The sequence below is a fragment of the Micropterus salmoides genome, unplaced genomic scaffold (genome assembly GCF_014851395.1).
Source record: "Micropterus salmoides isolate LMB-PRFRI ecotype aquatic unplaced genomic scaffold, ASM1485139v1 Ms_hic_scaffold_4, whole genome shotgun sequence".
Classification (NCBI taxonomy): Eukaryota; Metazoa; Chordata; class Actinopteri; order Centrarchiformes; family Centrarchidae; genus Micropterus; species Micropterus salmoides.
In genome coordinates, this window is record NW_024043372.1 from 25,378,621 (window position 1) to 25,450,709 (window position 72,089).

At 43.3% G+C, this 72,089-nt stretch overlaps 2 protein-coding genes across 5 annotated transcripts; one reads left to right on the top strand and one right to left on the bottom strand.

Moving 5' to 3' along the window:
• Positions 1-358: 358 nt before the first annotated feature.
• On the bottom strand, positions 359-53,088 carry srgap2 (SLIT-ROBO Rho GTPase activating protein 2). Of its 4 annotated transcripts, XM_038695673.1 has the most exons (24): positions 44,408-44,413; positions 34,875-34,877; positions 24,698-24,890; positions 19,186-19,348; positions 16,163-16,225; positions 14,527-14,742; positions 14,050-14,178; positions 12,848-13,069; positions 12,588-12,689; positions 12,289-12,486; positions 12,081-12,165; positions 11,574-11,601; positions 11,288-11,318; positions 10,552-10,612; positions 10,213-10,290; positions 9,961-10,095; positions 9,755-9,860; positions 7,111-7,335; positions 5,977-6,056; positions 5,434-5,632; positions 4,448-4,585; positions 3,968-4,184; positions 3,749-3,859; positions 359-3,645 (listed from the first exon to the last, which is right to left on the bottom strand). In XM_038695673.1, exons 5-24 carry the CDS (start codon positions 16,187-16,189, stop codon positions 3,076-3,078), a joined length of 2,958 nt encoding a protein of 985 aa, XP_038551601.1. In that variant the 5' UTR covers positions 16,190-16,225; positions 19,186-19,348; positions 24,698-24,890; positions 34,875-34,877; positions 44,408-44,413; the 3' UTR covers positions 359-3,075. The 4 variants fall into 4 exon arrangements, with proteins under 4 accessions (XP_038551601.1, XP_038551598.1, XP_038551599.1 ...); XM_038695670.1 differs by lacking the exons at positions 34,875-34,877; positions 44,408-44,413 and adding an exon at positions 52,566-53,088; XM_038695671.1 differs by lacking the exons at positions 34,875-34,877; positions 44,408-44,413 and adding an exon at positions 52,566-53,087 and having other exon boundaries at positions 5,434-5,614.
• Positions 53,089-53,845: 757 nt separating this feature from the next.
• Positions 53,846-58,212, top strand: fam72a (family with sequence similarity 72 member A). Its single transcript, XM_038695674.1, has 4 exons — positions 53,846-54,410; positions 54,656-54,733; positions 55,473-55,597; positions 55,696-58,212. Exons 1-4 carry the CDS (start codon positions 54,259-54,261, stop codon positions 55,788-55,790), a joined length of 450 nt encoding a protein of 149 aa, XP_038551602.1. The 5' UTR covers positions 53,846-54,258; the 3' UTR covers positions 55,791-58,212.
• Positions 58,213-72,089: the final 13,877 nt, after the last annotated feature.

The following is a 72,089-nucleotide window of genomic DNA, read 5'->3' on the forward strand; positions in this document are numbered from 1 at the left end:
TGCTTCAGTTTTGACTGTTCTTTATTTAAACTGCCTCTTGTGAGTCTCCCACCTTCATGGAAGTGTAATACTAAACTACAGGAGTACCCTTACCCCAGAGGCTTTACTTTTCTCTGCACGGTTTAAGCAAGTTTTTTCCCCCCCAATTGACCATCAAAACATTTTGGTTAACTAAAGCCCTCAGTTTGTGTTTCACTTATATTCTTGGTCACTCACAATATGCTTCAGAATTACTGCACTTACTTTGGACTGACACAGATTTCAACTTGTTCTGTCCTTAGTTTTAATCAGTATTTTCATGTATGATTTTCTGAAATTAAATGTGTATTTTGTCATTGTCACAAACAAAGAATTCAAGAACCTTTATAGCAAGCAATGTTTATTAAAAAAACAGATCTACTACAAGAACTACACATAGAATTATATAAGGCCTATTTGATTAAACTACTATTGCTATTACTGTACAATATTGTACCAAAAAAGAGTGTACCTCTGTAATGTACAACATTGTATATACAAAGTACTTCTGAACACAGGATTCTCCAGTAATACAGAGACAACTATAAATAGATTTGACATTACAGTCTTTTTTTTTTTTTAGTTCTGCTGTTTTCAAATGGACACAAAAATGCATATTTAACAATATTCAATTCCGATAAATCATCCCCACACAGTTAATCCACACGCAAGCCAGGTTGTTCAAGTGCACGATGATTGATTTGGGATCGAAGAGGGTCCCGGCTCCACTTGACAGCACAGCCGGGACAAAATACACCAACCAACCACATGCATGTCTGTATGTATGTACTGTATGTATGAGAATGCGTGTGTGTTGATAAGGGGAGTTCATCTCTCAGAACACACACACATACACATACACACACAGTCACATTCCCTCCAGTTGTCGTGATGAGGTAAGAGCAACACAAATACACCAGGCAATACACAAACAGTACACAGAAATTTAATAAACCTTTTAACGAGTATAATTCATGGTCATAATACCTGGTCGAGAGCATACAGGAATGCAGTATGTGCTGTATTTCTGGGAGAAGGGGAAAGGCGTGATAGAGGGCAATACGAGGACACCTAGGTACACATTTTGTTCAATACTTTTTCAAGAAGGTGAAATACAACAAAAAAAGGCTTTATTCAGTTTACCCTGAATGGTATGTGTCCACTTGTAAAGTCAGTGTTTGCAAAAGTATTCACATATTCCTTAATTCATCATCAGATCTGATTTTGCAAATGCACATATTAGTAAATTATATATATATATATATATATATATATATATATATATATATATATAAATAAAAAAGAACAGTCTAAGTTTAAGTCCTTGGATTTGTGTTTTTCTCGTCCTGTTTCTACTTAAAGCTGGTCTGCCTCTGATGTTGTTCCAGCGGCGACTCAAGATGAGACAACATTTCATGTATCCCTGCAGGCTTTTCATCTGGTCACATGTACACAGTGCATATTTACTGAGCACTAAGGCTGCTGGTACTCAAGAACATGGGAGAGGCATTAAGTCTCCAGCGAGTTGCTGTTGGGTGGTGTCCCTTTATGTTGGGTGGGCAGAGGTGGGGTGAGGTGAGGTGAGGTGCACACACATTCTACATCCACACGTGCTCACACAGGCGAGCACACACCCAGACAGCTACACAGTTCAACATTTTACCATTACAGATTCTGAGCAGTAATAAACAACTGGAACCATTTATTTATTTTTAAATAAAAGCATATGTTGCTTAAGAACGCAGTGGATGAGGTGGTTGGTTGTGCTTCTGTCTAAACACACTCAGGAGGATCCTTAGCTCCATGTTTCCAGTTATCATCATGATTATTAAACATACATACACCTTTAGAATAATAAAACCCCTCTTAACTGATAAGTTTAAAGTATATAGTCAAAAGGAGCAAGCTGTAACTTTGTTTGAAGTCGTCCTGTAGCTGGTACTGCAGATATATAAACTGATGCCAAGCACACCACTGTGGCTGCTGTCTACGGCCCCAGCATGCAAGGAAAACCTGAAAGGCGTTTAGCTGCCACAAAACACCACCACACACACATTTAGAGAAAATGTGTACGTGCACGTGTACAGTCCAACATTACCTATAAAAAGGCTGGGTTTCAGTGGTCCTCTACATACATAACAGAGCTGCAGGAGAGAAGCAGCATAATGCCACAAACTACCAGCTTTCATTATTTTTATTGCTATATTTTTGGATTTAGAATTACTGTTGGCCGTGTTTGAGAGAACACTGGTCCTGCTATGCTCCTGTTGTGGTACTAGTACTGAACAATAATAATAATAATAATAATAATAATAATACAACAACACACCAACATATCAAACACTGGAGGAAGAGATCAAATAAAGCTCTTGATGACATGACTTACACTGATATTTGGCCCAGATTTCTTTCATCATCCAAAAAGTCCACCTTTACCCCCAGTCTTTCACTTCTGAAGCAGCAAGTCAGTGTGTTTCATTTCTACAGAGTGAGAGCTTAGCATTTCACAGTCTATTCTGAGGAATCAAATGCCCCCCTTCCAGTCCGCTAGTCGTGGGTCATTAAAAAGAAAAAAAAAAAAGAAAAAGAAAAAAACCTGTCATGTCTACTATACAAAATGAAACAGTGCTTTTTGTTCCTCACATAGGTATGTATGCAAAGGCAAGTAACACTCTTGCACGCTCACTCAAAGACAATTTCACAACCAAACTAGTGTATGTAAGCTGTAGGTCTCCATCCTGATTCCTGTTCCCTTGTAAAAGATTTTGAAATCCAGTGATCCCTGGAAACTCCTGCAGGCACAGGATAAGAAGGGTCTTTGAAGGGTGTCCACTAATCTACGCCCTGTCATTTGGACCTGTTTTAAGCAGAGCTGCCAGGAGAGGGCAGAAATAACCCTTGACACTCTAAAGGGAACAATGGCATCTTAAATGCTCGCCTGGACACCAAGAAGTGAATGCTACACATGAGTAGTGGGTTAGGTCTTTAAGTGCTTTCTGCACCTGTAAGAATCAAAGAGTTTGTGAGAATTAGTATCGTGGATCAGATAATGGGGTCCTAAGCCGGGCAGGATTTGTCGTTGGACTGGGTTGAGGGTGGAGGAGGAGGGGCATGAGGGAGAGAGTGTGTGTGGCCTGCAAGTGGAGGAGGTGGTGTAGGGGGCACTGTAGAGGTCGGGGAACCCATGGCTGGACTACCAGCTCCTCCTCCGCTTTTTGGGAACACTACTGGCTTGGGCCTTGTTGCAGGGGGACGCAGCTCTCTAAAGGAAGGTACAGACGAGGAGAGGGAGGAGGAGGAGAGAGAGGGGGATGTGGTAGAGGGCAGGGCGCTCCGAGGCTGGCTCTTGGCCGGGCGGAAGGAGGAGGGCACGTCACTGGCGGAGGAGGCGCTGCGTTGCAATGGGTGGGCATGTGAAGAGCCCCCTTCGCTGTCCCGTAACAGACGGGAGTGGAGTGGACTGGAGGGCTCCGAGGCTCCTCCTCCTCCCCCTCCTCCACCACACACACCTTTCAGCTGCTCCAGTGTGTCCAGGACTACGTCAGGGGTGTGTGTATGTTTCGAGGTGCTCTGTCTCTCCAACTTACTGAGCTCACTCAGGGCAGAGCTCATCGTGGCCTCGATGTCCTGCAACATAAGAGGCAGACATAGAAGTATATATAACCTTGTGCATACAAATGCACGAAGTAGCAGATGTGGATTTAAGTGATCCGTGAAACGGGAGCTGTACCTGTGAGCTGTGCTCCACCTGGGCTATGACCTCGGGGTCCAGTGGTCTGTGGTTGCTGAAGCTCTTAGACCGCCCTGCTGTATTTGTCTTGCGTAACTGTGGACTCTCCACCTATATGTTCACAATGGTCTCAATTAAACGCTTGCAGAATTAAACTAAAATAGTCAATTCAATACATTCACTTCATTTGTTGAAGATAAGACTATAGATAGACTTTACCTTGGTCTTAAGAGAGGAGTGGCGAGTGACTGAGTTGAGGATGCTGTGAGCGCTGACGGGTCGTTTGTCTCCTGTTTCTTTCACCAGAGCCCCACCAACAGGAAGAGACGCTGTTCTCACACCTCCTCCCCCTCCGCCGGCTCCTGGACTTGTGCTGTCGCTCTCTGAGCCCCGGAAGGTTCTTCGGATGCTCCCGGACTCGGGACGCTTCCTCAACCTGAATGAGACAAATATTTCATATATATATATATATATTTATTTTTTATTTTTATTTTTTTATTATTTAGTTGTTGTTGTTGTGACTCGGTTCAATGGGTCAGCCAACTCAGGGAAAAAAAGTGTGACAACAACAAAAAAAACAACATATCATAAAGAAGGAAGCAAGAAGATATTTTCCTTTTTATGGTTTGGCCCCAAGTCCATATCAACTGAAAATCTATGATATACTGTAAATAGCCTGTATCTACACAGAAGACACACTTGTTTAGGTTGGCCAGATAGATGTCAGCCACGTGAGCTCCAGTAGGAGAGGCAGCACTGCCTCTAGTAGACACCCTCTCCTCCAGCAGGTCCCTGCTGTCCACATCAGGCTTTGGACTTCCCCTGCCCCCGTCAGTCCTGAAACAATCAAGCAATAGTTTATAAATCATTGCTGTGCCAAGTCAGCACAGAGGAGGAACTGTCTCCCACACTCATACATTTCTTCTGGATGACAAAGCTGACTGAAGTACAACTTTGCTTCCACTTAGCAACTACTGTACATGCTACTGACTCACATCCAAAATAGGTCACGGCAGAAAGACATAAAAGCACAAGCAGTGGTGAAAACTGTGTTGCTGCTGTACTAAATGAATAGTAAACTTGATAAACGTTTTCAAGACTACAAAGTGTTTTATCCAAAAGAAAAGCAACAGCAACTTAAAAAGGGACAATCCAGCACTTGTCAATCTGGGTATTATTCACAAAACTATGTCTATTATGACTATTTTTTCAGTTGGGAAACCTGCGCACCTAAACCATCTTCTCACATGTGCAGTCACTTGGCTAGCATGCACATAGTTGTAAAAAATCTTCACATGTATGTGAACAAACCACTCTGCCCGCATGAACAGAACATGTTGGTTGGCAAGGAAGTTGATCTACTATGATATACTGTTCGCTACATATCTAAGCAGATTAACTTCCTTAGCTACGGGGATTTCCAGCGGACTACTTTCTGTGCTTACTTTTGGTCAGATTAAAGAACAAGTGTAGTTTCTCTTTGACTCTTTGCTGGTTGCCCAGATGGCCAGAGTTTGCAGTTCCCAAAACTCTTAAACAGAAGCGTTGAGTGAAATATTATCATGATCAATATTCACAACAGTCAAAAACACGAGATGAAAACCCAGGATGACAAATACTGTGATTTCATATTCTGTTCCTTACGCAGATATTTGATCAAGACTATTGCCTGGAACACATCTTACATGTCTTGGACCACGATGTACTGGTGTGGCACCAGTCCATCCACTCCGTTATGTTGCCCCTCCCACCAGTCATCAGATGCCCGCTGGTACAGAAGCAGAGATGCACCCTTCTTGAAAGACAGCTCCCGACTAGTCCGGCCGGAGTAGTCGAACCGAGCAATGGCTTCGATTGGGTCGCACTCTGAAACAGCCAAGGAGCCTGAGATTCAGAGGATGGTGGACAGACACAGGAAGTGACAGAGAAGCAGGGAGCAGCAAAAAACGGGAGAGAAAAGAGAGGTGGGAGAGAGGGAAAGCCAGATTAGTGCGTAGCAGGTTAGTGCTGCTATATTTGGTGACCGCACGAATGTTAAAATGGCTGAGAAGTAACAAAGCAGCAGTTAAGAGGTTGCTGGGAGCGGGATGTGAGCTGGTTTAAAAGGTAGGAGCTATAGTAACTGGTGAGAAAAGCAGGAAGAGATCTCATAAACTGATGACATAATATACATACTATACAAGTACATTTATTGCATGTATTCACGTTTGTGTGTGTGTGTTACGCACCATCTTCGCTGTTGTGGCTGACAGAGACTGTGTCAGGCGCTGGCTCTTCCACAAGGGGGGGCTCACAGTGTGGACTGTCGCTAATGTGGACAGAGAGGGCAGATGGGGTTAGACGGCACAACCCCAAATGTCCCAGACTGACAGCACGTGTTGGATGACTCACAGCCTGACCTCATATTCCTCTCTTAAAATCACACACGCTTATACTGTATGCATCACACCACAGCTTAGTGTTCGGATTATAGCCACAATGCAAACTTGTACACTCCTTCAAACAACATTTTTGCTTCAAATGTGTACCGTCTTTTAGGCGCTACAAGACCTAGAGCTATGCATCCAAGGCCGTACTACAAACATTCTCTACACTGCCACCAAGAATGTAGAGGTATCCATACATGACAAAATGTGTCAGAAGATTTCATTATGTGTGTTGATAACTACACTGCCAGGAGTAAGATTCTGGGTAAATAGTAAATGCTTGATTTAGCAATTTATTAATTAATTTTTTTGGCTTAACAGTATTAAAGTTAAATACAGAATCTATATTTAGTCTGAAATCAACCAATTAAAAACCTACTATGTTCGTTTTAATTGTTGAATGTAAACACACACACCCCCTCCTGTTGCTAAAACCATTATTCCCAGAAGAAGTACAGTATTGATTATATGACCTTAATAGTAGCTGTTGCCCTGGGTGCAACAAAGCCCAGCGCGACTTACAGTCTAAACCACTGGCAGTAGTCATAATAACTGGTGCTGAGGCTTGTCATTACAGAAAAATTGAAAGCCGGCCCTGGTGTGCATTGTGTGTGTGTGTGTGTGTGCGCGTGTGTGTGTGTGTGTGTGTGTGTGCGTGCTCATGTTGTGGTCTCGCATGCTGATGTGGTCAGGCGGTTCTTTAATCTCCTGTGTGATGGAGGGTAAGCTGATCCTCGTGGCCCCCTGGCCCTCAGCAGACGGGCTGAGCCCCCCATTGCTCCACGACAGCCCCTAAATCAGACCCCCCCCCCTCTCCTTTCTGGCCTACTCACCATCTCCAAGCCCCCTCTAGTTAGGCAACAACTGGACAAGACATTCCCTGCTGTCCTACTAGCTACATCAATTCACATACACACTCTCGTCCCCGGTCCTCACCAGAATTCATCGCCAACTCCAGGGATGGTGTAGATGGGGCCTGGCAGGTCCTGCACTCCGGGGAAGATGGTGTCATGGTGGATGATGATAGTTTTAATGAGCTCGTTGACGTGGGCCTGGCAAGAGACCTGGTCGTGGCCCTCGGGGACAGACATCAGGGTGGGACCGAAACAGATGGCCAGGTTGTAGGGGTCCATCATGTTCTCCTCGCTGTACTGAGACAAGCTGGGCGGAAGGGAAAGCAGTGTCATCTAGAGGGCATTACCTTATCCTTCTCTCTTAAACATCTATAATATATACAAAAGCGACCGTGCACACAAACAACCATGACATGTCATTTACAGCCGCCATCACCACCTGCTTACGCATAAACTGTGAATGCATAGCTGTGTATGTCTGATTGCACAAGGGCCAACGGTTAACTACCCAAACCTGCATCCATGAATCACTTCATTTGTGGACTGTGGTGATAGGAGATCTGATGATGTGTGTGTTTCAGTGTGTGAGACAAAGCAGGAGCATTGGGGTGACTGTAAATCACTTCAGCAAAAAAAAAAGAAGCTCCCCTACGGTCTCCACATGAGCTATCAGGGACCACTTGAGTTACCCAGGAGTCTCAAATTTCAGGTCTCCCACATCCCATTTATTTTTGTCTTTCACTCCCTTTTGCTACCTCCCCTTACAGAAAGGCTGTATCATGCTTTTTAGGGATTGATTGGACAGCATGGAACGTGTGTCTCTATTAGTTTTGTTATTGAAAAAGCAGTACCTCTGTTAATACACGTTTCTAATCCTTGAAAGGTAACGTTGTATGGATGTTTTTTTTGACAAATGTTTTGTAATTGAGGCACTGTATGTGGGGCTACACAAATAAACTTGACTTGTTCTTTGCACTTTCATTAGGACCTACACTTGACTTCCCACAAAGGTTAAAGGATGTTTAGATTTAGTGTGAGAAGGCCAAATGAAGGACTTTTAACCTTATTATGAAATTACTGACTGTGTACTCAGCTAATGTTAGATTAGAAGAGCTTTAAGGAGGATCCTTAACTGTTGAAAGGCAGTTTATCAGCTTACCTATTTTATAAATTACTGGGCGGGATTCAGGTTGTTTGCTTTTTATGTCAAGTTATGCATCAGTGTGTACTGATCCTGGACACAGGCAGTCTCAGAATGGTAGCACTCGCAGAAGTTTTTTATTTCATAGTGGATTTGTGGATATATATATATATATATCATTATTTCTTTCAAGTTTAAAGGATGATTTTTGCTCCTGAGTGAAAATTGAAGAAACCTTATGGTTAATTATTTGGTTAAACTTTTCTTTATGGTCAGAATGTGACACTTGACAGTGGATCACTTCACAAATCTGGAGGTAGTACAATCAAAATTATTATGATCTAATATCCAACGAAGGTTGAGGTCAAGTGCAACTTCTTCAGAACTGAAGTCTCTTCGATGAGGGACGAAACGTCTTCTAGTATCTTCAACCAAGTCCAGTTGCCCTTGACCTCAACCTTTGTTGGATAACTATGACCTGCATGACTGAGAACCTTCACAGATGATTAGAGATTAGATGATCTAATCTTTTTCAACAAATATGATTAGTAGATGTTTTCTCAGTCCCACCTCCTCAACAAAATAAAATTTTAATAGAAAAGTTAAGTGCTAATTTGTTCATGATTCAAATAAATTAAACCAAATATTTAATGACAATATATTGAACATTTATTATACTGTTATTGAGGAAAATGATATTGCAATAATTATCAAATTATTTTATTGCCCAGCCCTATCACCATTTCAACAGATAGCTCCTTGTAGTTTGTATTTTTATGCTGAAAGACGTTTGGACTATTTAGTGTTCTTTATGTGAGATAATTTAGAAAATCATCACGCCTGAGTGCATATTACACTGATACTTTGACTTGGCAATATCTTTTACTACTGCAGATACCAGTTTTACCAGTATATGTGAATTTCTGACAATCCTTTTACTTATTTTATTTTACAGTTTTATCTTTATTTTATTGTACAGATCTCTATGAACTATGTTCAATGGCAATAAAGCATTCTGATTCTGAATATAAGTATGAAGCTAAAGCTAAAGTGATCTACTTTAGTCTATGTTGATATCACAGTTTGTTTCTTGAGACTGTATCACAGTGGTGTTTAATTCAGTGGTTGTTTCTTCTAGCTTTTGATGTTCAGCTGCCACAATGTCCATCTCAACTTCATCCAACATCTTCCCCACACCAGTGTTCCTCTATACTGATACAGACTGTCCATGTTAAGCACCTATGCTGTCACCATTTCTGAAACTACACCAAACATTTTTTGAATATAGGCCTCTGGCCTGAGGATTTTCTGAAACACAAATATAAAAAGTGGTGACTATGACACCAGTTTTACTGACATTCTGCTAGTTGCAGTTAGTGTTGCCTTTGTAACTATGAATTAGGTTTTTCACCTGTCATGTCATGTTAAAACATTACAGCAATAACTACTAACCTAGAACACATCTCAGCTACATCTACCTATAATCATATTTTTATTTATCAACTAAAAATTTGGGATTTCTCACTTATTTGTTTACTTTGGATTACTGGTGTGTGTTCGTGTGTGTGTGTGTCCTGCTACTCACTGGTATAGGAAGGCGAATAGGTATCTCATAATGATGAGAGTTTTGCCCTGCAGAGATTGCAGAACTTTCTTAATGTGGACTGCCCGCTCCTGGAGGCTCTCCATCGCTAGAAAATGACACAGACCATGACACTCAGGAGACTGCTCACACATTCGAGCACATAAATACACACTTCACACAAACAGACAAAAGGATAAGAGACTTACAGACACAGGATATGAGGTCATGGAAGACTTCCTTAGGGAAGAGGGCGTGGTCCAGTCCTCTAAAGTAGAGCTTCAGGACGCCAGCAATGGAGTCCATGTCGTGGTCATTCTGGTCCCCTGCCAGCGGGTCCTCACCTATATCCGGACAAGAAGACAGAGAGAAGAGGGAGGAGGAGGGAAAATACAATAAAGCACTGGACAAACAAGAGCAGTTTAAAATGCCAATGTTTGCTTGCTGGATGATAATCTTACCTCTCTCAAAGGCATTCTTGATGTCATTAACTTCCACCTGAGAGCCTGACACTCTGAAGATGCCTTCATGCTGCAGACCTACACAGACAAACACACGCAGGGTTGTTAAATGCAAACTGAACCCTTTTTTTCCATTTTCAGGATTTTATAGTTCTGGATATTTAGCATTTTTGTGGTTTAAAGAGGTTACGAGAGGTTTTAAGAGGTTAAAGAAGTTCTGGTAAAATTCCCAGCTTCATATCATCCAGGACCAATCACACTCGACGTGACAACACAACCAATCAGCGTGGCGGAAAAGCTCATGCTAAACCTATCACCTCACCGGAGAATTTCACTCACCATGGCGACTGATGAAGCGGATGCAGCTCTCGACCATCAGAGGAATGGCTTCACCCGAGTCCTAAAACAGAGAGGGGGGGAGAAGAATTACTCCCGCCAGAGGAAGACAAGACAGGAGCCCGGTGTGAAAATAAAACACCGCGCACTTCCTGTCAGGAGGATTTCCGCACACACGTCTGCACATGCACACGCATCGGTGCACACATTTATGTACGGGGGGAAGAGGGTGGGCGCAGTACCTAGCTGTTGCTAGGAGACGGTGATTTTTCCTTTTCCCTTTGTTTGTTTGAGGTTTCCAGAAATCTCCAGGTGGTAAGACCGTGGCATGAACTTTGGACCATGTATGTACCCACTAATATGTGAATCCCATTGTGTTTTTAATATGTTAAAGCCTTGACTTTCACTTGATCTAAATCAATCAATTGATTTCTCTATAAAGTGAGAGCTGATGGCCAAAACACAAGGCACCCACAAGGGGGAGCCACAAACATGAGATTCCCCCAATGGAGGAACTGCTTTTGATCATGTGTTGTTTCACATTGATGACAGTATGCAAACAGATTCATCTTTAGATATAAATGTATAAATTTGTGAATTGGTTATACGTGATAATAACCAAAGTGATGTCAACCTCTAGGTGCAAATACATCCTGTTGGGGGAGGACAGTGTTAAAAACCAAGCTACAGCCGCTCTGAAACAAACATACACAGACGCACACTTAGGACAGATAATTACCTGCTTCCGTACTGACGAGTTTCTCCGTCCACTACACAGAGGGAGAGAAAGAAACAGCACTCTGTCATTATGTCTCCAGAGAAAGTCTATTTATAATCACAACTCTGGCAACGCTCTGTTTGTACACACGGACACATACGCACATGTGTTGAGAATATCTATAAACAGTGACAGGGAAAATAATAACCCTGGCTGCCAAGAAATCAGGCTTAAACACAGCTATGGTATATGTGAGTGTGAGTGTGTGTGTGTGTGTGAGCATATTTCCTTCCTTCACCACACCTACCTGGCAAGGCAACAGTCAGTCTTCTGACCTAAAGGAGGGAGAAACAGGAAGAGGGGGAGGGGAGGAGAGAGAGAGAGAGAGAGAGAGAGAGACAGTTATAGTAGTAGAAGCAGGACACATGAGGAAACCGCTTCAGATGGACTAAAACAGGGAAACAAACTTCCCTCTTAAGCTGTACATGCACAGTTCAGGAAGAGGTTTTCCTCTGCGGAAATGCAGACACGGTCGGCCCCGAGGACAACCCCCCAAACATTTAAACACACAGCTGCATCCACATATGGTCACTGTCACTGTGACCTAGCACTCGACTCACACACAGACACAGCTTGAAGTGTCCCACTAAACCGCTCATCTCTCTGATCTGCTCCCTATTTTGCCTCAGGGCGCAAGACCTTTCCTGAATCCATCTCCCTCAAACTGGAGGGGCTCCACACACACACACACACACACACACACACACAGAGTTTAAAAAGTGTGTATGAAGGACAGTGTGAGAGCCCCACTCACTCTCTCCCAGGGTCTTCTCGATGAGGTCATGCTTGGCCTCCAGCTTGGTGATCAGGTTCCTTCCTTCCAGAAACTCCTTCAGCTTCTAGAACACACAAAAGACACACACATTGGAGTCACACTATGTGCAGACTATGCTCATATATAACTACACTAAAGCTGCAATAATACTCCCTACAAATCATGGATGACCACAACTAGCACTGACCGTGAAGTAAAACTGCTCCGTCTCCTGCTGATTGGCCCGTCGCTTGGCCAGGCTGGGCTTACTGAGATAGGATTCGCTGAAGGTGGACTTGACCGACTCCATGCTGTTGCTGTGGTGGAAGCACTCAGAGACGTCGTAGTCCTCCACTGTCACCATGTCTTGGATGGTGGCCAGGGTGGCCTCCATGGTTTTCTTTACCTGGTGAGAACGGAAGAAAAGAAAAGACACGAAACAAAGGCTGTAACGGAAGATGAACCAGAAGAATGAATAATATAAGAGGAAGCAGAAAGATGGCTGACCTCTTCATTCTCAATCTTGAGTGTGGAGAGGCGTGACTGCAGCTGCTGACACCTCTGGAGCAGCTCGCCTTCCACCGGCTGCTGCGCACACATCACTCCCATCTATACCCGCCCGCACACACAAATAAAGACAGTGGAAAGTGAGACAGTTAACAGCGTCATAAAAACAACCTGATTCTGCCCTTCCCAGTGCGCAGACACTGTATGTATTTATAAAGAAAAGACACTGAATAATAATAACTTGAGCGCTAGAACTGTACCGTGTCTCCCATGTGGGACTGAAAGTCAAAGCGAGCTGGGGGGCAGAAGACGTTGTTGTAGGTCTCCATCAGCTTCTGTTTGTCACCGTTGGGCTCCAAACTTTCTGCGGCTCCATCCAGTGTCTCCAGGCCAGAGTGTTTGGACGCCTCTACGTTCTGTTCTGCAGATAGGTAGGTTCTCAGGGCGCGGTGCAGGCTGGCATGGTATCCTAAGTCACAGCACTGCACACACACAAGAAAACATCCACAAACACTGTTGGTAAAACAAAATGAAGTTGTCACCTTGTGTTGATGTCCACTTTCAACGCTACTACCATAAGCCTATCTGTTATTTTGACTTTCAAGTTTCATCAACATGTATACAGTAATGGCTCCAATATCATCTGACACATGATGTAATTAAATTACTTAATTAAATTCTGCAAAACATTGGTGTGATGCATAATTTGTACATTATCAATAATTTATCAATGTAAAGTTTGTGCGCCTGAAATTTTGTGAATGTTGGATGGATAAATGAAACAACACAAAAAGACAAAATATCCATTGTAGCTTTGCTTGGAGAAATGTTCACTTCTTCAGGAAGGTTGGACACAGTTGGTATCTCCATATTTTCCTCAGCAGTACACCCTTACTCACTGTCATTGTCTCATCGCATCTTCTCCATCTGGCTATGGCTGCCAGGCTGGTCTGAAGCAAATTGGTCTAAAACCTAAACTTTTTCGATGTAGAATCTATAACAGATACAATTCATCGTACATTGAACTGATATAGTGAGCACCACTGACCCTGTGTCAGTGGCATCAATCAGGGTGAGAGAACAAACACCTGCTGCTGACTGGTCTATCAGTCCAAGAAGCGGTGTGTGTGTGTGTTTTCATCCGGCAGTAAACTAACTGCTTCCATGCTATGTAGATTTTGGCCACGGGCTGTCTATGGAAGAGGGGGGGGGGGCACATCACTCTGATGTGAGGAGTGTGGGAAGCAAAGACATGACATGAAAACAGAAGACATGCAGAGAGGGTGACCAGTCTACTGCCTTCATTAGGAGCACTGAAGCTAATGCAAAGAGACTGGCCGAGGGGCAACCACTGGCTAGAACAAAAGGACACTAGTACACACACACACACACACACACACACACAGTCTACAAATATGTCAGCTGCTCCCATGGAGTGACAGAGTTTTGTGTTTGTACTCACGTCAATGATGTCGGAGAGGTCGTGGATGTAATATTTGAAGACACAGCTGTTGGTGGCCTCAAGAGCTAGCAGGTACTCATTCCTGGCTTTGATGGCCTTCAGCCTGTTCTCTGTGTACTTAGCTTGCCTCTGAAACCAGATTTTCAAAAAAAAGGAAAGAAATCAGGCAAGAAGGAAAGAAGAAAGGTAATGACAGGTAGAGAGGGAGAGAGAGGGAAGGGAAAAGATAATAGGTGTTAGAGTGAAACGCCTCAGTATTGATTATGGATAATAAGAAGTGGAGAACCATGTTGCTGTGACAGGCCCCATCTGTAGCAGACAATGTTAGCAATAAGCCAGTCGTGCACTCATAAATCATTCATGAGACACACATCGTAAGTCAGTGAGACAACAGGTGGAGCACTCTGAAACAGCTTTCCTCTCTCTACTCGTTGCCCTCCATTTCCTCTCCCCCCCGGCCGGCCCGGCCTCGCTCACCTTCTCCTTCATCTTTTCGATTTTTTTGACACTGGAGCGCCGGACGGGTTTCTCGTCGCTCTTGATACTGGCCAAGGTATCGGGGGAGCGCGGCGTCTGTCGGTCGTCTTGTCGGACGGAGCGCCCCATCTGCTTTTCCTCCTGCTTCTCCGCCTCCTTCAGCTTGGACTCGGCATTGATACTGTCAGTGTTGTACATGTGGTACGTCTTCATCACCTAGGAACAAGGGTTGAGATTTGTAGGCAAACATGAGCGTGTGCTTTTCACCCACCAGTGTACTTTGGTTTTTGGCTCTGGCTCAAAAGTGGGATTATGCCAGTCAGCATATTGAGGAGCGCAGAGCATTGAGACTCGATGCACAAACAGCACAAAGGTTTTTTGGAATGAACCTCCAGCGCTGGCATTCCAAAATACTGCAGTGAATGAGTCACACAACCAGCCTCCTCTACTGTACAACACCAGTGTGCGAGTGCAGCGTCAGCCTTATTTCAGTGACTACCACCAGAGTCCTCATTATACTGCTCAAAACCCTTCCACAACACTGCAGACAGTCACACTGCCCTGTCTGTGTGTATGCATGAGCATGTGCGTGTCACTCAAACCAGATCTATTTCTATCTCTTACTATATACTATAATTACAGCACAAGACCTGCTTTTATGGGCCTGGCTGAGCTGAAGCTATACAGTTGCCTGCCCACACCCACACACACACAGACAGTGAAACACACTCTGATTGCCTCAGTCCTTTTGGCAGTACCATGGACATGTGTAACCAGACGCTATGATGCCCCGGACAGAGTGAGAAGACCAAAACAACAGACAGTGATGATGTCTGAAATATCAATTATTAAATCTGTCCTATTAGTAAGGATGTAAACAGTGTGGCCAGGCTAGGGGCTCTGTCAGGCTGTACTTAAGGACAGCAGTGCTTTGAGGTAAATGCTAATGTCAGCCAGCATGCTAACACTATGACAATGCTAACACACTGATGTTTAGCAGGTATATTGTTTCCTTTGATCATCGTGACGTAGTTTAGTGTGTTAGCATGCTAACATTTGCTAATTAGCCTTAAACACAAAGTAAAGCTGAGGATAAATGGTCTGTCATTCGTTTTTTGGGGTTGTTGGGTCATAAACCAAAGTGTTCTGACGTGATGGTGGCGCTAACTGAAAACTTGTTCATCTTAAGAGACGCTTAAGGTATGTACCAAATTTCATGGCAATCCATCCAATAGTTACTAATAATTTAATTTAAAACCATAAATGTCAACCTGCTGGTGGTGGAGCTACAGGAAAAGACAGGTAATCACAAAACCCATTGTGCTTTATCGTCCACAGATCATGATTTTTTTACACAACTCCATGGGAATCCATCCAATAGTTATTGTAGAGATATTTCAGTCTGAGCCGTCTCTAGTGTGTTATAACCAAGTTGACTCCTTACTCTCAATGTCATGTTTTTGTATTGTCTGTTAGTCAGTTCGTGTTATATTAGTAAAGTACTTTGAATCTTTGGTTTTGAAATATGCTGTTAAATAAATGTGATAAGCACTTTTATAAAAGCTGTTTTTAGCTTCCCACAACACATCATTATGGATCCACATATTGTGATTGCAACGTCAGTGATTTCACTTACCGTGTAGAGCTCATTAAGAACTTTCATCAGGTCCTCTTGCAGCTGTACACCGACCTCTTTGCTCTGAAGAGACCGAGAGAAAAAGACAGATTCATATGAATGAAGAGCCCTAACCATTAGCTCAGTCATTACTTGGCAGCTTCTACCATCTGTCCATCCACCTGGTCATCTCTCAGTCAACTGATGACACCCATACCCACTGAGTCAGGTGGTCAACCGACTGCCCCATTATCAATCAAGACTACATTATCTGGCAAAAGAGGAGCGGAGGAATCGCTACAGTCCAGATGAATGAGCAAGGCAGTAATGGACTTGATAGACAGAGGGGGCAGGAGGACAACAGAGCTGAAGACAGAGGGCAAGATTACAAAGTTGCAAAAGATAACAAAAGAGACAAAAGAGGAAGGACAGGGAGTAATACAGGCACTACCATTCTGACACAACTGCCAGGAACTGCTAGTGACTGATGACTTCACAGCAACCCACAGATCAGTAGACTCCACACACATACACACATATACACAACAGCCTCCTCTTATACTTATGCATAAATATGTTGGGACCCTCCCCAACCACTTAGACACCGGTCACACTGGGGTTTCACACAAAGAGAGACAAAAACTAGCTACAAAAGGAACCTGATGTGTGCACACAGATTCACACGTACACGCATAAAATTTAAATAACAGAAAGGTAAGAGAGAGCGGGGGCACAAGCATGGGGGAAAGTAAAGAAGGAAAGGGAAAAAAACAGTTAAGGAATGCAGAATGAAAGCAAGAACAGATTTCGCCAGCACATGTTGAGCATCTGTCTTCTCCTGGAAGAGGGCACAGAAGGGGGGTGGCTGTGGGTGTAGCGGGGGGTGCAGAGGTGAGCTGGTAAAAAAGTAGAGGGTAGTAGGTTGTCTTATGAAATAGAAAGGTGAAGAAATGGAAGGAGAAGTGAGGGAGAAGAAGCTGTTTACATGCTGACAGAGAGAGAGCAGTGGGAGGGTAATGGAGTAAGAAAAACGTAATTATTCATCTGTTTGGGAGAATCACTGAGAGTAGAAAGGTCAGGAACAGAGGGGTAACATGCTGCAAAGGGAGGAGGCGACGGGGAAGAGATTTAGGGAGGCGTGGCAGACGGATGCTCCACTCTCACTCTTTAAAGTGCTGTCGGAGGCGCACATCGGGTGACAACCAGTCAGACCACATCCAATCAAAAAGCCATCAGCCATGGTTGAGCCCTCCTATCTATCAACTGTGGATCATGACCTTTGGACTTCTCATCTTGCCTGTGGTCGTCCGTCTGGCTCAGCAAGACCGCAACAGAAACTGGCAACTATTCATTAGCTCTGATGTCTGTGGTCCAGGTTGAAGCTGTGTGTACTCATTAATACTGTTTGACTCATTAGTGTTTTCTCTCCAACAGTGACCAGATCTCATACACACTCCCGCTGCGCTAACAGTATCACTGTGCATTACTTTCCACACTGACTGAGATGAATGTGTTTGACTTCTCTAATATGGTGTTCGTCTCCATGAGCTGTGTGTGTGTGTGTGTGTGTGTGTGCGCACACTGTGTGTGTCATGGCCCCTGGCACTACTGGTATTCATGCCACTGACTGGAAATGTTATAAATGAACTAATTATCTACTTAATTGGCCATCAGAGCATTCTCTGTGTGTATGTGTGCATACTGTTTATGACCCAGACATGATGGAAGCAACCCTCATGCCAAAGAACAACCAGCGTGATAAAACAGAAATCAGTGTTCATAACTGAACCAAGAGGGAAAGGAAAAATAGCAGAGAAAGTGTGTGGGTTTTTTTGTACTGGTGTATCAAACAGGCAGAAAAATTAGGGTGGAGGTGTGTGTTCTGTGTGCCTGCGATCAGACTGTAAATGTAATTCAAAGACAACCTATCAGGTCGGAAATCAGCAGTTTCTGCCATGACATTCCAGACACAGACTGCTTCACTGCGCCTTCCACTCACACACACACACACACTTATCTTACTATACTTGTGAGCGCTTTCCACTGACTACATTCTTTCTTACACCCCCTATGCTTATGTTAAACTTAACCCTTTCATATTTTAACCTAAACCCAGTTCTAATTCTTAAATCCAGACTGAAGCGCTCAACAAAAAAGGATGCATGCAAATCAAAACATGAACACATCGCTCTGAAACCCAAGCGTTTAAGGTACAGTAGATCAGGAGGTAAAAGAACACACACACATTAAATGGCCTGCTTCAATCTCAGTGTGATGCACTGACCCTCTCAACTTGTGTATTTACTCTAACATGTACAGCCTGGAGATGAACCACTGTCTCTCAGGGGAGGACTCAGCCTTGGTATTTGCTCTACAAGGTCACAGTAAGCTCTGATCTCCAGGGTGACCCCCCCCTGTTCTTTCTGTTCTTCCTCCACATCTCCTCTTTCCCACCATCACTCTGCCTCATCTCTTTTTTACCCTCCTCAGACTAGCAAGGAAGACATCAGAGGAGACAAGAATGAGGGTACTGTATGAGCCACAGACAACAAAAAAACCTCCTGGCCGGAGGTTCAGTTGACTTGCTGTCAGTCAGTAAATCAGCCAAGGCAGAAAACAGATGCTGGAGAGACGGATGGAGAGGGCAAAAATATGACATGAATTCAGAACTGAGATTATAGTTACTACTGAGACATATGAAATCACACAATTCAAACAATAATTTCAATGGATACTGGACCCTCAACAGGTGCTCAAAACATTAACTAGAATTAGTTATTTTAAAGGACACACACTTCATCAAACTTACACCTCACCCAACGGCTCAATAGCCATGTATTCTAAAATGTGAGTTGATATCAGGTGCTTAAAAATCTAGCTCAAGGTGTGTTTCATATCATTATACTGTATTTACCAACACATACATCTCATTTGATTGTAACGATGCAGATTGGCCCCGAGGAGCAGGTAGCAAAAACAAAGACTTTGGAAGAGGTGTGATCCACAATCCTGCCGTGTCCTGTGTGTGCTTGAGTGTGTGTTACCTTCTTGAAGAGGCGTCCTGAGTCCTCGCTGATCTGCGCGAAGCGGGGGATGATGTTGTTGAGGTAGAGGTCGGACAGAGTGGCGTGGTCGCGGCTCTCCCTCTTCACCTGAAGCAGCAACAGGTTCCAGCAGTTCACTGGGGATAAAATGCTCTGCTCCTTCCTACAAACAGAGAAACAGAGAGTCTTAACATGTATTCAAGGACCTCCAGCCATCTTTTTAGATAAATGACTAGCATTAAGTCTCTTTCATCTTCTAATTACCGCCTTTTCATCCCACTGATGGATGCGCACACACATATACACAGGTCTACTTTATGTAAAATATAGACAGGTGTAAAAGACATAGACAAAAAAAACCCCTCTCCACCCACTGTTTTCACAAAGATGAGACAAGGCATTGAGATGAAAAAGACAGTAAGGGAGGGAACAAGGCGGCTGTTCTATGTCTCTCTCTTACACACACACACACACACACACACACACACACACACACACAGTGAGTCAGCCCAAACAGGGGATTCAGCCAGGGTACAAAACCCAGCAGGGAGAGGTAAGACTCCCCCCAGAAGCACAGCTGTCGCAGAAAGGAATAAGAGAAAAAGGAGAGAGAGAAGCAAAAAAGAGACACAAAGAGAGAGATTTAAAGACTGGAATGACTTCACTAATAGTCTAATAGCTCAATACTGTTTCATTGTCTTTGCTTCAAGTGCCCATAAAGCCGTTAAAGCAAGGCTGTCAATGCCCTGCTTACATGACAACACTACCCCTTTCAGAGCGTGTGAATAAACAAAGTATGTGTGGCTGTGTGTGTGCGCGCACGCGTGCATGTGTACAGTATGTTTTATAGATGATCCATGGATGATCTAGTGGGCAAAATGGATTATGAGTGAGTGTAAGTGGATGAAAGAAGGCCTTTAAAAGCAGCTTTAACTGGGTAGAAACAGCAAAGAGCTGCAAGGCATTTACATCTCACACACACACACACACTCTAGATAGGGGTCAGAAAAAGTAGAGCAGTGACCCAAAGCACAGACATGACAGACAAAGTCTTTGACAGAGGGGTATAGGGTGGGGGTGGTGTCCATGGGGTGGTGAGCGTCTTTGTGTGGGAAAGTAGGGTCTGATGAGATGAGTCTATGACTCATCTCATCAGACCCTAGTGATGTGATATGTTAGTACCGACTGTCACTGGTCAGATGACTAATGGAGTGTAACAACAATAACAAGTTCAAGGAAAACTACCTACACAATTATTATAAAGCCCAAACACTGAAACTCTCCATGCTAAACTTGAGCAATGGTCACATGGACACACGTTTGTTTGTATCACATTCTGCTTCAACATTTCTCTGCTGTCTGTTTTCTTTCCGGCGCGTCTGTCTTCACTGGTTGCACAACATTTTTCTCCACCGAAACAGGGCCACAGTTCCTCTATTTGCTCAAGCAACCGTCCTCTCCGCCTCCATGTGACATGTCACCCTCAGCCCACCAGTGATCACCATGGTAATGGCACCGCAACACTGGGTGAAATATCACCTAACCCTCTCTGACCCTCAGCTAGGTAAACACTGAAATGTCACTGGCCCTTCGAAGGTCACATGGTCACAACATAGTTAAGTCCTCAGGTCAGGTGCTGCCAGTGACTCACTCTGGAGGGAAAATGCTAAATGGTCATTTACATTCAGGATCAAAACGCATAGCATTAAACAGGGCGTCACTGCTGGCAGTTTTTGGGAAGTGACCCAAATTGAACAGTTAAAAACTCTAAAGACCAAGTCCAACCTCTCTGTCGAGGCAACAGGCTGCTGAGACACTTGTTGTTTGAACAAGACTATAATTTGATTAACAAAAGGCTGCATGAAGAAACCAGTCTGGCTGCACAAAATAGACACACAATGTCACAATGTAGAACTAGAACTATCAGAGATGGTATAATATTGTTATTTATGATCTTTTTTATATTTTCCATAGTGGGACATGAATTCATTTATTCCTAGTTTGCTGAATTATTGAACAAAACGTCATTAGAGTTGCAGTAATATTATGACATTTTATCAGTATTGATTGGGATGGGTATCAATGAGCTCAAGCCCAGTTCAAATGCTGATATTCTCTATCGATTCTGGTTCTTGTGGCATCTGGGTTACAAATCCTACCACAGCATTTTAATAATAACAATAACCAAAGTATATCAATAGAAAGCAGCCTTTGTTTTCATTTGGTTTAGGGTGCCATGACACAGCAGTTTATTGTTAAAATGTGGGGTATTTTATGATTCTTTTGTCATAAATGCCCAAGTTAAACATTCACTTTTGTAAATTTGTTTTTACTTGAGTCGGTACCTTTGGCTAATTCTCGGGCAGTATAATTGTGACTGGGGGGACATACAAAATGCTGTATTCTATACCACGCTGCAGGACATGCTGAGCTATATTAGACAGACTTCCTCCCTGCATGGGATTATTTTCACACAGTGATTGTAATTTGTTGTATTAATACAGTCTTGAGTGAAGTTTGTGCTCATCGAGTTCTCCCTCTGGTCCGTCACACAGCAAACTTGGAACCCACCACCTATCGTCTGACAACGATTTAGCCTCTGGGGGCAATGGGCCAATGTTTTGGGGCTTCTGATGTAGCCGGTTAATATCCGGATAACGGATATCCAGGCCAAGACTTCCTCCTCCGTGCGCCGGTCATTGTTTATAGTCCGATTAGCAATCTCGGAACCTCTTTTGCGCTTTGCACAGACAGTTCACCTGCATGCAACCAAAGCCAACATTTTGGCCCTCTCCTATAGACATAGTAAATGAAACAAGTGTGTTGATGCATGTGAAAACAAAGATCGGACTAAACTTTGCTTTCATATATTTCTAAGTCGAATCAAAAAGGATGTTGTCTAATGAATCTGCTATGATACGTGATTTTGTTTTTTCCAGAACCATTAACAATGTAAATAGACAGAGAGGGAGAGAAGAAACATTATGAAGTAGATTCAAACAAATACAGCCACAATAGATGCAAAACAGCAAATGCTCTGTCCATGTGCAGTCATACGACCATGTGATCTTTAGAATCAGATCCCAAAAACCACATTGAATTAATATGTCGCTGTGGCAAGGGGTTGTATAAGGGGCTGCAGCTTATTAACAGTGAAATTGGCCTAATATTTAGCATAAGGATAGGCTTTGAATCAGTGTGCAACTTGTGAGGGCTTCTCCATGTGACCAATCAGCCCGTCAGCCTCAGGGCACACACAGACAACCACACATAAACTGACACGCACAATACACTTAAACCGTGTAACCCCCCACCACTGCTGTATGCAGTCTGCCAAATAGCAGGAATACCAGGGGTCTCCATGGGATCAACACACACACACACACGGCTTGGAGTACCATCAACGCCTGGCTGTACAGAGAAACAAACACACACACACACACACACACACACACACACACACACACACCTTCATTCAGACACATAAAAATACACATGCATAACTGGAAAAAATTGCTGAAATTCCAGCATGGCACCCGGACTGAGCAGCAGCAGATGCAGAGAGACTGTTACACAGATGCTGGGTATAGAAAAATTTTTTTTCTTGCCCTATGATATATTGATAGACTATGGCAGACCGGCTGAAGCCGCTGCAGTAGCCCTGCTCAACTACATTTTATTCTCTGTCCTTTTCCTCTGCTCTTCTTCCTTCCCCCAATATGCAACGCAGGGAAACACACACTCTGCAACTGCCTCAGTATTGATCTGAGCTGCAGGGTGTGTGTGTGTTGGGAGTATGTCCTCTTGGTTGGAATTGGGTTTCGTTTAGAAGCCCTATCGATCCCTTTTAGTCTGTGACTGTGCGGTTGTGTGTGTGCCCGAGAGAGAGAGAGAGAGAGAGAGAGAGAGAGAGAGAGAGAGAGAGAGAGAGAGAGAGAGAGAGAGAGAGAGAGAGAGAGAGAGAGAGAGAGGAGAGAGAGAGGAGAGAGAGAGAGAGAGAGAGAGAGAGAGAGAGAGAGAGAGAGCATGGATGTGGGTTTGCCCCCAGCAGAGAAATAAATGTTTCTGGAAAAGTGCACAATGTGTAATAAAACAGAACAAGAACAGAACATGGAGAGAAAAAGAGGAAGGTGGCTGTAAAGAGTCCTTCTCAACAGTTTTGGTAATTTTGGAAAATCCAGTCTATTAAAAGGTCAGCAGAGTTTCCCTTTACAGCAAAGGATTACCAAAAACAGAGAATACTGTGTAAATAAAATTTAATATATCCTAATTGTCCTCTTAGAAACAAATGAATTAATTCTCTTAGCAAATTCATTTATGAACAAGCAATACAACAAATGCTACGCCTGGGTAACCATAACGAAATGATACATTAGGGGCCTACTTATTGATTTCTGATTTGGTTCACTGATGGATGAATTCACATCAAGTAGTATTTTACACAAACACATTGATTCTTTGTTTTTTTTTCTAAGTTTATTTGATAGGGACAGATGCTATAAACATAGAGAATTGTACAACAATTTTCCAATGCATAGCAGCACAGCATTTATAGCTACTGCTAATTTCCAATGCCCGTTCCTAGAAGGGCTTTTAATAAAATTCTTCAAATCAGAGTGATGGGCTTATTATCATTATTTAAAAGAGTAGGGTTATGATTAGACAGCAGTTCAGTGAATCCTTCCCCACAGGGAAACAGACCGCTCGCTCCCACCAAGAACCGCTAGATAAATTATATAACAACGCATCCCACTGCTAAAACTAAGGAGCTCCAGTGTGTATTTGTATGCTTATGTATCAATGAGGGAATGAGACAGAGAGACAGAGAGAGAGACAGAGAGAGAGAGAGAGACAGAGAGAGAGACAGAGAGACAGAGAGACAGAGAGGGAGAGAGAGACAGAGAGAGAGACAGAGAGAGACAGAGAGACAGAGAGGGAGAGAGAGACAGAGAGGGAGAGAGAGACAGAGAGGGAGAGAGAGACAGAGAGAGAGAGAGAGACAGAGAGACAGAGAGAGAGAGAGAGAGAGAGAGACAGAGAAAGACAGAGAGAGACAGAGAGAGAGCAAGATCGACTATCCCCGTTTGGCCAAGGTTACACACAGCAAGACACTGCAAAACAGTCAGAGCAAAAAATCACCACCTGGCCATTTCTGGCAAAATGCACAGATACACACAGACACACACAAACTCACAGGACTCAATGATGACAGGAATTAGTATCCTAATGAAATGTATAAGCGATGAATCAGTTGGGGTTTCATTAGATCAAACTAAGAAGCAGTGAATGATGTAAGACATATTTTGCTAGTCTCTACTTCTTTCTCATGGAAGGAAGTCATCAATCTATACCGTTTACAAATAAACATTTTTTAAAATCTTTTCATCTCACTTGGAATACTTAAATGGGAAGAGTGTTAGTTGTAAAAGGCACTTTGAACTAAACAAATAAAATCAATGCAGCATCAGTGTGTCGGTGCTTTGTGTGAGTGAGCAGCGTGAGTGTCCCATACTTGAGCAGATGGTCCTTGGTACTACGTGTCTTGGTGAGGAACCTCTCTGCCAGCTTCTCAAGGTTGCGGCTGTAGTCCACCTCAATCTCTGCCTTCTTTCTGAAGAAGTCTTGCAGGTCCTGCAGCAGCTGCACCCTCAGCTCACACTGCTGGTCCAGACACTTCAGCTGCTCCACCAGCTGGGCACGGATCTCTGCCGGGATGAAGGGAAGAGGAGGGACAGAGAGACAGAGATGAGTTTAACGTCTTAGTTAACTTAATTATGCCCGCCACAGTCCAGGTGAAGCCACAGAAGACAGCCTACACAGGATGTTTGTTACTCCGCACTACAAATCAAAAGGCCTCTTTTACTCTAAAAAAAAAAAAAAAAAAAAAAGTTAACTGCACGCAATTATCCACACAACTGGGGAGCAAGCTGCATACATTACTGTTGACAGTGCAGAGCTATCATTAAGATGCGTGCCGCAACAATGTGTTAGACGTTAAAAGTCTAAAGCCATTTCCTCTTTACATCTGATGTGGATGGAGCCCATCTAGAATCAAACACCTGGCCGAGCCCCGACACATCAGCCTGGAGCCTTGGCTGAAATCCACTCCGGCCAAACCGTTAAGCACAGACTTGCTATGCATGTGTGTACATCTTCATTTGTGTGTGTGCGCGATCAGATAACCTCTTCCACACACAAAGATCTCCAGAGGCAGTCATTTATCCCCGCTTATCACTTTTCATTTTCCTCCTGCCTGCTTCCCCTCTCCCTCCTCCGTGCTGCTCTCCAGTCTGGCCTCAAATTAATAGAGTGCACTCAGTGCAGACACACTCAGTAACCACATTCAATCACCAGCTACAAAAAGGTCCTCTGAGGAGTACTGCCCACTGCAGTTATAGATATGGACACGCAAAGTGTCCAGAGCAACACTTGCACACATATACACACCCTCAAGGACACACAAACACACGATGATAAGCTGGATCAGTGTTGACAGCTGACAGATTAATGCTATGCTCTCATAGCTGCCTGCCAACGCAGAGTAGGCTGCGCATGCATCCTTTTAAAGAGTTAAGAAACAACACACACACACACACACACACACACACACCTCCAATACCCAGTGTGTGCAACTACATCATGGGCAGTCTACCACAGCTGTCCTACCTTTACAACGGTGGCTGAAAATAAAGCGGATGGCTTTGGCCTCCATCCTGGCTTCAGTATAGACTCCCCTCACATACGAAGTAGATCAAAATACACACACACAAACACACACACACACACACACTCTCGCAGGCAGGCAGAGATCCAGCTATGCGCCTGTCCGACAGTGACTGTTGATGCTGCCTTTGTGTTTAACAGCTGAGAGTGCAGTTTCTCTTTACCACAAAGAGAAGTGGGATATCTAAATTTGTCTGTGACCATCCCGCTCCTCCCCCTGTCTCACGCGTATGTCTCTCCCTCTCCTGTCAACACAGACCTAAACACTGTGCCACTAGCCAGCGGCTGTGTCCACTCACAGTTATTCTTCACTGATTAAAAGGCCAAAACGTGGGAGTTTTGTGGCATCAAGACACTACGGCGCATACGCTCACACAGACAACATATAAATGCATACTTACACCATGTGTCTGTGCTAATGACATGGTGTGAATATTTGCTTTGACAACATGTGGTATTGACTTGTGGCCTGTGTGTGTGTGTGTGTGTGTGTGTGTGTAATTTCATCATCGCACAGAGCTGTCAATGATGGGGGATGAGTCACTCTCCCGCCCCTCAAGGCTGCGACACATATCCTTGAGATGGCGGCCTTGTAATTAGCCGACCCAACACAACAGCACACATCACATGCATAAACACCTCTGCTGAAAACAAGCGCTCCCACCCATAAGGAGCATTAGAAGGTGAAAGAAAGAATGCTAATGCACAGAGGGGTAGCTCGAGAGATAAAGTGACATCACTCGCATGAGACCCCCGTGTTTAGAAAGCAGGTTTAATGGAGGTAAAATTTATTTAATAGGGAGGTCATGCCCTCTGCCCCAAAACCCCTCTCGGGCCCCTAACAGTCACATTAGGATGAAGAGTGACTCTGACAGCATGCTCCATTTACAAAATACAGGTCTGAGTGACTCAGCCAAAGCTAACCCTCAGCTCTCCACACTATATCTTGTTGATACTGGCTGCTAAGCTGAATTTCCCCAAGGGTTTTTTTAATAATAAAAAAAAATCTTTATCCATCTAGACGCTGTTCTCGCCAACCGAGAGACGGGGGGCTTGGTACAGCAAAAAAGGGAGAAGATGCTGTCAGAAAAGATTGATGACGGTCTTCCTTCGGTTCTCATCCCTCTGTAACGGTCATCAACCCCTTGAGCCAGTAAGAAGTGGGATGTGAACTGGAATTTGACAACTCTGCGCCCCCCCTCTAGACAGCCCCGTCACATTTTCCAGGCAGATGAGAGCAGGTCTTGTAATCGGGCTCTGGGATTCTACTTTACTGATGCTCTCCTTTCTCTCCTCCTTCCTCCTCCTCCTCTGTCTGTAGTGCTGAGGGCTGTCTGGCTCTGTCTGCACAAGCCTTGTTCATACACTTTTCACTTTGTTCACCAGTGCCACCAACACCCCAACAAAACACAAAACTATTTAGAAACTAAGGACATGGTTGCTAACCTTTGATGCAGTCCATAACAACCTGTCCAAATACAAAGGTCACTCCCTCCCTCCTGAGTGGCAAACCATAACAGTCAACATTTGCCTGCGTTATATTAACCAGGTATCTACCCCTTCATTCTTTGTTTTAGTGTAATGTTTTTTTGATAGATAGATAGATAGATAGACAGATAGACAGATAGATAGATAGACAGATAGACACACACATACTCACACACACACACACACACACAGCTATATACATTTTGTGTTACAAATGTCTATGTCTGCCCATAATTCAACATCCACAGACAGTGAACAGTCTTGAATGTTGCACGGATCACTGTTGATTCTGATGGCCTTTTCTTTCTCAAGATCTTTGTTGCCCTCCTGTTATTGCACCTCTACCCAGTCATAGAGCCACCTGTTTATTTCCTTTTGGCGCTCAGTATAGCTGAGGGAGTGATATCAAGTGTGTGAATGTATACCTTCCGTACATCTGGCTTTGGAAGTAGAAGAGGGGGAAAAAATGTGAGCATGAGATCGCAGAGATCTGAGGAGTCCATCGTCTTTTTATCCCTCAAGCCATTTCGGCCCAACCCTGCCCCTCCTCGTCATCCATTATTGATTTGTTTGCTCATTCCGACCCAGAAAAAAAAGGAAGACAAAAATGGAGAGAGATGATAGATGGAGACAGCGTAACCACAACAGAATAATATTACCACTATGGTCAATGCTCGCTGTTAATTTTGCTGTGGGCTGAAGCCAAGGCTGGACATGTTGCTGCATACAAATATGTGGATGGCACATCAGAAGGAAAAATTAAATATGCTGCCAAAAGCAAGCAGACACAGAATACTTGGGTCCCATTGTGGAAAGCACATTGTGGAGCCTGAAAGTCATGTCTCTCCTGCGACATTACCTCTTGTAGTTTAAATTATTGCAGCAAACATACCACCAGCTTTTTTTCTCTGGAATCGGACCTAAGTGATCGTTGTCCTGGATGCTGTTCTGAGCTGGCCTAGATACAAGAGCCACACATACTGCTGTGAGCACTCATTATACCTGAAAACACCCTGGGCTATGAGCACAGCACAACACTGCCAGTGACGTGACAGTGTGAGCCCAAGCTGTCACTCTGAGCTGTTTTGAAAGGTAGCTATCCAGCCCGCTCTTGGAAACCCCACCCCAGATCTGTCCTCCTCTATTATTGGACTGGTTTATAGAGACACATGCACACGCTGGTGCATGCATGCACGCACCACACTCACATACACATGGCCACTGTTTACAAGTAGATGTGAAGAGTGTTTGAGACGAGGCTTTAACTGGCTGCAGACAGGGGGTACAAACAACAGAGGAACAACAGACAGACACACGTGACAGGTCCATTCATTGATAGGATAACTGTGGTTTATTGCGACCGGAGTCTTATTTTCGCAGTTTTTAACCACGATACCTGCTGCTAAATCTAACATTCCACTCACAAAATGAATTGCAGAGATTGTGGATGAACTGCCCCAACTTTTCCTCTCCCGATAAGGATTCTGACATTTTCAAATTTAAAATCTGCATAACTCAAACTCATTGGATTCATTTCTAAGTCAGGTAACGTGAGGCCAGTGATTGCTGTGGCAGCGGCGCACTATGACTGAATTAATGTAAGATATGGCGTAAACATTTTTAACAACATCGAATCAGCTACATCGTGATACTCGATACTTCCCTTACAGAGACTGGGGGACTGTGGCAGCAATACTGAAAGGAAAGGTCAGTGGATCAAGAAACAAAACCAAAGAGGTTATACATAAAGCCAGGGTTACACAGACTGATTTGGAAGAGAAAACAAAGGAAAGAGTAAACTTATTAACCAAACGGCCTGTTGTAAACATACCCCAGTTTGCAGAGTGACTTCCTAGTTCAACTTTGACAATCCTTCTTGTATGCGCACACAGTTTTTCTGTCCATATAAGGGATTATTGAGGGACACTCATGGTGCTCTCGCTTTCAGTTTTACCTCCAAATAAAGTGGTGTGGCTAAACTGTTGGTTTCGTGCAGTTTCCCAGATCTCAGCAATTACTTTGGTGAGTCCAGCGTTGTCATAATTGATAGAAACAAAAAGGTAAAAAACAGGTATAGGAGACTGAGGTTGTATAAACCGGGATAATCCTTTAAACACACGCCTCTCTGCCAGCATCGGCTCAAACCTGTGCCAGGTAATCAGCCAACACAGCGGGAACGCAAGAACACACACACACAGACACACTTTCAGTTAACTAGTTCTAAGAAATCCAAGACATCCAACCAGGAGATCTAGCTCTCGGCGAGGCAGAATGATCCTGTTTGTGTTTTTGTGTGTGCGTGTGAGCACGCATACACAATGTGTTTATGCAGTAAGGCCTGGTCTTTGTTGCTCCAGGGGCTGATACTGCAGCACAGAGTGGTGGAGAAGAGGAGGGGGGAGCAGAAGGCGGTGGTAATGGTTTGAGTTGTACCACTGTGAGCTCATACTATTGTCCTCAGAAGAATGAAAGAAGCAGAAAGAAAAGAGGCAAGAACAGAAAGTCGTGTAAAGGGTGAGTGCAGGGGGGGTGTGCAGGTGGGCACTGCGTCACTGTGAATAATATGTCCATTCATCCCTGTACTCACAGGAAGAGAGGACAGGGAGACAGGAAGTCAGTCGGACCAGTTCATTGCCAGTGGAGAGCACACGGGAGGGGAGGGTCATAGTAAAACAACCACAGGAAGCGTGTGTGTGGAAAGACGGAGCACAGCAGGATTGGGGGGGGGGGGTTGGTCGGACTGAGGTGTGTGTGAGTCTGTTTCTTCAAATGAAAAGGCCTAAAGAAAAACAGGCAGCTGTGGAGTATAACCCTCCGAACCTGAAACCAAGCAGGAAAAGAGGGGAGAGAGACTGATGGAGAGAAACTGGGCTAAGAGTTTGCAGGTTTTGGAGCGGGGGGGCAAGGGCCTCAGGTTGCAGCCAGGTATTATTTCCTAATAGGATTCTTCAACAGAGTGAAATCTATTAGTTCCAGACATGTCTGCCTAATACAACTTCACTGTACACACACACACACACACACACGAGGAGGGGAGTAGAGGAAAAGATAGAATTACATTACAGTAAGTGTTGGAGGAAAAACTATTGCAGGAATGGAAAGATTCCAGCCAATGTCTTTTCCTTGGGTCTGGACTTTCCTCTGAAAACAAACACACACACACACACACACACACACACACACACACACACACACACATTAAAACTTATATAGTCATTTCCTCTCTCACCCAGAGCTTGAAACCTTTAGGAAAGGCGAAGTCGTCTTAAGGAGGCAAATTAACAATCTTAGTGACTTCTAGACATGGAAAACCAAGCTGAAGCGAAACACCGCCAGGCCTGCTCTGTGTAGCAGAGGAGAGGAGGAAGACAGGCAGGCAGAGAGACTTAGAATACTCAGAGCATAAATAAGTAACGAACAGGAGATTTCAGAGGGTAAAAGTTAGTGGTCTCTCTTTCGTATTTCATAAATTTCACTTCTGGCCCAGGTTTCTAATGGAGAACCAAGAACAGAAGGATGCTTTCAGCCAGGCAAGGAAGTGAGCCCCTGACCTCTCAGGATTTAGTTATCATACACACACAAACAAACACTTTGCCTGCGCCAATTAAACCACTGATGACCCAGGAAATACAAAAATGGATAATGAAAGTAGGGTGCACTGATGTAAAAGGCCACAATATGAGCTTTCAGTAAATATTTCCCATCACCATTTGTAAACATCTTATTAACAATGAATTAGCAACGTTTGATGAACAAGTAAGCAGGCCTCCTTAAATAAACAGATGGATATTGATGGGAAATGCACTAACTTTCTTGCAGGGAGTTTACATGAGAAGAGAGATTGGCCAATTTATGGTTTTACAGTCTCCACAAGGACAAGAGTTGAGAGTGGCATCGAGCTTCTCAGCCAACTCCCAGCATCAAAGCAAAAAAGTGAAAAATGCATTCAGATCCAGATATACAAAAGTGATTGGACATCCAATGTAGGGCTGAAACGATTCATCGATAAAATCGATTAATAAAATGCGACACAAATTCTTTGCATCGATGCTTGTATAATCCATTTAACTATACAGCACAGTGTTTCGCACGGACATTTATTACTGTCGCACATCGCGCTTATGCTGTGAACACGGCGTGATTATAATGGCGCTGTTTGCAAAGTGGAGGAAGAGAGAAAAAATAGCGAGGGACAAAGAAGAAAGTGTCCAAAGTATAGGATTATTTCAAGCTAAAGAAAACAACAACTCTAATATTGCCGTCCGTCCACCGTAAAACGAAACATATGTCTCCTCGGCAACAGCATGACGGCAGCTGAACAAAAAGCAGCCGGTGTTCTGCCAGCTGCAGACAAGGTAACAGTAACTGCTACTTCAGCATTTAACTGAAATCATGATTGATTGTTGAGTTGAAGCCAAAGTAAGCCGCAGTCCTCAGCTGAAAATGTACACACGTGCGTTTGTTGTTCTCATTGGGCGCATCAATGAATCGTTGAAATAATCTGTCGAATCAGCATTAGCTGCAGCCCTAATCCAGTGAGAGATGCTTCAACTATTACAAGTGACTGAATGTAAAATTATTAAGGGCTATCTACATTACATTTACATTATGCATACATATTATGTGTGGAGCATTAAATCGTAAATGATAACAGGGGCCTGTTGATATACCTTGCCTGCCTCCTAAACTATGGCCTGTGTGAAGAAATCACCGTTACTTGCCCATGTCGCACCCTTCACGGTGTCTCCAAGAGAGCAGGGATAGGAGAGAGAAAAGGAGGTGATAAGGAGGTTATTGTCGGGGGTAGTACTCAGCAGGGGTAAATTCCTCTGCACTACTGCTCATTTCAGATTGACCCTTTACTAGCCAGAGAGATGCTTCATCTCCAGCTGGAGGAACACAGCAGCAGCAGGAAGAAGGAGCAGACTCCTATGGAAGATGAGAGGTGTGCGTTAACACATCTGTGGCCCACAGTCTGAGCCATGTGGGCTCTTGTCAGGGTTCCTTGCACAACGTGAGCTGGGGGCACAGGTCAGGGGTCAGGGGTCGCACAGCTACTGGAGGGGGGTCAGTCTCTCATGTCAACCAACTGGTGGAAAACGTCTACAACAATGCGACTATCAATTTCAGCTCTGGCTAATGTTAAAGTAGATTTAACTAATCCTGCTGCGTGAATCTACTCTTCAACCAAAATTGTCATCTCTTTTGGCATGAATGTGATCTTTCCAGGAGCATATGCTATGTCTCCATCATACTGTAACAACACAGCAGCCCTTTCTCCAGCCATCACATGCCCTGATTCCTTTCTTTTGGTGGCAGAGGGGTTGCGGGGTTGGAGATTGCAGGTCTCTGGGGTCTCTATGCATAATGCAAAGAGCTGCTTATCAAAAGTTAACTAGCTCCTCGCCCATTTACAGACCCCTGTCTGCTCTACTAACCCAGGCTGGAAAAGGCGCTGACAGAGTGGGTGTGTGTTGGGGAAGGGGGACCTTCTCGCACAGATGCTGGGACTGAGGACAGATGACTTTTAATGAGATTAGGGCTGCAAACAACAATCATTTTGATATTAATCAGCAACTATCTTGATAACCAATTGGTTATTTAAAGTAGTTTTTCAAGCACAAATGCCAAACATTCAATAATTCCAGCTCCTCAATTGAAAGAACTCGCTGCTGCTCTTTGTATTACATTATAGCAAACTGAAAATCTTTGGGTTTTGAACCGTTGGTGGGACAAAACAGGACATCGCACCTTTGGGTTTAGGAACTTGGTAATCACAATTTTCCATAACCAAGGTGATCTCTTTGGACAGCTTGTTGTGTCTGAATTTGCAACACTATAACAGCGCAAAGCAGCAAATCCTCACATTTGCTTCTCAAATTTGCTCGCAATGATTCAATAACTGCTGTTGATTCAGTTTTACCTAATCAATTCATTAATTGTTTCAGCACTAAATTAGGTCACACGCTATCATACCATTCATCAATACACATGACTTGAGACAGGCTTCTAGGCTAATTTCTGTATGTGTAGTTCATCCTCAAGGCTTCTATCCACCTGGTGTCACCTCTATTTCCTGTCTCTGCCGGACACAGCCATCTGGGCCTCAGTCTGTTCCAACAGCCTTCATCTCTTTCCCTCTCTCCATCTCACTTGCTCACACACCCCACACACACACACACACCCACACACACACACACACACACACACACACACACACCCGCGCGCGCTTCCCCGTAGGGATGCAAACCACGACAATATAGCGGTCTATGCCATCTGGAGGAGGAGGTATGGACAGGTATAAAACAAAATAAAACACACACACACACACACACACACACACACACACACACGAGGCAGGAGAGACATTATTAGGCTGAGCTGTCCCACTGTGTTTGTGTGAGTGCGGCACACACTCTTTCCAGTGTTTCCAAATGACCAGTGCATAACACCCCCTCCCCCAAAATCAGCTTAGCAGCCAGTCAGGGGATTTGACTAATCCACAACACAAGTATGGGAAGGAGCCGGCTAACTGTGTGTCTGTCTGCGCGAGTGGTCTGTCTGACCGTGTGTGTCGTAAGTTAAATCAACCTCAACAGTCTTGGACGGCGCTCTCTCTAAGCATCGAGCAGTACAAGAATCAACCAAAACATGGGACTATACTTTGAAATAGCGGTGGATGGGCGTGGACGTCTTTCATGTGCAGACACATCGGGTGGGTAAAGGTTCTTTCCAGTCTTTATTAGCAGGTTAACACTTGTCATAATTCCAGTGAATGAGTGACGGTGTGTAATGAATCCCTACTTCTAGATTAAACAGTCATCAATCGCTCAGTCATCCCTTCTCATTTGATCTTTCTTTCACTCCTCTGTCAGAATTAGTCCGGTCAGCACCAATGATTCATGGGGACCTTGACGGCTTTGTGTGCACATGCGCATGCATTCAAAAGCTACCCCTGAGGGAAGTATCTGTGCTTTGAAGCCTAACCCAGTGTGTAATAGCCTCTCGGTGTCATTTAATAGTTGTGCATGACAGCCTCTGTCACACAGCAAACTGCGCGCGCGCGCACACACACACACACACACACACACACACACACACACACAGTGGGGTTGGATGATACTAAACATCTGTACGTGACTGGTATGTATGTCCTTACGCAGCACACTCTTATCACTGCATTCCAAGAGACATCAATGGCAAGCCAAAAAAAGATGGCAGTGATGGAGATAGAGGAAATAGTGAGAGTTGAGGAGATGGGCTGGCAGCGGCCCCCCGACTGAAAGGCTGTATCTGCTGATGGCTGCTGATCCTTATCTTACTGCCAGTGGAAGGCAGCAAGGCCGAGGGGAAAAGAGCGGGGGAATATGTTCCATCAGACAAAGGGGGAGCCCAAGAACAGTAGTCGACAATATGAGATACTATCACTGCATCCACCTTGAGGTCACATCGTCACTGTCTCCACCTACGGCTACAACCTTCTCCCAGACAAGGGACATGAGGGGAGGGAAGAGTGTTTATGGGCCAGACACACGAGATCTAGTGATGCAGCACTATAGCGCACTTCAACATACAGTCTGTACCTTTTTGATCCTGATGAATTTTGTCCTGTCTTCTTGTTTATCAACATCTGCTGCCAAAATTGGCTTGTGGGGATTTTGGGATATTTGCATTACTGCTGAAACGATTAGGTGAATAATCGATTAGTTAATCAACAGTAATAAACAATTTTGATGACCAACATTTGCTTAAGGAATTTATAGAGAAAAAAAATACAAAAACGTCCAGCTTCTTAAATGTGAGGATTTACTTCTTTGTCTTTATTTTATATCATGCCATCACATCTCAGACTAAACTAACAATATGAAGACTTCTAATTCAAATTCAGCTGTGGGAAACTGTAATGACATGTGTTTACTATTTTCTGATATTTAAATGAAAAATAATCCTTGAATAACTAATATTGGTTGCACCCTGTAGCACTAAAAGCATTTACAGAACACACCTACACATACTAATGTGTAAGAACTTGCTTATATGTACTACGAACGTCTTACAGTAGTAAAGCTATGAAAGCTAAGGTTATATGGAGGTAAAAGCTGTAGATCATATTCTGAGAACAGCGTGGAGTCAAGAGAGGTACAGCATTTGGCTCTTATCCCTTAATAACTGAAGGCATAAAAAGCTGAATCAGGATCAGCCAATGCAGCAACTGCAATCACTACCCCGTCCCCTCAGCCCCCCCGTTTCTGCCTCCATTTCACCCGTCTCTCCAACCCGCTGATCCAGAGGTATAACTCATTCTCACGTCTGCTAATGTGTGCATGTGTGTGTTTGCACACGATGGAGAAGTGGCCTTGCTGTGTAATGACTCCAGCAGAGGCACAGCTCAGAGAGCTGGGGGGGTCACCAGCGCTGACAGGCCGGCCCATGAAATATGACCACCATTTTAACCAGGCAGCAGTCTGTCACAACATCCGTCGTAGATACCAAGCATGGCAACGTGACGGGCAGCTTGGATGTGCACGTGAGAATGTCCCAGCCCCGCCCCACCTGCCTCCCGCCCCATGGAGAATGTTGCATTGCGGTATATACTACCAGAAACGGGGGAGCTTTTAGAGCCATGGCTTTGATTTCAGTGATACTATGCAGTTTACTCAGTGAGTTTTTTTCCACAGCGATCACATCTAAGAATTGCATTCTTACCTGCTCACATACCCACCCAGACATTTGTCTGAGTGCTGCAGAGACACACAGAGACAGAGACAGAGAGAGAGAGAGAGAGAGAGAGAGAGAGAGAGAGAGAGAGAGAGAGAGAGAGAGAGAGAGAGAGAGAGAGAGAGAGAGAGAGAGAGAGAGAGAGAGAGAGAGAGAGAGAGAGAGAGAGAGAGAGAGAGAGAGAGAGAGAGAGAGAGAGAGAGAGAGAGACTCCCAGGGAGGAGGACAACTCAACACCTCAGCACAACAAACCCCGTGACAGGACTGTGTTGAACAGCACAAGGGACTCGGCTGAGAAAAAGACTCCTTTTTTCCCCTCCGCTCACTATGTTTCTCTGCAGTGCTGTTTGGTCTTCAGCTGCTTTTACACTTAGCTTCTTTTATAATAACAAAAGAACTTCAGCTCTCTTGAGGTAGACAAGTATAGATGAACAAAAGTGGTCTTCGTGTCACTCTTCCCTTTCATGTAGCGCCTTTAAACGACAAAAATCAGTTTAAAAGGGTCGACCCCGAGTCTTGACCCGTGCTGAGATCAGTCGGTTTCTTGGTGGGAGAAGAACAAGGTGGGAAAGGTGATTAGCAGGCTGATAAAAGACAAACAAACAAAACAAACTGACCAACGGTTTTCCTTCCACACCCAACAGAACGGGAAAAAATCCCTAGGCTACTGTTTCAGTATTATTCTCTCTTTCATCTCAAAATACCAAGAATGGGTCCTTCATCTTAATAGTGAGAGGGTTCTTAAGCTGTAAAGATCACATTTAGCCACAGAATGGGATCACAGTAATCCTCAGACAAAAGCAATTACTTGAGGAAGTGTCATAGCCAGTGAGTGTAGCTGTATATAAGTCACACACACACACACACACAGTGATCCTCATGCCATGCCTGTATCTTGTGATAGGGGGATGTAATGGGTCATCAGGTCCACATTAGTTAAACATCGGTGTACTGGCTTGGTGTAAGATGGGTCTGAACGAGGACTTGGGTCGTTGTTCAGTTCACCACACTACTAGGTTAAAGCCTACTTTCCATTCAGACTTTTTTCATTAGAGCTCTGCCCTTTAATGAATATTTTGGGCTGCTAGACCAAGAAGGATAATGAGCTTGAAAATGCATAAGACAGGGCATTCGTTTCAGCAGGCTTTATATGAGAGTGAAACAGATTACACCAATCAGTGTCTGCATGCGACTTGGACAAACTCTGTCATTATTAACCTGAATTATGTTCCCTGAAATTAAATGATATATTCCAGCAGAACATGTATACCCTGGTTAATAATGTGACCATGAAACAGTAGTTTCAAATTGGGCGGTTTCCAGCATTCAAATATGCAGCAGCCGGCTGAGGGGAGAGGAGTTGAGATAGAGCACTACGGTGTTTTCTAATTCCTCTAACAGGATGAACTGCAGCATAGACACTCGTTAAACTTCATGAGACTGTATCAGACAGATTAGACCTCCACTGAGTAGCCTGACATTCAAGTAACAAAGCTCAAGACCTGGAACTTGCATAAAGACCTGACAGGCAGTACTAAAACATTGGGAACAGTTCAGCCTTTCACACTTCTTTACACCTTATTATTCTGTTACCGCGTGGAGCCAGTAAAAGTACAAAACCAGACAAGGGGACTGGATTATGTTGGTGCTTTTCTGAGTTAGAGCTGCTTTAATTTTTATTTTTGCAAAAATGTATGAATTTATAAGGAAGCAATTGATGCAGATATTTTCATGCCGAGCAGCAGAGCTTCCTGTAAGGCAGGTGTGGTAGGGATATATCAGACTAAATTAATCTCCCTGCAGCAGGGCGAATCGGGGTCAGTTTGAGCTCACTGCCCAAATAAAAATCTGTGCCTTTGTATAGCTCAGTGTTACAGGCAGCATGATTCCGCAGTGCAGAACACTCAAGTGAGCTTCAAGCACATCTTCCCAGTACAGTACAGAACTGATCACACTTGATTTCTCACAGCTCAACTCTGACTGAGAGGATCCTTAAGAGGATGCGCCTGTAAACCACTACAGAGTGAGGAACGCTCACCTGAGGTCAGCCTGAGGACGCCCTGACGCCATGAACACGGCCTTTGTGCTGCTTGAACACACATTCACGCTTTTGTTTTGCTTTCTCACACATAACTGCCTTCTTGGCCACACGACAATCACTATGGCTCAAATATCACCATCTCATTTTGTAACAAGCGTCTTTCACAGTCTGATGATCACCACAGTCAGCCAAGGACAGCCCGTCAGCCATGCTCTCGGCTGCAGGCTGACTCGCACTAGGACGGACTCTGCTTGCATGTCACTGGCTGAACCCACTTGAGTGCTAGCCTAACCTACCAACTGGTCATGTGTTGTTTTGACTGTGCTCAAATTTACCTGAATCACAGTCCAACGTCATCCAGCAACACGCTGTTCAGTCCCATTATAATGCCTCGGAGTATTGTGCCAATTCTGCCATTTCCCTCCCACGCACAGAGACGGGAAAGAAAACTGCTGCCATGATTGATTTTTAGCTGTAAGATTCTGCCTCAGAAGTAGTATAACCTGCTGAGCAACGTTTTTGGCACCTGATAAGCCTTCAGATTCATGGATGTATTATTCAAACTGGACTTCCTGGTTCATATTTCATCCTCTCATCGGTACCTGCAACAACATGCTCACACCCACGCAGCCGCTTGCATTTATCTGATGAAGTACTCTTGTCAGTTCGAACAATCTATATGATTAAGTAAGTTTTTACTCAGACAGCCCGTCTATACACCTCAATGACAGAAGACAAGCGTCCAATGGAACATGGATGAGCAAGATGATGAATAGAGAGTGGCTGCTTTCCATCTGACCCTGAGCTTTGACCTTCCTTAGGAGGAGGAGGAAGGTCAACGATGAGACAAACTCCTGGAAGCATCCAACTATTATATTAAAAGTCTAGCGTCCTCTTCCTGACATGGTAGGCTCTGTGGTTAAGTCCTACTATTCAAAGTCTCTCTATCTCAGCCTCCCTGCCCTTTGACAGCATGGGTGCCTGGTGTCAAGTAAGCCTCGGACACATGATAGACAAACAAAGCTATCTGTACTCCGGAACGGACAGCCCTGATACCAAGAGAATACGCCTCTTCGACAAGAGGAGAGCAAACACGGGGTCAGTGACTCTGCACAGCGGTGTGTCCTATTTTGTGTGTGATAGGGATGCGTGTGCCAGAGAGAGGATGTGTCCGAATCAGTGCAACACAATGGAGCGCTACAGTGTAGGTGGCCACACCCTTTCCTCCTAGCTCCCCTCCACAGCCTCCTCTCCGGCCCCTCAAAACTGCCTTGACGAGATTTAAAAAGAAAGGGACGGGAGAGGGAGGGAGTGGATACACACAGGCACACCAGGACTGAAATCCCCGAAATGTACTTCAGAAAATCTGAAGTGAGACAGTAGGGGAAACAAAAAATAGACACTAATGAATGCAAGAAAAAGTGAGAGGTTGACAGATCCTCAGCTGCAGTAGTGGAAACATGACAGAGAATGGAGAGAGACAAAGTGGGCAGAACTGAGCGGACGGGGGGGGGGGGGGGGGGGGGGGGGGAGTCAGAGAAACAAAATGGGGGCATAAAAACACTCAAACAGGAGACAGATAAATACTGAGGAATCTAGAGGGAGGAAAAGAGAGAAAGCGCAATGCTGTGTGTGTAGCATTGTGTTCTGCAATGTGTTGCTGAATTATTGATGCGGCCTCAAGTGTTGAAGGGCGAGAGGAGGGAACACTTTCACACGCACAGTGCGATCTCTGCATCGTAAACATGCACACACACACATTCGCAGGGCTGTCAGGCTGTGGCAAATATACAGTGTGCACAATGATCACTCCTCCCTCTTGGCGGCGGGCTACAGGGACTCGAGCAGGTCCCTAGTGAGAGAGAAGAGGCCAAAGGTCACAGCAGGCCAGAGGGAGGCATGTCGCACACACCTGTTCTAACCTTGCCTCAGTAGACTGACACAGACAGATCATCAGGAGCCAGACACAAGGTAAATTGAGATAATCATTTGTGCCATTTATTGTTTCTCTAGTCTAGAAAGACTATAAAGAACTTCTTGCTTTCCTTTATCCCTTCCCTGCCTGTGTTTTTCCTCTCTCCCTGGCTGGCTCTCTTTCTTAGCCGCTGAGGAAGCCTGTTTGATCTAGCTGAGTCCTGCTGTTCTGACTCTCCCGCTCCCAGACATCAGGCACACACTCCTCTCTCCCACAGTAAAAGGAGGGAGCTCCCTCCTTTTCTCTCCATGCTCCCACTTCTTCACAAAAAAGAAGGAATATCACAGGCTCTCCCTCCCTCCCCTCCTCGCTAGGAATCAGACACATTCTCCCTGTTCTACCAAAGACAACCAAATAATTCAAGAATTCAAAATGGCCTCTGTGCTGTAGAGGCTGGGCTGAGGCCAGCTGTGTTGTGTGCATATGGGCCATGTAGAATGTAAGCTATGACAGCAATGTGTTTCAGTCAGAGGACAGTGGCCATCATTGTCATCCCGAGTCAGAGCGGGGCACAATGGAGAGGGACACAGCCAGGGACCTGACTCACACATACTGTAAGCCTTCCTGGCCGTTATTGGTAACAAAGACTCTGAAAACAATGGGCTTCAAGTGTCACCGTTTTGTGTGGACAAACAATAGCTGCTTCAATACAGGACCAAAACATCGCTGCAAGTTTGTTTTCCTTTGTTTTACTGGAACTCAGCGTCATTTTTGCACATCTTACCCTATTAACTACAGTTTGTGTATATTTCATGTCACTTTCAACAATCTCTCAAAGTATACAATCTCCTTAAAGATGCCCTGACAGCCGGGAGTTGAGAATCAGTCACTGAAAAGCATCGCCACGTTGTTGGATACTCAGGCCAAGAAACCGGTGAAGAGGCAAACATGGATTCTGTAAAAAGAATGAATTTTATCTTTTCTTGCATTATAGTTGTAACCCTTCAGCAACGTGTGCGCATATTGGACATGATGCGGAAGACAAACGCCAGTGCATGCACTCATTTCATGTAATCTTGAGCCTGTATCATTAACACGCAGTGTTGTTACCACCAGTAACCACAGGCGTCGCCAAATCAATCAGGGCTGAAATCTTGAGGTTTACAATTGCTGACTCCCAAGTTTAGAAGCGAGACCTACATCAAGAGTTCACTACACATTTCATCCTAGCCACTGTGTTGTGACAATCCATCCTGTTTGCTTACAAACAGTAAGCGTGCAGGATTTTGATTCACAATTACATTTTCATAGCTTGTATACGACTGATGGTTCAGTGAATGTACAAAACAAATGGGACTACAATGGTTCCTAAAAGCTTCCATTCATGCTCAAATCCAGCAGTGGGAATCCACCACTCCAGACTGGGAAACTCTCCCCTCCGCATTCCTCAGAGGGAATACCATCAGCACATGACAAGAGCCCCACTCACACTCAGCCACTTAGCCTGCTGCCTCCCACTGCAACCTTTACACACAGCAAATGCCTGTGTGTATGTGCATGTGTGTCATGGACAGCAACCTTTAACACGCAACACCGCCCTTGGACAGAAAGAAATCACACAGAGAAAGGGAGTGGGAGACACGAGATTTAGGGGCAAAAAAAGAAGAAGACAAAAAGATTGGGGATGATTGGGCAGCAGGACAAGCATGTGTCAAGCATCTATGCTATGACTGTGATGAAGTGATTGGTGGGAAGGTTCTTTGTGCTAAAAGGGCATCCCCCTCTTTACTCTCTCTTCCTTTTCAGCTTCTCCATCACCCCAATGCCCAGGGCTCACGTCTGTTTCCACTCTGTTTGAAGCACATGGACTGAGTCGGAATGTGTGTGTGTGTGGGTGAGGGGAGAGGAGAAGGCAGTAATCTGAGAGGGGTATCCCACAGCGCAGACCAGCACATGGTCTGTACACTCTATGATGGGCCCAGAGCACAGGGAGAGAGACACTGACAGAAAAGATTTCTCTTTCAATATTATACTTTAGTGCCTGGTGGCCATACCAAAAAGTACCTACTGACAATGCTCCTTTGATGATCATTAACGTGCAACATTGTCCTTGCTTGAGCTATCGAATTTACAATTGCAGTTGCTTCATGCAGCCTTTGCATTTCTTAAGTTAATTTCTACACCTCATCCCCCTTTTTGCAGAACCTCCAAAGCTGATCCCTCTTTCTGTCCACAAATGGCTCCTAATGAATGATGCACAGATCAGTATAAATCATTTTTTCCTACTTTTACCTACTTTAATTATACCCTTACTATTTTAGAAGAACACAATGTAGCTACAGTTTGTCCCATCAGCCCGGTTTGTCTGGTTCTGTCTTGTTGGCCCCGTTTGTTTGGTCCCGTCTGTCTTGTTTGTCTAACGTCTTTATTCTTTTTATGGACATGTGCGTATATAAAGAATGATATCTGTGTGTTGCTTAACTCTGCATAAATAAATTCATTTCTACAGCACATACCCAATTTTAAACCTCAACTCCATACACTACTGCAAATATGAAAATATTAGCATTGTTTCTGGTCAGTTGTTGTTTATTATCATCAATTATTCAATAAACGTCTCAGCACACATTAGTGCCGTTTGTTGTCAGTGATGATTGCGGTAGGAATCGCGATTCATTAAGTGCTCTGTAAACTATGCCTTGCCATATTGCTCAATAACAATACTTCAACTATGACTGTTCTGGCACTCATTATTATCCTGCGCACACACACAACACAAAACATCCACTCGCTCCCGTTTTGTGGGATTCTCACTAACACCATATGACTCTGGTATCAGCTCACATAGCTCATTTGCAATTGCCTCTCAATATTTGAAACCATCTGCAATCTGCGGATGTGCTGACTTCCCGGGCCTCCTTGTCTGTGATCAAATCTCGATATGTTCTGTGATGCCGACTCCTTCAAACCTACCTGCTTCAGCCACCACCAGAAAAAAAGAGGTACTGCAGCCGCCTGACAACATTACTGTAGTATTCTCATACAAACCAATTACCACACATGATTAACAGCTGGGTTGAATTAAAAGAATGTGAAATGTTCAGGAATAAAATGTTTCATACACCTCCCTCATGTTTATCAAATTGCGTAGAGACATTAATATACTTAGTAATTGGATTATCTTCCTACAACCACATTTGTATTAATACTGTACTGTAACTCCAATACTTATAAAAAAGGCAAAAAGAGAACGTCAGTGTTTCTTTCAAAAGTAACAACTTTGATTGAAAGTACAGTGACAAAGTATGTCCACTTCAGCGGACATTCATCTATAACACAGTGTCAACAAATACTGAACTTATGAAGACATTGATTTATTGCAAGGATATTGTCTTGAATGACATAGTATATTAATAAACTGGTAACTTGGTGTGTGTGACTACTTTCGGTATCAACTGAACCATGTTGATCATGTCATGATTGCTACCCAAGCTCAATGAATGGGTGGATGGGTAAAATGCATCACGCAGTAGCACAACAAACATCCAGACACTCGCTATCTGATGCACTTGACAGGCTCAGAGACTTTGACGGGATGTATTCCGCAGCCTCAAGACACACTTAAACATGCATGAGTGAAGCGCACATATCAGTATGTCCTTCACATACACACATACCGTTGCCCCCTGGCCATGTTCAGCGAGCAGCAGAACAAAAGAAAGAGTCTGCTAACAGGCACCTGCAGAACAGTGACATAAAGCAGACCTCCGGTATACACTGCTGCCTTTAAACAGCTCAGGTTCAGTGTCTGCTGCAGGTAAACGACATTTCCACGGTAGTTTCACACAAACTGGACTTGCCCCCAGCACACGTGCGCGCACACACACACACACACACACACACACACAACCGGACATCCTCGTACAACAACACCCTCCAACATGTACTGTTATTAGCCTGCAGACGACTGTGTGTAGATGATGCACTACCTCTCACATTTGAACATTTGACCACATCCATATGAAACTGCTGTCACTAGTTGAATTCTTGCATACATTACACAAGTACCCAATATGGTTATGCTTCAGTTCTCTCCACGATCTCCCACACCCCGTGCAGTACGGTGTCCGTTTTAGAGAAAACATTGCATTGCTTTTAGATTCCCATTTACCAAACCCAGTTGGTACTTCACTCACTGGGCGGAGGGTTATGAGATAGTCTAAAACCTGCTCAGATCAACCTCCTAAGCAGGTTTATCTTATGTCACTGTGTCAGGTAGCAAGAGTGACATTTAGCTTTTTATTCTTTTGAAGTGCGTGAGCCTGCTCACATGCCACTACCTTGAGTTTTCCCACATGTGCGAGTGAAAAGGAAGATGACAGGAGGACGTTTTACCTCCACATCTACTTCCTGCTGCAAAATAACTGGCTAACAGTGTAACCTCCAGCTAAGGTCAACATGTTAGTAGTACACACACACCCAAACACCGTCCACACAGCCGACATGCTCTTTAGGTGATGTGTATGGAGGTAGCGCTTCTGGTTTGAGCGTGAAGGGAGGGGCCTGAAGCAGGTGGAAGAAGAGCTCGACTCTCCTGGTGTTCTGGATCAGAGAGCAGGGAGGAGATCTACCTTCCTACCCATCATGTCATGTTTTTTAGAATCATTCTGTAAAACAACATAAAAAGAGAGGGAGTGTGTGATGACTGTGGGAAAGAAAACTGCAGTATTCCAACATTCAAAGTCGGTTTAAAGTAAAGCTAGCACTCAGCACTTTAAACAAGCCTATCTAAGCCTGTAAATGTGCGGCAACAAACACTGGGAGAAAAACGGGAGAAATCTCCACCAGAGCAGCTTTGATGCTGGGAACAACTAAAATAGAACTGGCGCAACCGCATAGCAACCAGGGGGAAGAACACCGTGTCCTCACACATTCACATAGAAGAAAAGAGGATGGAGAGTGAGAGGCTGCATGTGAGAGAGCGTTTGTGTGTGTAAGTGATGTGGATTCAGCTGAGAAGAGGTGATGAATGGCTTCATTAAAACAGCATTAGCAGGTGTGAACCCGAATGGTGAGTGCCAGTGCGCAGAGGTTGCCCAGTTCCAACACACACACATAAACGTGTAACAACAGTGAAAATCTCTCTATGATACCAGCACAACCAACCCACGCTCTTAGTGTAGTTACAACCCATTTACAGTGTTTGATGCTGATACAAGTTTAAAATGCAACCTCGGGCTTTCAGAAGCTTACAACATCACCGACGAGCCAAACTGTTTTTCAAGAAACAACATAAACAATTCAGAATTTCTTTTAATCAAACGGCGCTTCCCCCTTCATCTCACATACACAGCGAGCGTACCACACCATCGCCTGAGGAAGATGAGGAAAAAGCAGTGACACCATGGAAATAGAAAGCGATGTAAAGAAGGAATAAAAAGGAGGCAAATAAGGAGAACAAGAACCGAAAGAGAAGAAAAGAAAAACCCTGAAAAGACCATGGTCTAAGGGTCCAAAATGGATCTATAGTGTGTGTTAGCATGTGTGTGTGTGTGCGCAGCGTTAACCTGATTAGCCAGACCCTACAGGGGAGACAAATCTACATTATTCTTTCTCATTTTCCCTCAGCTCCTCACAAACCTAGAAAAATGGGGGCAATTCAGTAACCCTAGCAACCAACAGTGCCTGCGTGCAGACAGAAGCTGCTGATGGAGGGGGAAGGATAGAGGAAGAGAGAGAGATGAGACAAGTGCATACTGCACTGTGTGTGTGCGTGCACGCACGCACGCGCACACACACACACACACACACACACGCACACACACACACACACTGAACTGAGCAGATGGATCGTACAGTCTAGCAGAAGTGGGGTTTATTCCCTCCTTTAAAACTTCTATAAATGCTCTTCCATTCGAAACCTCCTCTTGCACATTTCCCAGATCCCTCCTCTTCTCCCGCCCCCCTCCCTTCCTCCCATTTCCCTCCTTGGTCAGACTCCTTGCTTTTTTCCCCTCCTGCTCTCTGGCCACGTATGAGGGCTGTTCAAACACAACCTGTTTCCTTTGGCGTCCCCCGGGGAGCATTATCCAACCTTTCTACTGTTGTGTTTTCTCTCCTTCCCTTCTTTTCTGCCTCTCTCCCATTTATTTACAGCTGGATGTGTGTGTTCTCCTATTGATTGTTTTACAGAGGATACGAGTGGGCTTTGTCTCTGCCCTGCTCAGCTTTATATAGATCCCTCTGTTCTTAAAGAGGTTCTCACCTCCACACACACAGAGACACACACATCCTCTCTCACTCAGCTGGTTGTGAGTCAGTGTCCGGTGTAGAGGCTCATGCATGTAAGCACAATGTGTCTGTGTGGAATCATAAAGTAATGATTATTGGTTTAAACTGCCATGGGAGACGTGTCACATTTCATCACAACTGACAAACATCACGAGAGCGAGAGAGGAAGGAGCGAGAAAATGAGTATGACAGAGGGGGAGAAAGGAGTGAGAAAAACAGAGTTGCTGAAGACCAGCAGTTCTTTTAACAATGGTCTGACTGTTCATTGGATGTAGAGTGACAAAAAAAGGGTGAGGGCGTATGGGATTGACAGATAGTGTGTGTGTGTGAGGGGGTTAGGCCAGAGCACTACTCTGCTTTCTTCATTTTTACACACTCTCGTGGGTTGCTCTGCTGTTGCCGTGTGTGTGAGAGACCTGGGCCCACAGGCTTTGACCCCTGTTAGGGTGCCTCATTCAAAATTCACTTTCTTTATCCGACACACACGCGCGCGCACACACACACACACACACGCACCTTCAAAGCTGAAACAATTGGAAAATTCATTAGCAACATTTACGTAAAGGATTTTCAAGTAAAATGCATTGGTTCCTGCTTATAAAAAGTGAATATTTGCTGGGTATTTTTCACCATGCCCTGACATTTTATAGACCAAATGATTAATCACTTAATTAATAAATCAGCAAATAAATAGATAATGATAACAAAATATTATTTGCAACCCTAATAAACTGTGAGACGATAGAAATATTACCAAGATAATTATGCCATTAATATCTCTGGTTATAATGGACTGTCATATTAATTTAAGTACACTGATGTGATCAAGTGGCTATATTAAACTTACTAGGTGTTCAATTCATATAATCAATAAACAAGCAGACTTCTCAACTGGGGCGCACACACACCATCACACCTGGAACACTTGAAAAGACGGAGGGAAAATTTTAACCAATCCCAATATGCCTCAGTGCTGAAGGCCTAGAAAAGGGGTGGCAACCAGACAGTTAGGATTATCCAACCAGGGCAGATGGAACATCTGTTGCCCAATCAGAGCATCTGGAACATCTGGCACCAATGAACACAGTCATCTAACAGCTAAACTCTGACCTTACACACTTCGCCGGCTGTTTTCTCCGCATGTTTATTTATCTTCTTTTTTTTCTCCATTCATTCTCCAGCCCTCTCAACCTACTCTGACAGTAACGAAGAGCGGCTTGTCTCAGACCTGTTACAGTATGTGCTGCTGTACGCCTGTACCGGCTCATCTGCATATCACGGTGATAGTAAACATTCCTCAACTATCTCCCAGCAATCGGCTGTTTGCAGGAGGGTAGGCAGCGACAGATCAGACATCTCAATCCAAATCGCAAACATGCTCGCTGAATTGTAAGCAGCACTCTGTTTATGTGTATGTGTGTGCACTGAAGGAGGCCAACTCAGCACAGTTTGCAGTGTTGGTAAATATAATGCTGTGTGTTTTCTCTGAGGTGCCACAGCAGCCCGGTAGAAAATGTTATATCAAATACTGAAGAATGAGGAAGCAGATAGAGAGAAGGGAACAGAAAATCAATGAGTGTTTTCAGCCACATCGTGTCTGGTGCTGACACAGCACAAGGCAACTGCTACTGTGCACAAATCCACACACCCAAACTGAAGGGACAGTGGGCCGCCAGCATGGAACACATTGTTCTAATGTGACATATCAAAGGGAATTGAGGATTTTCATTCTTAAAAAAAACAATAAAAAAAAACACCTTTATCTCTTCGTTCTTTTCTATTCTGAGAGGCAAGTGTGCTGACTGCAGAGCTAAAAATCCTCTCACACCGAGCATAGTCGCACTGTGTGTGTGTGTGTGTTATTAAAAAAGATGATTCCTTTGCCCAGACACAAAGCCGTGGGCCCAAACAGGAAGCGCCACACACTCCCTGTACGATCTGTGTGTGTTCAACCCTGACTCCTGAACCTCAGCCTCACACAAACATCCTTCCTGGCTGATTATTTTTAATCTCCGTTTGCACATTTTTATTCAGTTCACGACACAAATGCACAAATCCCAACACACTCTGCCATCCACACACTGGAATGATATACGGTTGAGTCAACAATAATGTTCAATACACAGTTGTGTTTGACTTGTGGTTTATAAATGCACCACTGGACTCAGTCGATACAGTACAGACCTAATTGACATGGGCTTGTTCAAGAGATCACACCACACAGAGCCCTACAATGGCCACTAACTGATTTGCTTAAAGATGTCTTCTCACATCCTTCCACCCACATGTGATGTTTGCTGATGATGTGTAGGAAACTGCAGCAGAGGGGCTCAGTGTAACAACAACAATCATGCTTTGGCATTTCTCTATTCCCTCTGCCTCTTACTGTATCATAGTTAATAAACGTGAGGCAGGACCTCCCTGCAATTTATGTCAGAGGACCCCTCTGCGATATCTCTGCTCCTCCTCATCAAATATACATCAATAAACCACAACGCACACAATAACAGAAAACATCAGCCCTGGCATAGAGCCTCACACACACACACACGACCAACAATCCTGCTTGCAGACAAACCTCTTGCTGTGTCACCATCTTTCCTATTGTGCGCTACTGAAAGCAGCTATTTATCCTAAATCATACGTTCCTCTGGCTGCCTCGTAAACAGGCAGCTCAACGTACACATAGGCAGACACACACCGTTTAATTTTTTATGGCCACAGGCACTCGTCCCTCTTCACTGAGACAGATCAGCGTCATATCTGCAGTGCTGGATGAGTTTGGAAAAATGATAATAGTCTACATCTGTTCAGAGATGTAGCCCGCGCGTCCCTCTTGTGCGTCTTTTGTGTCTAAAGATCCATAAACGTTATTAGATTAGCTCACTGTACATAACTTGATGTATTCTCCAAAACACCATAATCAATAGGTTTTATCAGTGGCACAGTAGCCATTTGCAAAGGCAGCCCCTTATTAACATTCCCGCATGAGTAAAACACTGACAGATGCTGAAGCGCTGAGCCAATTTGTACTTGAAAAATGAACCATCTGTCAAGTGTTTTTAAAGACTCAGCACTCCCTATTTTCCCTCTGAAATGTTTCCCATTGCCTGAATTAAAGCTTTCCATTGATATAATATGGCGAGCTTGCTGACCAGTAGATGTGTGCTGACTGGATAAATGCGATGGAGCCTGTACTAGTGACAAAGTTCATAGTGATTTGGAGCCTTTCTGAAAGCAAAGTAGCTTCAACTCCAAATGAGTGCTCTGTGAACTGTGAGCGGTGGGGTGATAAGCTCATTCCTGAACTCCATTTTTTCAGCGCCGTGCATAACCACTTGCATCTGCGTTACAACATTCTTATCCCTCTCATAATGTGTCACGCTGACTTTTGCCATCTTCCTCCTTTTTCATTCTCGCTTTCCCTCTCTCTTTTTCTGCGCCCCTCTCTCTTACACACATACACGTTGTCATACACACACACACACTCTTCCTGAGCAGTAGGAACATTCCTTGCATCAGCCAGAATCCCATATTAGAGTATCAGCACTCAGTGAAATAGCAGAGGCTACGAAAAAGGATGGTGGTATTCAAGCATTGGTGTGTGTGTGTGTGTGTGTGTGTGTGTGTGTGTGTGTGTGTGTGTGTGTGTGTGTGTGTGTGTGTGTGTGTGTGTGTGTGTGTGTAATAATCTTCAGCTCACATGTCAACAGGTGAGATGACAGCGTCCATGACATTCCCATACCTACTTTTAGTAATGGCTTCACAAACAACTCTGCTGTGTTTTTCTTCACAGAACGGTACAGAAGGTAGACAAAATAACACAGAGGAGTTGTAAAAATTGAAAGGTTAAAAATTATCTCAGGAATCTCACCCAAGGTGTATGAGAATACATGTATAACACCATTTTGAATGTAGTACAATAGTGCTACAGAAGAGTATGATAGTGCTGTGTCAGCGATCAATCAAAGGCAAAATTAACAAAATGCTAAATGATGGTAGTTAATATCAATCTTGAAAATAATCAGGACAGATGCATTCACCAAGTGCTTGAGTTATTTTGTCTATCCCTTGTCTGTGTTTGTGTGTGTGCATAATGTGCCTTCCTCTCCTGCTGCAGAAATGTATGCATGTCAGCCATGGTAGGATTTACATTTATTTCCCCCATGATACTGCAGTGTGTGGCTCCAATGTGAAAAGACTATTCCCGTTGGCTGATTATATCAGAGAGCAGAGGCATGCAGGTTTGATTCCTTGGCAAGCTGGACTGTAATAGCGGAGCCATTAAAGATTGGGGGAACAAGACAGACACGTGTTAGCAAACACAGGGAGTCATAGATTGTGAGATGTGTGTAAGTGCTTCATGTATTGCGGCTTGATACCCTCCATTAGAGAATCTCTAACAGCAGTGTACAGGGTAATGACAGACTGTCTGCATCTCCCAGAGAAGGCAGACTGCTGGGAATGCCATAGCAGACACATAGCACCTGGAGACGCCTCTACACAGATGGAAACACACCCACACACACACACCTCAAACGGTTATGTGGATGCACGGGTTTATCCTTTCATCTGTTCATTCCAGACAGGGAATGCTTGCATGGTGCAAAACATGTGGACAGAGTGAGGAGAGGAGAGATATCTCAACAAAGCCGTTGACTAGGGAGCGGTGAAGTAACTGACAGGACAGAAAGAATCGATGCAGAGGGTCGATGGACAAACATTAAGTCCACAAGCTGACAAACACAGCAGACAGCCCTCACAATGCAGCACGGACAGGGAGCCTTTACACGGGCTGTGGTCTACTGGGGCATTGAGACAACAGCGCTAATGTCTCTGTGGTGACAGCTAAAGTAGTATAAAGATGGGCAGGTAAACAAGAGGAAGTGGCTAATAAGCGGTGGCAAACAATGAGCTGAGTTGAGTTACAATGGATTACTCTGTTCGTTAGTTTAACTGGAATACTGGCTGTATAGAAGACAGGACCAAAATCAAATCCCGGCCCAGATTTCATGTAGATGTACAGACAAGTCACAAAGTGAAAAAGGAAAAACTTGGATGAAGTGGTGAAACAGAACAAATTCAGATCCTTCTATACAGGGTAAAAGGGGATCATTTAAAGGTTTGATTAATTAAGAGGTGGTGAGGCTGGGAAGAGGATGGATGTTCTTAAATGGACATGAGGAAGCTCATGTTATCTGATGATCTGGCACTGCAGCAGCAGTGGAAACATGCTGTTTGTGAGGAGGGCAATATCCTGTCCTCTCTCTTCCACATCCCTCTCCCTGCTTCCTGCCACCTCTGTGCTTTCCTTCTCCTCCCCAGCCTATCCACACACACGTAACCTACAACTACTGTTCTGATAAGCAATCGCTATCACTCTGACTGACACTGCCCAGCTGCATACAGTGTGCCTGTCTGATGACAAAAACATCCACACACTCCACTCAACCAGTAAACGGTTAACATCTGAACGCCCCTTGCAAACCAGTAAAATCTGCTCTCCCACCCCTGCTGCTCGCGTGTCCTTGATCATCGGCAGGGGCGACACCAATGAACTGTGATCAATGGACGAGCCTTTGCATAGAATTATCATTTAATCGCAATCTGCGTTAAAGCCATGCGCAGACACACACACACACACACACACATTTGCAGCATGAACAGACAGCAGTGCACACCAGCAGCACAGACACGCAGGAGACAGAGAGGGAGAGAAAACGCCCTGCCTTGTTCCATGTCGAAACCCCAGCCCTCTGGGTAGTCTACACAACACATACACGCACCACCTTCACATAAGATGTTCTTTAGAGACAATTTAGAGGCCACATCTGGACAACGACGCTGATTTCTAAGCGCCCCCCATTCTGTCTTTGTTGGCCATCAGTAGGCGAGCGATCACAAGCTTATAGACACGCTGATCGTGACGTTCAATTTATGTTTGTAATTATCGATGTAGCTACTGTTCTCTGATCTGCCACGTCTGCATAATGACAATTAACCTTCATAAATGGTTGGTGAAATGTAAAGATGAGCGTATTTTTACGCCAGAGAGGAGAGGTGAGGGCAGCACAGAATGAAACCCATGCAATCAGCCAAGTCAAGGAAAACACACAATATAGCCAGAAAGCATAGATTTAACATACAGTGCTTCGGCTTGCGCTGTATATCGACATGTTAGGAGCTTTTTAAAAAAAGTTTTACCTTTAACTTGAGTTTCATATTCGGCCACTATCTCCTTGTCTTTTCGGAATTTCGCCGGAGACGTCATGGCTGAGTTTGGAGATCAAACCACTTGTCCTCGTTGCGAAGTCAATTTTGTCTCTATCAATCAATAGAACAGGCGTAGACGCGCGGGAAATGCCACTCTGGAATAGGTTTTGGAAAGAATAAGAGAGAGCCCAGATGAGAGATTGCAGCTCCTCAGTGTGCCCGCGGATCTGTATTGTCTCCCTGCCTCTGTTCACTCCGGGCGCATTGTGAGTTTGGCGCTGCTGCCGCTGTATGTTCCCATCCGCCGCCGCGCCTCTCCGCCTCCTCAAAACCGGTTTTAAGAACTGCCAGTGAAAGGAGATTCATTACCGTCCTAAAACACAGTGATGTCTCGTCAGTCAGCGCTTTCAAAAGTAGCTTTTTTAATATCTGCCCTTAGCGTGTATCGGTCTTGCAGCTACCCGTCCGCTTCTCTCGACTAAACTGTTCTTCTCTCCCCCCCTGAAGTGAGAGAGAGAGGAGGAACTCGTTGGAGATGGAGGGGCTGGCTGGTCAGCTCTAGTGCGCAGGACAGGCATGGATGAACACATGGACGACATTCATTTACGTATTTTCCAAACAAGCCCTTAACTGCGTAAAAGTCACATAGGTTAGGTGTAATGTGCGGATAATGTTTTGCAGGGTGGGTAAAGTGAGCAAAAGTGGGTTCAATAGCCACTTCATAGATCCTTAACATTATGACCTGACATGTGTTTCACAGATGTCGCCATTAAGTCACGTATTTTCTTAACAAAACTGCAAATTACCATCACCTCTTGCTGAGAATGTAGCTAGCGTTAAAAAGTTTTACCTTAGCTTGCTAGCAAGCCATTCCATAACTCTGGCTCTCCGTAAAGTTATTCACCGATGATTCTATTTGACACAATGGAAATGCACTGTCTTGTAACAATAACGTTAATAGTGTTATTTCAGCTGTCTATTTAAAATGACCCTCCTCTTGAATGTCAATGAATTAACTCTTTGTACACCGCCTCAACGATGCTAATAACATGAGCTAATACTTCCCACGCCACAATTGGTGAAACGGGATTCGAATGACTTGAAAACAAACCAATCGGCTTTCAGGATATTTGAATGTGGGCGTTTCAACGTTAATTTACAACCAATTAAATTCAGACTTTGCAAGGAAGGTGTCCAATGACGTCGGTTACTATGGTGTATATCCAATCAGAGCCAAGTGTAGGGTCTTTTAAAGCTAGTTTCAGGAAGTGCCGTTAAATACCAGGAAGTTGTAAACAAAGCTGACAGCTATTTGGTTAGCTGTTAACTACATCCGAATGGATGCAGAGCCAGTCGTGTAAACAGGCTAGTTATTTGTGGATGCATCAGTAATACAGCTAAACATTTTCTTTTATATAACGTTAGAGATCGTTTCGCGGAAACATACATTTTTGTGCGTTTGTTCAGCAAACTAACGTTAGCTGCATTCCGTTCTGTCGTTAGGAAGGCTAACGTTTACACAAGGACGTTAGAGCTGGCGTTGACGCTTGCGAAGTTACGTCCAATCGATTATTATTACTCCACATTGAACGGACAGTGAGTACATCAGTACCCGGGTGTTGTTTTTCTGCTGCATTTGTTGCGTGGGGCAGAAAGAGCGAGAGTCCATTTTAGCAGGACAACAATGTCTACGTCCAACGCTAATTTCAAAAACAAGTGTGTGACCCAGGTGAACTGCATATTTTGTGAAAGTCTGCTGTGCACGAGAGGCATGAAAGCAGTGCTTCTTGCCGACACTGAAGTTGAGCTTTTTTCGACTGACATACCTCCCAATAGGTGAGTGCTAATCGAGTTAGCATTGATGCTAGCCTTTGTTTATGTCTGTTGTTGCTAGGACAAGATGAGCTTGAAACAATCTGCAGGTAACTGATATCTAACAGATGATTTGGTAGGAAGATGAAGGCATTGTTGACACATCTACTGTGATTAACAGGGTTTGTTGCATGAAAATGTGGAATTGATGTAGGTTTTAACTTGTCATGGCTATGTTTGTTTCTCATTACACGCACCCTCCCCCCAAGAACTGTTGACTTTGTGGCCAGCTGCTACTCTACTGAAAGCTGCAAATGCAAACTGAGGGACATTGCATGTCTCAAGTGGTATGTAAAGCTCTTCTATAGCCTGCAGGGTTTACTTTAGGAAGACCATCTGCTGATGTGAGATGTTAATAAAAAGTAAAGCCACCACACACAGCAAACAGGTAGACCCTGTCTTAGGGTGTTTTTTCATAGTATAGGCATGTAGAGCACAATTATTACTTTTTTTAATTTATTGTTTATTTATATGATGATTTATCACTTCTATTGATGGTCTAATAATCATCAGAAAATTGTGACAAATGCAATTTTTCAGAGCTCAAGGTGAACTCGTATATCTTGTTTTGTCTGGCAAAATCCAAAGTGATTCAATTTAAAATGATATAACAATGAGAAAAACAGCAAATTCTCACACCAGAGAATAGTTGGTGTTTTTTCTTGGAACATGTCTCAAACAATGAATCGGTTATCTAAACAGTTGCCAATTAATTTTCTGTCAATGATAAGAGAACAACTGTTGACTAATCATTTCAATTCTATTCACATGTAGTTAAAATGAAATTCTGCCATTGGGCAATCATTGCCAGATGACGGATAACAAGAGCAGAAGGATTAGAGTTTGGTGATACAGTGAGGCTTTATGGAGCCTCTTTTGTATCCCCAAGCCTTTGTTGTTGTACACATGGTAAAAACAAACATCTGTTAGATAATAGACACCCACTAGTGGAGTTAGCACTTTACAGAAGTGCCCCCAGTAAAGCGCTGACACACATTTCTTCTTTATTCTCTCTCCCTCTCCCAGTGGTAATGTTGTGGGCTATCATGTTGTGGCCCCCTGTAAACCCTGCCTGCTTTCCTGTAACAACGGCCATTTCTGGATGTTCAACAGCGATGCTGTATCTACTCTCAACAGACTGGATGCGACAGGTAAGAATAAGCAAAGTCCTAATATAGGTCTCTGGTATAAGCCCCTCTTGATTGTAATTGTTTTCATAAACCCTTGTTACCCTCAAATGTGTCTGCAGGTCTGAATCTGCTCCTGTGGGGAGATCTTCCCGAGCTGGATGACAGTGAGAATGAAGAATCAGAAAGCCCATCAGAGGAGGAGTGTATTAGGTAGAGAGGGAAATGGACAATGTGCAAGACCTGGGACACCAACATTTTAGAGGTGTAGCTTGAAGAGTGTACAAACCATGCTTGAGATAAGAGAGAAAAGAGAAGCCTTAAAGGGTAATTTAATACAGAATCAAATAGGGCAGAAAAGTGCTGCTCTCCATGGGTTATTTAAACCATGGTGCACATCAGGCCAGACCCCAATCGGTGATGTCACAGCAGGTGTTTTGCCTTTGACAGCTGATCAACACCTGCTGTGACATCACTGATTGGGGTGTGACCAGAAACGCATCATGCTCTAAAGTTTGAACCCAGTGAAAATGGTGCAGCAAAAGTCTTTGGCCATATGTAATTTTGTGTTGAATTACCCTTTTAACCTGTGACCATGCCTTTCCCTGTCACTTTTCACAGTTAAAAGCACAGACACACACACGCTGTCACACACATTCTTTCCTCTCTTTTTTTTCTCTTTTTGTACATTTGCGCAAGGTATTATACAACGTGGCTGAAGTACTCTAAAAAATAACCGACAGCTAGACTCCTTAATCTAATGCATTCTACTTTTCATCACGGAGTCTCCCCTGAGGTCATGGTTTTGACCAGCCTCGTGAGCAGTTGGGGGTGCGGTATGATATGTCAGTGAAACTTACCAGTGAATGCTGTGCTTTTTCAAGCTGTTTACGCTGAGTCCAACTTTCTGAAAAGATGACCACAATTCGCCTACCTTCTTGTTAATCGCAGTTATAATCTGTACATTGAATATGCTGTAATAAGCAAACACTCCTATTAACAGTCATGTCTTAAAGGCTTATATTTTCTCTGTGTGGCTTGGTGCTGACTGAAAGTTGGAGTGCTTTTTGAATCCCATGTGTTGGAGAAATAGCACAATTATTGAATTTTTGATTTAGCTTACCTTACGATCTGAAGTTCTATCAGTGATACGTTTTCATTATGCTAACACAGTATTAGTTACACACCTGACAGCAGCAGTATGTGTTTTAACACCCAGATGAATCTGACTGTAGCAGTGTCTGATACTAACATACTAACCATGCCCTGGGTGTGCTTCCGCAAAGGCCCGGAGCAGCTGAATTTTAAAGTTTGGTGATTGCTAAGAGCTCAAATCAAGTAAAGTAAATTCCCGGATTGACGATATAGAGTGAAGACAGAATAGGAGTGTAAAAAGGTGCACTTATGCAGCACTCTATAGCTCTTCAATGTCTGAAAACATGACTTCTAAATGGATTTGTGTCCATGCTGTTTTTGTTACATTACTGTTCAGTTTTATGCAGCAGCATACTTGTAGCACCTGAAGAGAAGGCAGAAGTCAACTCCAAAGAATCATGGAACATATCAGTATTGAACTTATGGACTGGCTACCCCTCTAAAAACCTCATTTTGAATAGCATTTCACATTTTTAAGTAATCTGTTGTGAAGCTAAGCTTAAATCAATGGAGCTGACCATAAAATGCTCAAACCTTGGTATTCTATTGGCCTTACTGGTGCTGTGTTTACTGACAATGAATCTTTTGTTAAGCTGTTGACTCGGGGGTTGATGCTGTGTGTTAGTTGGTCATCACCAACTGACCAGGCCTTCTCCTCAGCATTTTGTGCCAGATACAAGCTTCAACATCCCAGTCACAAGGGACGTAACTCAAGTCGGCCCTTTTTTGGCATTGCCATCATTCCGCTCTTGTTTTTGTTTCACTGCTGTGCCCTGCTGATACTATTTCTGTGAGCGACTGAGCTTTACCTGTATTGTCGGCAAACATAGAATGTCACTTCTTACCTAAAGGAAAAGGATAAAGGGAGTAGGTCTTTTTAACTTTAATTGGCCTCTTTGTTAATCTATCCTATAGCCTTTTAGTTGTGAAAAAATACACAGAGGAGGAAAACTGTGTCCAGATTTTCACGTCCTTCACCTCAAACTTATAACTGACGGTCTGCTACACTTGCACACCAAATACTGTCTATGTGGTAAACTGATAGGATACAGTGCATCAGATAGGTATTTATTAAATCCACATACCAAATATCTATAACCACATACTTCCTTTTTGTTTACAAGCTTCGTTTACAAACGCATTGGTTTGTATTGTGCTATAGTACTTATGTTTTTGTTAATGTATTTAATATTTCATTTGTGATGTAGTGCTTTGTTTTGTACGTTAAAGGTTGGATGTGTACAGTTTTACCTCAAGAAGGTATCACTTGCGAGCTTCCTCTGGCTAGGACAATTGTTAAATGATAATCCAAAAAATTATTTAAATGGCTGTTTCTGACACAAATAACTTTGATTAACATGCCCTGCTGAAAGATGTATATTTTGGAATTGCACTGAAACTGCATTGGTAGTTCGAAAAGGTGATTTGTTGTTTTGTATGCTTGTTAACTTAATAAACTTTTTTTTTTTTCAAAATATCTTAAATGCCCTGTAGTTCTGTTGTCACTTTTTTTAACCCCTACCCTTCATTTTAGATCCACATTATCTTCTACCCCCATATCCGCTGCTCATCCTGGGCTCTACTGAAAATTACTTTACATTTACTCATTTGTCAGACTCTTTTATCCAAAGCGACTTACATTTGAGGAACAACACACACACACACATACACATCAATAAAGCATCAATACAGTAAGAGATCTACAATAGATACAATAAATACTAGTAAGAGCTAAAAGCACGTCTGGTGTCAATTGGGGGATATCCAAAATTGACATTACATGACTGAACACTGAAGTTTCACTCCAGAATGTTTTAGAAAAGTTCTCACAAATCATATTTGTATGTTTTTATCTTGTTTTAATGACTCGCATAATATCCTGTTATTTGAATAAATGCACAAAACATTGCTGTTGTGAAGTAGTATAGTACTATGTGTGTATATATGAAGTAGCACAGCCAACATCATCGACACATGACCCTGAGTTCTCTCTAACTCACTGTACAGATGACCAGTGGTCAACAGAAATTAAGGACATTTACTTAAGTAGAAATTTCAGCTACTTGTATTTTACTGGAGTATTTTCTTTTCTTCTACTCCATCACATCTTAGAGGAAGATATTGTACTTTTTACTTCACTACATTTGTCTGACAGCATTAGTTACTAGTTACTTTACAAATTAAGATGTTGACACACAAAACATGAGGACTTAATAAAATATGTTTTGTTATAAATTAAACTACCCAACATTTTAGTACATCTGACGCGATTATCAGATGGACACAGAAGTTAATTGGCAACAACTTTGACCATTTCATGTTTCCACCTTCACAAATGTAAAAAATAGCTCCTTTTCCTTTATTTTAATTTATTTGTAATAATATTGAGCTTTTTGCTACTGGTTAGACAAAGCAAGCACTGTGAAAGTGTCACTTGGGGCCCTACTTAATTGTGATGGCATTTCTCACTATTTTCAGAAGATACACATAACAGTATAACGTTGAATTATTATGGATAGGGCAACCTGTGTATAATGGATACCATTGTTTAATCAAAAGAAACGTTTGCCTACTGTATTTTTAAATTCTGTTTGTCTTGTCAGGAACCCTTGACAAACATTACTAATAGTGTTCTTACTTTTGATTAGTATTTTTAAAAGCAGGGACTTTTGTACTTTGGCTCAAATAGAAATTTACTACTACTTTTAGTGGAGTAATATTTAGCAAGGGTATCTGTACTTTTTTTTAATCAAGTACAGGATTTGTGTACTTCGTCCACCACTGCAGATGACTGCCAAGACCGATAATGAATTTACCAAATCGTGAAGTCAGTTTTATTTCCAGCCACAAATTACAAGTTTGTCTCAGAGGGCTTCACAATTGGTGCAACATTCTCTATCCTTTAGCCTGCTGAGTCAGATAAGGAACAACAGAATCCTCTTACGGGGAAAAAAGAAAGTAAGAGCAACAGAAATTGGGGTTCCTTATGCAGTATGGACAGTATTATATAAACAAGTAAAGTATAGCATAAAGTACAGCAGATTATGTGTGACAGAAATTATTCTCTTTGGTGGACATTTTGGTTCCACAAGTCTCATTATGATGGTTGAAATACACAGTATTTGGTAGTGTCGGCACATCAGGGAAGGGTTGAGTAATCATGGAAACAAACCAAAAACTGGATAATCTTCCTGCAAATGATATCTCTCTGTGTTCTCTGTTACTAACAAGAAGTTCACAACCTGAACCATCTAGCTGTCAGAAAGTATAATAATCGTTATTCGCTCCAACTTCCGGGGGGACGTACAGCACTGTTTTCTCTGACCTGCAAAGTTGGCGTAAACTTGTTGATCAGTTCTGTCAGTGCATTGGAATTAGGTATTTTTTAAATCCAGGCATTAAGCAGATGTAAAATGTGCATCAACATTGTAGCTGAATATTTGCATCCTACACTTCTACACAGGCTGAGGAAGATGCTTTTGTTTTGGAGGTGAGCAGTAATCTGTGGTTTAAAAAGAAACATCCACTAACATTGGATGAGTTAACCTGATCTCTAGTTCTGTGCGTTGTTTTTGCTTTCAAGGCGTGGGGTTGTGAAACTCTAAAGAAAACTAGTCCTTTTTTGGAATGATCTGACTGAAGTTTGGTATTTGTTTTTGGATACCTCCTTCTCAAGCATTCTCTGCTGCTGTTGGGACATGTACGGGGCAATTTAGGTAGCGATGGCAAGAAACAAATAGTTGTGGCTTGCCCTGTTTCACATGTTTTTGTAGCATCTGCAACTTACAAATCATGCCCTCACGACATCAGCTCTATGTTTGTGGTTTAATCTTACTCCATCGCATGCTCAACTGCCTGCTGTTTTTGTTGGTTTGGATGTCCTTTCACTAAAAGTCACACTCTGCTTCAACATAGGTTATTCCTGTAAAAGGGAACTAGACTCTTGGTACCGTTTGTTTCCCAGAGGAGCAACACTCATTGTGCCTGCAACGTACCCAGTGGTCAACAGGAGAAGACTGGTTGTTCTAGGCAGCTTCCAGGTGTGTGTTTGCAAGACTTTGCATGAATGTGGAGCAGGGTGCTGCTGAATAAAAGAATGTATGCTTGGCAGTCAGCGCGTGGTTGCCTTCCCTAGACAAATAAAGGATAAATTAAATCCACAATGCTGACTCTCTGCCCCAGTGACAGCCAAGCTTAATCAGGCAGAGACTCTGCTTATAGAACAACAGGGTAATACAAGTCTAACAGATCCAAACCCCCTCCGCACCAACCCTGGGTTGTGCAAATAAACAACACAGGTACGCATGATCGAGTAGCTAAGTATGGTCAAAAAAGTTGACAACATATACTATTTTCTTGTACTTTTCCTTTAACTGAACAACGTCAGCTGTTTCCTGTCTGGATTGGTGGTTCCTCTCAGGGGTTGTGAGTGAATTAACAATATGGGAAATAAGAAAACAATCATATTCTGCCACAGTTCATGAGACTCTATGTACTTTTAAGAAAGGTGTAGTTTGACCTGCCCTTATGGAAACAAAACTGACAGCAGTGTGAGGAAGATGTCAATCAAGCATGGTGTGTACAGTCCTGAGAAGAGGCCTAACATATGCCAAAAATAAGTAAAATGATCTATATGGTTGAAACCTTGATGCTAGTTAATTACAAACTCAATTATAGTATACCTCCTGATGCTTTAGTGGAGTGTTTTAACAGAACACTCTGGCGCACTCTGTTGGGTGTGAAGTACAATGACACACAGAGAAGACTCGACAGAAACAACGCACCACATAAGGTCAACTCAAGTTTTTTATTCTATTTCATTATCAGTTACACAAACAAAAATTCTGACAACTACAGACAGTATATGTGCCTACTGTAGAATGAGGCTTTATGTATTTTAGTCATGAATTCATGCATACATCTATATCTATTTGTTATTTCCAAATACACTGGACAAAATTATAAACTCAACACTTTTGTTTTTGCCCCATTTATCCTGCGCTGAACTCATAGATCTAAGACTTTCTCTATGTACACAAACGGCCTATTTCTCTCAAATATTGTTCACAAATGTGTCAAAATCTATGTTAGTGAGCACTTCTCCTTTGCCGAGATAATCCATCCACCTCACATGTCAAGATGCTGATCAGACAGCATGGGTATTGCACAGGTGTGCCTTAGGCTGGCCACAATAAAAGGCCACTCGAAAATGTGCAGTTCCATCACACAGAACAATGTCACAGATCGCAAGTTTTGAGGGAGCGTGTAATTGGCATGCTGACTGCAGGAATGTCCACCAGAGCTGTTGCCCGTGAAATGAATGTTCATTTCTCCACCATAAGCCGTCTCCAAAGGCAGAGAATTTGGCAGTACAGCCAACCGGCCTCTCACAACCGCAGACCACGTGTAACCGCACCATCGCAGGACCTCCACATCCAGCATCTTCACCTCCAAGATCGTCTGAGACCAGCCACCCAGACAGCTGCCGCACCAATCGGTTTGCATAACCAAAGAATTTCTGCACAAACTGTCAGGAACCGTCTCAGGGACCCCGGACTCCCACAATATAGTGAAACTGCACATTTTCGAGTGGCCTTTTATTGTGGCCAGCCTAAGGCACACCTGTGCAATACCCATGCTGTCTGATCAGCATCTTGATATGCCACACCTGTGAGGTGGATGGATTATCTCGGCAAAGGAGAAGTGCTCACTGACACAGATTTTGACAGATGAGAAAAGACTGGACTCCCTTCACAGTAAATTACGTCAGCACTGTTTTGTTACATAGTGCTGTTACCTTGCCTTTAGTTGGAAGTATCTACATGAATGTGTAATCCTCCTTAGGGAGAAACCAGTCAACACAGCTGGTTTTAGATGTCACACATTCTGCTTTTGTGGGTTCCTGTCACTGTTGTGGTGATCTGTGGGGAGGAAAGTTTTTATATAATTATGATTAAATAATAGAAATAATAGAAATTAAATCATGTCAGCCATTGATTTTCCTGTAATTCAGGGCACAGTGATTATGGTGGAAACTCATAATCATGGTTGTCATGGTTACATAAGCCCAAACATGTAGGTCCTCTGCTCGAGATGGTCAAGAGTGGAGGAAGGACTTTTCCATGATTAGAAATCTATGTATTGACAAATATAAAAATAAATACATGCAATATAGAGAAAACCATAAGTGCAAAAATAAAAACGTAAAACAATAATGAGATTGCAACCAATAGACATTTTATTGGTAAATTAAGTTTGTCAATTGTAGAGCATAGAATTAAATGAATATTGTAATAAATGAGGAAGGGAGTAAGTGAATTATGAAATGAACATAAACAGATTTAACATGTAACAAAAATGCAGAGAAAACATCAGTGGAGATAAAGATTTCCAATCATTACATGGAGAATGTGGCTGTTATTTGTTGATTTGGAAAATAAAATGATTTAATTGACTTGTGATGGGGTTGTACGGTGGTGCAGTGGTTAGCACTGTTGCCTCACAGCAAGAAGGTTGTGGATTTAAACCCTGGTTGCCCTGGCCTTTCTGTGTGGAGTATGCATGTTCTCCCCGTGTCCGCGTGGGTTCTCTCTGGCACCAAAATTGTCCTTAGGTGTGGATGTGAGTGTGAGTGGTTGTGTGGCCCTGCGACGCCTTTCGCCCGATGTCAGCTGGGATTAGCTCCAGCCCCCCGCAACCCTGTACGCAGGATAAGCAGTTGACGATGGATGGATGACTTGTGATGTAATGGATTTGATTTGTGATGTCAGTGATGATGATTAAATAGGCACAGCTGATGGCTCAACAGATAAAATTGGTTAAATCATAGAAGATGCAATAGGGCGATGGATTAAAAAGGATTAAAGTTGCACAAAAAAGTCTGGGAAATATATGGTGAAAATGGCAGCGAAGGAGAAAAGCCTGAGAAGAGAAATGGGGGAAAGAGAAAGGTACAAAGCCAGCATCCGCTATCTGCAGCACAGTGTAGGGCGCTTGTCTACGTGTCAAAGATATTCATTTCTAAGGTCTCTGCAAAGACTTATGAATGCAAAATATCAATATTCTCACATAAAGAAAACATTCATCAATGACTCCAGTAAGTTTTCCAGAACACAAACAGCAATAGACAATGCTATACCTTTTTATATAAAGTCTATGTGTAATACCCAATATTAAGACAGACTGGAAATATACACAACATTACAGGCTATCTATCACATCTAAAAGCTTGACTCATAGATGAAAGCATTTTGTTTTTTCCAGTTGATTAAAGAAATGCCTTGTTTGCCGCAGTGTTAAAATTATAGATTTAAACAAATCAACAATACTAACAAAAACACTGATAACCCAGATTTGGTTTAGTTGTTGCCTGGTTGTTATTTCTTATATTAAAACTAATTAATTGTTTGCTTACATTTGGACCATGGATTGTGGTTTCAATGCTCCATAGGCAAAATTCTGAAATGCTCTGGTCTCCAAACAATTAATTGGTGATCAGGATTGCATAATGAAAACAGCTGTTGTCCCTTTAAAAAAAAAGCTGTGTTTTCTTTAAATTTCTTACAGGTCAGGAACTGTGCACGACCAAAATGACTGTGTCTTCTTGACACTAGATGGTGCAGTTGTACCACTAATAGGCCACCATTATACTAGACAATCTGTGTAGAGTGACAGCTACAGTAAAGTAGCTACAGTAGCAACACCTCAGTGTCAAAGAAACATATGGGAATAAAGACAACTAAATATTTATACTTGCTATTTCACTCTTACTAGTACTTTCCTTCTGGAATGAAAGAAAGACATAAAAGACAAATTTATTTCTTACTGTTGACTAAAATGATTGAAATCATCAGCATCTAGATACTTGTTAAGACAAGTTGTGTCATCTGTACATTTGACAAATTCAATTCGAATTCACTCAGCACAAAAAACAACATCCTATTCCTGCTTATTATATAAAGAAGCCAGCCGTTTTAAAAGACTGAACTTCTTTCTTTCCCACATGGAATAAATAATTTTGCATTTAAATACTCCAAGATGTCATTATTATACTTTCTAGGACAGATGAAGAGGATTGCCATCAAATTACCGGTCACCTTGGTCATAAGAAGGAACAGAATATTTTATAAGAAATATAAGGAGGTTCATAAAAGCTCTGCAGTCTGTCATGGTCATCTCCTGATAATAGACCTAAAATGCTGGGCTAATGTCCAGCTTTGCCTGATTATGCATATTAATGACACCTCAAGAATTCATCACAAAAATCGTTTTTCAGTGGGTGAGGAGGGCAAACGGTAATAAATGGTTGAATTTATTCACTTTAGGAATAATCCCTTTAATCAGGAGAGGAAACTGTCATGAGACTGGTAGGCCGGGCTGCTTGAATTCTTAAATAGTTTGAGTAGTTTTAAATCAATTTTATATGTAAAATGAGCACTTAACCACGAAAAACAACAAATCCTTTAGGAACTAATGAGCCCATAAGCTTGAGAACAATAACTTCATAATTAAGGGATAATAAAAACAGTTGCTTTCCCTGCTTAGTCTGGGGAACTGCAGGTACCATACAGTACGCAATAGTGCAGGTTTTCAGCAACTGGGCTTCCTACTGGCCCAGCATTATACTCTGAGGCAAGCTGCACTGGGCTTTAGTTGAAGTGCTTGAGATAACACAAAGAAAACTTCAAACAGGCTTCTTATTGTGTTCAATTCTTCTGGGCAAGCTGATTACAGTTAAGGATAAAAGTTGTTCCTATACAGTAAACTAATGCAGAGAATCAGTGAGCCCTAATTAAGTCATGGGGGAACCGAGGCGGTCGGCATGGATGTGTTCCCCAACACCCAGACCATGGGGGTTTAGTGGGAACTTTACAGCCCAACAGCAGTCAGCATCAAACGTGTTTATTGTCAGTTGAATGTCCGGTTGAGGCACGAACCACTGGATCTGCAAAGCCACCTGGGAAAAAAAGAGTGGAAGCTGCAGCTTCTTAGCCTGAGCACTGATACCCCTTTTGTCTTCCCTCCATCTCACTGCCCCTAGCAGAGCTTAGGAAGTCGCTCCAAATGCCATCATTGTCTGAAGCAAACACAGCCACAGACTGTGTATCAAAGCAGAAAATGTTTCAGTTTTTTCACAGAAGTGGTGTTAAGTATCTCTTTCAAAAGGTGAACCTTGGCAGGTCTATACAAAATTTAAATACATGTTAACATAATGAAACGGAGAGGAGAACCGACATTTTAACTTTTGGTTTAACCTTAATTTTGGTGGTTACCATGAAAACTAAATCTGATTTCATTGGGGCCTTTTTGTTTTTTTCACTCAGTGTTGGGCAGCTTGAAAGAACTTTTAGACTTTTATCTACTGTAAAATTAGACAAATTGTGAAACTATGAACCTGTCGTTCAGGTGAGTGTCAGAGTGCTTATGTCTAATATTCAAACACAAACCAATGGAGATTTAATGGATATTACTGACAATGTTTCTCTGGAGATATTCCATGCGCCATGATCACAGCTCTGAATAGCCACCGCTGATGGATCAACACTATTGTTAGTTCTCCAAACTCGGAAGAGGCTGAACTGTAATGTGTGAATGTGTGTGTGTATTAAGTGAACGTGAACAGTATTAAGTGTATATACAAAACTGACTGACCACACACACAAACACAATAAGTGTTTGGAGAAGTGTTTGGTCCTGGCCTCTCTTTGCTTTTCTTTTCATGGTGCTGTAACTTGTCCTTATGTTACACTGGCCTTTATGTGCTGTTATATTTCTTGCATGAATCATTTTTAGATTGCCTGCCTAATATATTTTTACTTATTTGAAGTTCTGTGAAGGCCTCATCTGTCAGCCCATCCAACATCAACTCCATTATGAAAAATATTAAAAAATGCTTGCCCACATTCTATTGCTTGTTTCTCTGTTCGACCTTGTTTATCTGATTTAACACTCTATTCTTTGTTATATTAATGAGAGTTATTCAACTACATGTGTTTTTTTTGTTGCATCCTAAAGCAAATTATGTATTAATGAGCAGCTTCTGAAGCAGAGAGAAGTCAGCTGGGAGGTTATTAACAACAGTTAAAACAAAATGTTTTGTTTTTTATTAGTGTGGTGATGTCTTGTAAGATTTAGTTGTGCCCATTTGTTGTGGTGTACACACATGCTCTCACACACACACACACATATGTGCACACACACAAGCAGCCACACGCTTTTCTTAACCCCTTTTCTCATTATTGGGAGGGCCTGTCCCACTGCCTGTAGCCACCTGCAAATTACAATTTAGTACTCCAAGAGTTAAGACTGTGTTCTTTCAGCCCATTGTGTGTGTTTGTGTGTTTGTGAGTGTGTGTGTGTGTGTGTGTCGGGGGAGGGGGAGAGAGAGTCTGGTAGAAAACCTTTAATCCGGGTGCTGTCAGGCCCAAACCCGGCTTGACGTCCCATTGATGTGGAACAGAACAAAACACAGGGCCCCTTGCTAAGCTCCCACTAGCTCACTCACACACACACACACACACACACACACACACACACACAGACACACATGTGCACACACACACACACACGCACATACACACATGCGCACACACACACACACACACACACACACACACTGGGCCCCTCTCTAAAGCCCCTAGCCTGGGCCCCTGCTCCCTAACTGGGAAGGGCATTCCTCAGTCTGTGCACATGCGGGTGCACACGCAAACTCACTCACACACACACACACACACACACACACACACACACACACACACTGAACAGAAAGAGCACAATTTTAACTCTTTAAGTGCTGTGTTGTAGCATGAAGGTCTGTCTCTCTCTCCTATAGGGTATGTGTGTGTCCATCCATTTCCATATACAAAAGTGTGTATGTACATGTCCAGGGTGAGGTGGAAGAGTCTTAATTTTGAGAGGCAACAATCTAATTTTTCTTTGTGGACAATTGTGAACAGCACACACACACACACACGTACACACACACACACACACACACACACACACACACACACACACACAAACACAAACACATACGTTTGTGAGATGCTTGGATACAGTTAACAGAAGCCAGATGCTCCAGTGTGTGTTGGCAGTAATGAAAGTGTGTATCCGTGGTGACAACAAACACTTATTATTGTCCTGCTGTTTGGACAGCTCCCAGCCCGCAGCATCTCTGTTTACTATTAGCTTAAAGAAAGAGTAACAGAAAGAAGGAGACAGAAAGCAGAGACAGAGAAAGCGAGGGGCAGATGCATGTCGGAGCGGATACAAAAAGCAACTTATATTAGAATAAACATGTGTTTTAGCTAATGGTCTGGAACTGTCCAGGATAGTTATATTTATTTGGCTGTTGTTTTTTTGGTGGCCAGCAGGTGGGGCAGCAGGCAGTCAGGGAGCAAAACATCATGCTCCAACTTTGACCCAATGTTGGTCTTAAGGTTGAAGCATTTTGGTCCATCAGTTCAGCTCCAGTGTATCCTCCTAGAACTGAGGTGGTCCCGAGTGTGGTTCAGTTTTAGGCTTGAGGTGGCTGCCACAATTAAATCCAGCACTTAAAATAACTATAAGGACATAAGGGAGTCACACACTTACTGTATGGAAACCATTTGCACCTGTGGGCCATACACACCCTCTCACACCTACGTGGTCAGCCCGTTCCCCCTGTTCAACCTTCCCCAGGACTAAACTCGCCCCTCGGTTTCCGCTGTTAAATCATAGAGATCTTTTTTCCCGGGTGCTGGAATTCTGCCGCTTCCGTTTTGGAACATCAGAACTCCGAGAGAGCCATTTGTTTGAGCCGGGCTGCCGTCCAGAGAGGCCCGAGCAGTCCCAACCAAATGTTTTTATTGACGGGCGAAAGCAGTCAGTCCGACAGCACCGATTGGCTGTAATTGGTCGGCAAGTCAGTGGTGTGTTTGAAATACCCTATGTGAAGTGGCAGCCTTTAAAAGCACACACACACAAACGTACGCCCACCCTGTTTCTCCCCTCCCGTCGCTTTAAGAGAAGCCAGATGGGCCACGGGGAAGCAATCACCCCTCTATTTGTCTTGGTGCTGATCAGGTTAGTGAAGTGTTCTCAGGCCTGGCCAGGAGTCTACACACTACTGCCTGTTGTCCCTGTAGCTCACTGCACTGCACGGCTCCAGCCAACTGACCTGGTCACAGAACAGCAGTATGGTAAGTGGGGAGAAAGGCTCTACCACCAGTAAAAGGGCAATAAAGGGCAAAAGTCTGTTGTTGTCTCATTGTGGATGTCTGCTATAGGACTGGTCTCAGCTGAACACCAGCTAAGTAGCTGACTGAGCTAATGTATAAATATAAGGTTCAGTAAGGAAGCTGGTAGCTAACATCTTTCATCTGTTGATATGGACACCACCAGTTAGGGCTGGGTCAATGGACGGGAGGTGTGGAGGCAGCAGCATGTGTGTGTGTGTGTGGAGAACATTCCAGCCACTGAACACACAGATGGTTTGGTTTAGAGCAATGAAATGAGCACCAGACACAGAGCAGTGACAGTGAACGAAAGCCTCAATGATGCACATACACACACACACACACACACACACACACACACACACACATACAAGTAGCCCCGACTGCACGGGTTAACACAGTGACGGAATCCAGAAGGAATTTACTCAAGGACTCGGGGAGTGGACCGTTAGGTAGCCTCTAAACTGCCCTGCAGAAACTCAGAAAGAGCACTGTTCAGTTTTTTCCACATTGTAACGCTTTTACAGCTTCTTAACAAGAGCACGATACAGATGAAAGAGCTATGTGCAACAAAATCGAGGTACAGAATGGGTGCCGGCACGATCAAAAAGACAAGAAGGTGGTCAATGAGGAAGATGCAGAAGCAAAAAGACAGTAGAGCAAGTTGCACCGGGGTGGGGATGCCTTGGCAGTGAAACCTGATCCCTCTCAGACTTGCCCACCCCCTGATTGGCTGGCCCTCCCATGAACCCTGACCCTTGACTTTGTCTGGGGCTTGTGACCTTGAGTGAAGTACAGGCAGAGCGCCACGTCTCCTCCCAGACCCTCTGTGCTCTCTCTCGCTCTCTCCCCTGGCTTTCCCTATCTGCCCATTCGTCTCCAGTGAGAGAGGGTCTGCGGGGAGGAGATGGAGAGCAGAAATGTCAGCGAGACATTAAACAGAGTGCGTCTGTGTGTGCTCTCATAGTCCAACCTGTCTGATTTCCCTCTCCTCCACCCCCCCTCACATCTCCTCTATATACGCTTCTCCACAGAGCAATAAATTCATCCTCTCTTCTACAAATCTACAAATCTCTTTTGTCTTTTTTTTGCTCCATCAACACCCTGATCGCCCCTTTCTGCCCTTTCTGCCTCCCTTTGCACTCCTATGGTTTATTGCACCCCATGTCAAGGCCAGGACCACCAGTAATTCAAATAAATAGTTGTATTTTTTTTATTGTTTGGCAAACATCCTGTGAAATACACACCTTAGAAGAAGTTGCATAATATTTATGTAGCCTTGTATGGATTAATCGGTAAACATGAATAAGTTGTAAGTCAAAACACCTATAAATCAACAAACAAGGACAATGTCGTAACAATGTCTAATTATGAGTGAATGAAAAAAGCTTTGTTTCTGTTTATGAGGAATGCTTCCATCCAAATGAGTCTGAAGGAGCAGTTCAATATTTTGGAAAACACGCTTGTTGTCTTTCTTGCTCTCGTGTCTGTAAGGTAAATATGAAGCTGCCACCAGAAGCTGGTTATCTTAGCTTAGCACAAGGACTGGAAACAGAGGGAGACAGCGTCTACGCCTGCTTGCAACTCTAAAGTTTAGTGATTCACAGGTTATATTTTGTTTGCTTAATCCGTTCAAAAAACAAAGCATAAAAATGCCCCAAAACTATTTCTTGGCTGGGACCAGTAACTTCCTGGACTGGATACACCAGGAAGCTCCTGTGCACGGACAAGCCTAGCTGTATCCCCCCTGTTAAGAAAAGGTTAATGGTCAATGGACCTTTACATTTTTGTTTGTATCTGAGGACAATTTTGGAGCACGTGTCTATTTCTAAACGTGTGTGTCTGTCCTCTCTACATGCCTTGGCCCCCTCCTCTCCTCTTCTCTTACACCTGCGGACACACATGTACACATGAACCCACAGGCAGTGTTGGCAGACGCACACAGAAGTCTCTCTCTGCTGTCCCAGTACAGAACATGGCAGCAGAGCGCAGCAGAGCGGTGTTTATTTTATTGGATGTTTATTTCACTCTGTAAAACATGCCACTCAGAGACCTCGTATTGGGATGTGCTAAAACCCCTTTCTCTCTCTCTCCTCTCTCTCTCTGTGTAAACAGTGTGTATGTTGGGAGTGTTTCCTTCATTTGTCTGCGTAGAAGTGTAATCCATCCAGTCAGACATTGTAAACAACATCTCTACATGTTTATAAATACTGCCCAGCCACTCTAATGAATTTATGGTAATGCCTTGTTCTACTGCTTCTGCTGTGCCTATGCGTGTGTGTGAATGTGTGTAAGATGTGAGTGTGCATGTATTACTACTCTGCTAAAAGAGTACTGCACACATTTTACTGGTTTCTGATGTTTCTGGAGGGGAGTTTTATTTTCTGGTGCGTACAGCCTGGTTAAAAGCTTAAAACCTGTGACAGCAGCAAGCAGCGACTGACTGATATGAACCAATGTGCCACAGTACGAAGTCCATTAGCGAACCAACTTTTATTTTATTCCATTTACCTCACTTCAACTCACCACAGCAAGATCTGATCTCTTAATAATGAAGTGTATTTGTGTTATATTTTTGTAGAAGTTCGTTCCATTGATTTTGACTTTGATGATTTTTTAAACACATGGCGGAGACAGCCGCTGGCCCTGGAAATGTGTGCACATTATTAAACTTGCCAATAACTTGTTGAAGTCTTATTTCACTTATTTCCTTATTTGTAAAAATAAAATAAAAAAATAGAGAGACATTAAACTTAATTTCCAGTGTTGGAAATACACTGAAGAGGAAACCAAAGTATTACTCATTGGATAAGTGGTAGTGACTGCTCTTTATTTGCCTTCACAGTGTGATTCAGTCTGTTATGTTGCATTTCGAAATGCAACTGTGACTTAAGTGTTCCAGTTTAAACTGATGTTTTTCCTTCTTTTCATGGAACTAAATATTCATATAACACTTGGAATGGAAACCACATTGGTTGGCAGGTTGTTTAATATCTGCTCTATTCCAGCGTTGCTCTAAGATGTCTTCAACCAACAGCATAATTAGCTGATCCTTAGCTCCACCCTCCCTTTTGATGTTGTTAATATTTCATATTTCCCTAAATCTGTTGTAAGCTAAGTCTGTTGTAAGTCTTTTGTGTAGGATA

Bases quoted from the DNA above. Each gene is read 5' to 3' on its own strand.
- fam72a (XM_038695674.1), top strand. From the start codon at position 54,259: ATGTCTACGTCCAACGCTAATTTCAAAAACAAGTGTGTGACCCAGGTG. The intron at 54,411-54,655 runs GTGAGTGCTAAT...CCTCCCCCCAAG, and splicing joins ACTGACATACCTCCCAATAG to AACTGTTGACTTTGTGGCCA. The intron at 54,734-55,472 runs GTATGTAAAGCT...TCCCTCTCCCAG, and splicing joins GACATTGCATGTCTCAAGTG to TGGTAATGTTGTGGGCTATC.
- srgap2 (XM_038695670.1), bottom strand. From the start codon at position 52,632: ATGACGTCTCCGGCGAAATTCCGAAAAGACAAGGAGATAGTGGCCGAA. The intron at 16,226-19,185 runs GTAACACACACT...CGGTCTCTTCAG, and splicing joins CAGGACGCCTCTTCAAGAAG to AGCAAAGAGGTCGGTGTACA. The intron at 10,291-10,551 runs GTGAGTGAAATT...TTGTCTGTGTAG, and splicing joins CCGCTTCATCAGTCGCCATG to GTCTGCAGCATGAAGGCATC.